At 36.5% G+C, this 63448-nt stretch overlaps 1 protein-coding gene and 1 non-coding gene across 2 annotated transcripts; both read right to left on the bottom strand.

The window, feature by feature from the left end:
• Positions 1–3497: 3497 nt before the first annotated feature.
• Positions 3498–3605, bottom strand: LOC124972804 (U6 spliceosomal RNA). The gene has a single exon (XR_007106578.1). It is a non-coding gene; the product is annotated as a U6 spliceosomal RNA (small nuclear RNA).
• A 12346-nt stretch (positions 3606–15951) lies between these two features.
• Tnmd (tenomodulin) lies at positions 15952–30342 on the bottom strand. Its single transcript, XM_047537015.1, has 7 exons — positions 30253–30342; positions 29956–30087; positions 21352–21492; positions 21048–21149; positions 17952–18105; positions 16450–16616; positions 15952–16161 (listed from the first exon to the last, which is right to left on the bottom strand). Exons 1-7 carry the CDS (start codon positions 30298–30300, stop codon positions 15952–15954), a joined length of 954 nt encoding a protein of 317 aa, XP_047392971.1. The 5' UTR covers positions 30301–30342.
• Positions 30343–63448: the final 33106 nt, after the last annotated feature.

The following is a 63448-nucleotide window of genomic DNA, read 5'->3' as shown; positions in this document are numbered from 1 at the left end:
TCTTTTGTTCATAATTTATTAATTTGAGATTTCTCTCCTTCCCTTTTGGTCAGCCTAGCTAAAGGTTTATCAATTTTGTTGACCTTTTCAAAGAATCAACTTTGTTTTTATTGATTTTCTTTGTTTTTCTATTCTCTGAAGCAATTAGTTCCACACTAATCATCTTAATATCCTTTGTGTTTAGTTTTCCCTTTATTTTCTACTTTTTTAAGATAGAAGTTTATGTTATGATTTGAGATTTTTTTAAATCATAGGCAGTTAGAGGTATAAATTTCCCATTAAGTACTATTTTGGCTACATCCAATACATTTTTGGGGGTGTACTGTGGATTGAACTCAGGGCCACTCAACCACTGAGCCACATCCTTGGGCCTATGTTGTATTTTATTTAGAGACAGGGTCTCACTAAGCTGCTTAGCATCTTGCTTTTGCTGAGGCTGGCTTTGAACTTGTGATCTTCTTGCCTCAGCCTCCTGAGCTGCTGGAATTATAGGTGTGCGCCACCTCACCTGTCTAACATCCAATACATTTTGATTTGAGTGATTTTGTTTCAATTCAGATAAATGGACTTCCTAGTTTCCCTTGGAGTTTCTTCCTTGACCTGTAAGGTTTTTAGAAATGTATTATTACATTTCCTCCTCCTCCTTGTCTTTTTTAGTTTCTAATATAATACCATTTTGGTCACATGATAGACTTCATATAATTTTACTTCTTTTAAATTCACTAATACTTGTTTTATGGTCTACATAAGTTTATCCTGCCCAATGTTTCATGTGTATTTGAGAAAATTTATATTCTACTGCTGTTAGGCAGAGTGTTCTATAGATGTCTGTTAGATTGATTTGTTAGATAGTGTCATTCTTATGTTCTAGTACTTGTTGATCTTCTGCCTACTTTCTATGCCTGTTGTTGAATGTGGGATACTAAAATATCTATTATTGTTGCATTATCTATTTCTCCCTTCAATTATCTTAATTTTAATTTCATGTATTCTGAGGCCTTTTTATTACACACACAAACACACACACACACACACCCCTACATCTGTATTAAAATTATATCTTCCTATGGAGTTGACCCTTTTATCATTATAAAATGTAACTATTTATTTCTAAAAACATTCTTTGTCTAAAGTCTATTTTGTTCACTATTACTATAGCTACTCTAGGCTTTTTTTTTCATACCGGGATTGAACCCAGGGACGCCAAACCACTGAGTCACATTCCCAGCCTGTTTTTATTTTTTGTTTTATTTTGCTAAGTTGCTTAGGGTCTCACTAAATTACTGAGGCTGGCTTTTGAACTCATGATCCTCCTGCATTAGCCTCCTGAACCTCAGGGATCACAGGCATGCACTGCCATACCTGGTTATTCCAACCTTCTTTTGGTTACTATGTGTATATCTTTTAGCATATACTGTTTGTGTATATTTTTCATTCTTTTACTTTCAACCTATTTGGATATTTGAATATAAAATGTGTCTCTAGTAGATGGCATATAGTTGAATCATATTTGCTTTTATCTATTCTGTTAATCTGTCTCTCATTTGGAGATTTTACTCCATTTATATTTCATGTAATTGCCAATAATGAAGGACTGGCTCCTGCCATTTTTGTACTTGTTTTCTGTGTGTCTTGTATCTTTTTTGATCTCTTTTCTGCCATTACTGCCTTCTTTTGTGATAAATAGGTATTTTCTAGTGTGATATTTTAATTACTTTCTTCTTATTTTAGTTACATTTTACTGATCTTTTATTATGTATCTTTTGAGTTAATTTTTTAGTGGTTGCCCTGGGGATTATAATTAACATCTTAAAACAATATGGTTCAATCCTGACATTACCCTATCTAAATTTATGATTACACAAATGGTGTGCCTTTACTCCATGTACAGAGAAACAACATGTATCCCATTTGTTTACAATAAAAAAATGAAAAAAAAAGAAACAATATGGTTCAAATTAATATTGACAACATAATTTCAATAGAATATATATTCTTTGCTTCAGTATGGCTCCATCCCTTCTTCATTCCTTTGTGCTAATATTATCATAGAAATTGTATCATTATATATTATTAGTTCATCAACATAATTTTATAACTATTTCTTCATATAATTGTACTTTAAATAAGGAAAGAGAAAACAAAGTCACGAAAATGCATTTGTGCTTTTATATTTACCCATGTGTTTACCTTTTCTGGTGTTTATTTCTTCGTGTAGATCTGAGTTACTGCTTAACCCTTTCATTTCAGACTAAAGAACTATTTATTTATATATTTGTTCTTTTTAGTCATACATGACCTTAGAATCCATTTTGATATAATTGTACAAGCATGGAGTATGTCTTATTCTAGTTAGGACCCCAATTCTTGTGGATGTACACACTGTTGACATTCACTGTACTCTATTCATATATGTAAATAGGAAAATTATATCAGATTCATATTTCTTATGTGTCAGGTTTGCTAGTTAAAAAATGGTTTCAGTTTTTGTTTATCTGGGAATGTGTTAATGTCTTTCAGTTTTGAAAGGTAGTTTTGTCAAAAATAGGAATTTTTTTTCACATTGCAAATATGTGTTAAATTTTTAAAAATTTTAAAATTTTGTTTTAATTAGTTGTACATAACAGTAGAATGCATTTATACATTTTGATAGATCATACATAAATAGAGTGTAATCTCTCATTTTTCTGATTATACATATTGCAGAATCACATCAGTCATGTACATGTACATGAGGTAATAATGTCTGTTTCACTCTACTATCATTCCTTCCCCTCCCTTCACTCCCTTCTACCTAATATAAATAACTATTCTCCCCTATCCCCCCTTATTGTGAATTAACTTCTTCATATCAGAGAAAACATTCGGCTTTTGGTTTTTGGGTTTGGCTTATTTCACTTAGTATGATATTCTCTAACTCCATCCGTTTACCAGCAAATGCCAGAATTTCATTCTTTATGACTGAGTAATATCCCATCATATATATGTATATGATGGAATTCACATTTTCTTTATCCATTCATCTGTTGAAGGGCACCTAGTTTGGTTCCATAGCTTAGCTATTGTGAATTGAGCTGCTATAAACATGGATGTGGCTGTGTCACTGTAGTGTGTTGACTTTAAGTCCTTGGGTATAAACCGAAGAGTGGGATAACTGGTTTAAATGATGGTTCCTTTCCAAGTTTCCTGAGGAATCTCCAGACTGCTTTCCATAATGTTTGCACCATTTTGCATTCCCACCAGCGATGTATGATTGTACCTTTTTCCCCACACCCTTGCCAACATTTATTGTTGCTTGTATTCTTGATAATTGTCATTCTGATTAGAGATGAAATCTTAGTTTTGATTTGCATTTCTCTGCTAGAGATTTTGAACATTTTTTCATATATTTATTGATCAATTGTATTTCTTCTTCCGTGAAGTGTCTGTTCAGTTCCTTAGCCCATTTATTGATTGAGTTATTTGGTGTTTTGGTTTTAAGTTTTTTGGGTTCTTTAAAAAATATGGAATGCTTCATGAATTTGCATGTCAGCTTTGCCGCAGGGGCCATGCTAATCTTCTCTGTATAGTTCAAATTGTAATATATGTGCTGTTGAAGTGAGCACTAGGAATTCTTGATTGATGATTTTTTTCCTTTCAGCACTTTGAGTATGTCATCTCAATCAACTCTGGCCTCCATGGTTTCTGATGACAGTTCTACTGTTAATCTTACTGAGGATATCTTCTATCTGATAAATTACTTCCCTCTTTCTTTAAAGAGTCTTTGTTTTTGTCTTTCAACAGTTTGACTATGATCTGTCAGGGCAAAGATATTCTTTTATTCATCCTATTTGGTGTTTGTCAAGCTTTTGGAATATGTAGATCAAAGTTCTTCATGAAATTTGTGAAGTTTTTGGTTATTATTTGATCAAATATTCTTTCTTGTTCATTACCCTTTCTCTTGCATTTCTGGAACTCCCATTATATGTACATTGGTATTCTTGATGGTATCCTACAGGTCTCTGGGGTTCTGTTCATTTTTCTTCATTCTTTTTTTCTTTTTATACTGGGGATCGAACCCAGGGGTACTTTGTTACTGAGCTACATCCCCAGTCCTTTTTGTTTTTTAGTTCAAGAGAGGATTTTGCTAAGTTGCTCTGTTGCCAAGGCTGAACTTGTGGTTCTCTTGTCTCAGACTCCCAAATTTCTGAGATTATAGGCATGCATGCCCAGCCATTCTTTTTACTTTCTGTTACTCAAACTGGATTATCTAACATGACCTGTCTTTGGGTCCTCTGCTTCTTTTGTCAGCTCAGATCTACTGTTGAACTCTGCTATTGAAGTCTTCATTTCAATATTGTACTTTTCAATGCTATAATTTCAATTTGAATCTTTTAAAATTTCTATATTTTATTGATATTCTGTTATTTGGTGAGATTTCACCATCAAATTTTTCTTTAATTCTTCAGACATGATTTCCTTTAGTTTATTGAACATATTTATAAAGCTGCTTTGAGTCATTGCTTAATAAATCTGTGCCTGAGCTACTTTAGAGAGTTTCTATTGACCGATCTCCCTAACTTGTATATGGGTCATACTTCCTAGTGTCTTTGTTTGTCTTATAATTTTTTGATAAAAACTGGAAATTATAATCAGCATACTACAGAGATACAGCCACATCAATGTTCATTGCTGCTCAATTCACCATAGCCAGATTGTGGAACCAACCTAGATGCCCTTCAGTTGATGAATGGATAAAGAAACTGTGGCATATTTATACAATGGAATATTACTCCGCAATGAAGAATGATAAAATTATGGCATTTGTAGGCAAATGGTCGAAATTGGAGAATATCATGCTAAGTGAGATAAGCCAATCTCAAAAAACTAAAGGATGAATGATCTCGCTGATAAGCGGATGAGGACATATAATGGGGGGTGGGAGGGGCTAGCATTAGGTTTAGGGTTAGGTTTAGAGTTAGGCTAAGGAGAGCGGCAAGAATGAAGGAAAGAAGGACTGTGTAGAGGGAAAAGAGGGGTGGGAGGGGTGGGGGGAGGGGAAAAATAAAATAAACATCATTACCCTATGTAAATGTAAAAAAAAAAAATGAAAAAAAAAATAAAAAAAAAAATAAAATAAACTGGAAATTATAGATAGTGTAAGTTGACACCTAAGGCACCCCCCAGATTTTCTGCTGTTGTTGATTTGTTTGTTAATTTTTTGTTCTTTCGTTTAGTGACTTTTCAGGATTAATTCTATAAGGTTTATATTGCCTATGGTATGAGGCAATGTAAGTCTCTGATCATTTAGTTTAATGATAAGCTTATTATTTGTCACATATTTCCTTAAATGTCTCAAAACAATTTTTTTACCCTTTGCCAGTGATGAGGGGGCTCTATGCCATTTGGGGCACAACTTTGACATTCAGACAGGAAGTTTACAACCCCTTCTCAACCTTCACTTTGGCTTGAAGATTAGCCAGAGATGGGAGATTAATGGTTTCAGATCTTTCATGGGCATGTACACAGCTCTGCACATGCATGTAACTTTCTAAATCCCTAGAAACATATTAGAGCTCTTTAGAGCCCACTATGGACATCTAGATCTTTCTTTTAATTTTTTGATTAATTCAGGTAGCTGTCATATTAAACAATTGCAGCCGATTGTTTTTGACAAATGCACTACATTTGCATGAGATGGAGTTTTCTCATGCAGAAAGCTCTGAGTCAGGTCAAATAATTAAAAAGCTCTATAAATGTGGTTTTCCCGGGGAATTATGAGACAGGTCAAATAGTGACAATACTCTGGGGATGGGACTTTTCGAGGAGTTTCAAACCCAGTCAGCCAGCTCTGGTGGCTGTAAGGCTGCTGTTTTTCATAGCTACTATGATTGTGGGTCTGCTTGCTATTAAGATGACTGTGGAACTGAGGAGAACAAGGAAATAGGCCAAAAATGCCCTAAAGTGATCTTATAGAAGATCAGTAGTTTTTCTTTAATACGTGTTTTACCGATTGCTTTAGGTCTTTTGTTAATTTCCAGATTTCCAAGAATGTTAGCTTTAATAATTTTATATGTATTTTTCTTGCTTCTATGGAGAAGTGATTTATAGAGGTCCTCACTTTGCCTTTCCAGAAATCCCACCTGTTTAGTTATTATTATATTTTATAAGCTATTTTGCAGCTTCTAACCCCCCTGTAAAGATTTTTTTTATACTAGGTCATGCCAATCTTATGTAGTATTTCAGAGTGGGGTGCAATCTAATTTATTTAGCTATGACTAAAATGCAGTGCCCTCTTATAAATTGCTCTGGATCTCTGATAAAATGGAATTTACCATTATCCATGAACATTTTAGCTAGCAACTAGTGACCTTTTTCTTTCACAGTTGCAACTAGAATGTATTGCACATACCTTGGGCTCATTAATTTTTTTTGTAGAAAACATGAGAAAAAAACTATTGTGTCCAGATTGCTATAAAAGAGAAAATAATGATGTTGAAAAGCAGGTTAAAAAAGTCAGAAAAGTAACTGAAGTTCTGCCATTTAAGATCTGACATACCTAAATGCCAGGTAAAGTTCAAAGGGAGTTTATTATGACATCTGTAAAGAAAACACCTTCCTTGTTTAAGCTGATGTCTTCAATTATGTTTGTTGTCTTTTGGGCACTAGCATCATTTCCAAAAACCATGCCAAGTTTGCTAAACACATAGCTTATTCTTTCATATCCTTCATACATGGCCATTCCCAGGCTATATGGATATTATGTTACTCAAATCAAGCTAGTATGCAAACGCATTGAATGGGTAGCACACAGGGACTTGGAGGTGGGGAGTGGCGGACAGGCAGCATGGAAGATAAATAGTGGTCTTACTATGCTGTCACCATAGACTCCTTGGTGACCTTGGAAAAGTTGCATTAATGTCTCAGTTTCCAATTCTCAAGTGAGACAATCAATTAGTAGGAAACACAAAGCATGATAAAAGCACTGTAGTGGTTTTTACCATGATCATGAATTCTTCAGGGAAACTGAATTTGGTTAGGAAAGCCACTAATGAAGGATTATATTTTTAGATTTTTAAAAAATTCTTACAATAATTTTGTACCTTATTTAGTGAAAATCATATAATCACCAAGAACAAAAAATCACTATTATTTTCCCTTTGAAATGTAGACAGTTACTATAGTATAGCAGTTGTACCTGTGGACTCTGGAATCAGACAACCTGTTCTGGTGTCCTGGCTCTGCCACTTATCAGAGCATATGACCTTGAACAATATCTCTGTTTTTTCATTTATAAAATAGGATTAATTATAGTTCTCCTCTTATCTATGGGATTGCTATAAGGATTAAATTAGTTAATACAAGAAAAACACTCGATATTAGGTCAATAGGAAGCACTCAATAAAATTTAACCATTATTATTACTCATTTAAAATGCCCTCCTTTGCTCACATAATGAACAGGAACCAGTAAGAGCAGGTGGAGGTAGAGGGCTGGCAAGGATGAAAGCAAGGAAACCATAGGCTTTCACGTAGTCCCACCAAGGAGATCATAGTTCTGACAATGGTGTTGCTTACATAATATTAATTGTTCTGTCTATACTATCAGCATGTTTTATAAAACATACCAATGTTATTCCGAATGTATCCTTGGGCTACTTGCATCAGAATCGCCAGGGGAGGGAAAAATTAATAAAATGCAAATTCCAGAGCTTCCTTCCAAAGCTGCTGAATCAGAATTCCTAGACTATGGAAACAAGACTGTAGAGTTTTTTTTGGTACTGGGGATTGAACCCAGGGGTGATTTATCACTGAACTACATCCACAGTCCTTCTTACTTTTTATTTTCAGACAGGGTCTCTCTAAGCTGCCAAGTTCGGCTTCAAACTTGCAATCCTCCTTCCTCAGCCTTTGAGTTACTGGGATTATAGGCATGTGCCACCTTTCCTAGTAAGACTGTATATTTTTAACAGGTGCCCCAGGAACTTCTGATATATACTACCAAGTGAGAACCAGCAGACCAGGAAATATTTAGGTATGGTTTGGCCACAGCACAAGTAGCTAGTAATACAGACAATAATGTCAAATGGCACTATTTTTTGAAACCAAAATCAGCTTGATCCTGGAGCTCCTCTAACTTTATTTGCTTTTGCTCTCAAGCTAAGGGATACATTTTTTGTGTAATTTTTGAAGTTGGATTACAAGATATTCTACTTCTGGACATGGTAAAGAAAAGTTTAATTCTTAGTTCTATAAGGTATTTGCCAAGTACATTTTTGATACTGGCTGTAGCTCTTGATTTTACCAGTAGGGAGCACAGTCAGTCTATTGATCTTAAACTTTGTATTACAAAAAATTCTGAGATGATATTTTCTCTCTTTTACTATGGAAATCGTATCCTCCTAGTTGGATAGCTTTAAAAGACAAAGACCAATTCTGTTGTAGGGTAGAAATGTGACTCTCAGGTGGGATTGATCATTTTTCAATGATGACATATAATGAAACACATCTAAACTTCTTACATATAAAAATATTATCTCTTAGACATGCCAAGCCATGAAATGAAATAGAGCCCTTTTTTAATGAATAACGTGGGCTCCAATTGAGCACTTTGGAATGGGTGTGTGAAAAGTAGATAAATGTGTAAGAAAAGTTTTGAGAACGTTGAATTGCTCTATTTTTGAAAATAATGTGCTTTGGCATGTGTAATTAGATACCTAGAGGGAAATACTTGAATGTCTGATGAAAGATAAATTTAAATTTTCTGTGGTTGGAGGATTTTTTTCCCTCTGCTCCTGCAGACCATTTAAATATCATCTAAAAAAAAACCTGGATGGGCACAGGTTTGGGGCCTTGGAAAGAAGCTAAAACATGGATCAGCTTTCCCTCCCCTTGCTCCAGCTCCCTGAAGTCAAAATGTTTGTGACCACTAACATTGCCCTCAAGTAAAAAAAAACAAAACTGTATCAGTGTTTTCTGTACAACTGTCCATGAATTCAAAGAGAAGGATTGGTTCACTAATAGAATGCAGACATTGGTAAAAACAAGTTTTAGAATGAAAAAAAAGTGGACTGTATATCAAGACATGTAGAATTTCTGTGAAGCAATCTCTCAGTACTTGAAGTAGGCTCATTCCTAAGATGCCTAAATGTAATTCTGGGTCAAAACATTGGGAAATGTTAGTTAATATTTATTAAATGTCCACAATGAATGTGCTGTAGGGAGTTTGTGTTAGTTGGCCTGAAGATTGAACAAGTTTCAAACTAATAAAATTTTTTTCTTCAGTTTTTCTCTGGTGGCCTAAATAGTCATCATAGTTTCTGTGAATATAAAGGTTTTTGCTCTTGAGATTTGTCTATAAATTGGTTACAGCCTTTTATATCTCCAAAGTCATATTCATTGGGATGACTGATGGGATCCACTGATGGTACAAAATATGAGGATTTAGAAAAATAAGTGTGGATTATTGGCTACTTGAAAGAAAAGGGAAATTTCCCTAGGTGACAGTAAAATAAAACTTGTTTTTTCTGGACTCAGACTCTCACATCTGCTCTGTGTATGATGAGTCATGAAATTTACACTGCTAGACACATTTTGATTCCCCACAATGTAGAACATGAACTTTCTCTAGTCAATTTAACACTGTCAAAAAACCTGTTTAATGAATAATATTTTATAAAGGCCTTACTATAAAATCTAACAAGAAATTTTAAAAAGAAAAACCAGTCCCCTTAATTTTTTTCAAAACTAGGTTCTATTTTGATACAAGAGCAAGAACTATGGTTATTTGGAAGGGGGTTTTTCTCCTTTTCCAACAAATTCTAAATATCTTAGTGCCACTTTCCCTTCTTTGCTGGTAAAAATGAAAAACAGATAAAAATCTTGTAAAAGACAGTAGTAAATTGGATTATTTGCCTTGTCGTATACTGCCTTTGGGTATGATATCTCAGCTATAACAATTCCATACCATTGTTTCATCTATACACATGGAATCAGTTTACAGCAAAATCATGAAGTCAGCAATATTGTTTATAAATCTCTTTCTACCCTCAGCATATTTTCTGTACCAGGGATTGAAGCCAGGGGTGCTTAATCATTGAACAACATCTCCAGCCCATTTTTTTAAAATATAAATTTATTTATAAATAAGTTGCTGAGACTGGCTTTGAGCTTGCAATCCTCCTGCCTCAGCATCCCAAGATGCTGGGATTATAGATGTGTGCTACCATACCTTGATGTGTAGTACCTCGACTTCATAGAGTCCTTTAGATGCTTTCCCTTAACATATCCTGTATTTGTTTTTCTATGAGTGTTTTTGGTTCTGTTATGGTTTCATTTTTCAGAGAAAAAGTTAATCTCACGAATTTGTATGCGATAATATGTGAATTGGTCCTAATGTGTTAATGCTTTACCACATTTCAGATAATATAATTGCATTTAACAGAGATTTTGAGAGAAAGCAACTTTATATAAAAGGGATGGATGACTTTTTAACAGGCCTTCTAGATCTTGTGAGAAGTTACTAGATATTCCCAAGATTGCAAAATACTTTCTCTAGTGTGTCTTCTTATCTTCTTATTTGCTAACAGAATCTTGGTTACATTTGAAGTGATAATGCATCCAGAACAAAGACTAATACCAGTATCTTTCAAAGCTAAATTTGGTCATATCATATTTATGATATGTAAGTGAAAGTCTCCCTAAAAGATAGGAATTACCTTTTGTCCTATCCAGCTTCTTTCTGGTGCCAAAATGGAAGTTCATCTAATGGCTAGAACTAGAATTATCATAGGTCATGAGGTGACCTTGAGCATGAAAACCATGTATTGAAAATGGTGGCACAGAAAGATAGGTTCATGGGTCACTTGAGTAGACAACTGTGACTACCTACTTTTTCTTGGTTTAAGATACATATTTTGTGATTTTTCTCTTATATGCAGCTGAATTGATCCTAAGGTTACAATGAAATAACTATTTTTGGGAAATCGAGCTTTGCAGATCTCTCAGCATAGTTGGTAGGCTGATTCTGAGAAAATCATCCTGATTGACTTTTGTAAGGGTTTTTGATCTCTGGGAAGCATATGTGAAGAATTCTTGCTCTCATGAATCCTCTGAAAAATTTCCCATACTTTCTTAGTTGTTTACAAACTCTAGGTCTTATCATGCCTGTCTTTTTTTGTAAATGACTGGACGACAAAGAGGAAAAATGATTTTCTACCTGCTGTCATTATATTTAGAAGAGTGCTAGGTTCTTCATTTCTCATTGATATTAGTTTAACGGTTGCTCTCGGTTGGCACATCCTTGTAGGAAAAAACTCCCAGAAATAATTTAGAGGAACAAGAAATGTAAAAGGTCAATCATGAACCATTCTGATTTTAGGATATGATTTAGTGTAACCAAAACATCAAAGACTGTTACTGGGGACATGGAAAATTTAAATAACAGTGGTTCACTAGATACACATGTCTAGAACAACACTGCTGTATAAGAGGTAACCCCCTACCTCAAAGAATGGATTTCAGTGGACAGAGTGAATTTGTGAGTTGGCAAACCACCTGGGTCTCTTTGAAAAATAAATAAACTAGATGGTATTCTAGATAGACACAGTGCTGCTTTTAATTCTCTGCTTTAGGAACTCAACCATGTCTAGGGCCCGCACGCCAATCCCTTGCCCTTGGCAGACATCTTGCTCTGGGCTCAATGATGACTGACATGGGTGTCAGCCTGAATTGTGTTTTAGTAGTAAGACAGAACAGCAGAAATGCTGCTGTAAGTGGAAAATTTAGAATGGCAAATGATAGCATCAATCAGAGAAAGATAAATATAAACAATATATTCATATCATTGTCAGAGATCTCCACATTTTGGAGTTGCTGGAGAGTTTTTGTTGTTGTTGTACTGTTTTTTACCTGTTTGTTTTGGATAAGGGATTTGCTGTGCCTTGATCTATTTTCCTTAGCTCAATCTGCCTCTCTTTTTAAATCCTTTTATCAAGGACAATAAGTGTAAGTATGAAGTAAGAGAATGGAAGAAAAGAAGTAAATAGAAACCAAATATCAAAGCAGCAAGGAGACAAGTGTCTGTTTACTCACTGGGTGACAAATGCCAGAATTGAGTATTGACCTAAATTAATAATTATTGCAATCATTGGGTAAGTAGATTTCAAGAAAATTGACTGAAAATACCCTAAGAGACTTTGGAGCTGCACTTTGGAATGCCAGGGGCAATATTTTTTTGTGTACAATCATACCTAGATTTTAATATGTAGCCACTTTTCTTTCTTGTTAGGGAACAGCATGCTGTCAGCAAAATTAAGCCCCAGAATGAAACTTCTTCAAAAAAGGAAAGCCAAAATGAAATCATTTTTAAGGGTATAAATAAAATAGATCCACGCATTTCCTGACAGCCTGAATGAGAAGGTCCATATTTATCTCAGTAAGCTTTCAGCGTTAGACTTTAGGAGCCAAAGTGACAGTTTTGGACTCAGCCAGACAGTGAGCCTTATATATAAAGACTCAAAATAGATTTCCTTTGCCCCTAGTCCTGCCAAAGAGCCATTTTAGGTGTGCAGGAAGGCGCTGAGCACACTAATGCATAGTGTCCTTATGCTGAGTGGGAGCAATGGATGGATTCGCCTCACCTGACTTTTCTTAATTGGAATTTAGATCCCCAAAAATATGAAAGGTAACATGATATTTCTTGTGATTCAACAGCAGATATGCTTTTTGTTTCTTTTTTAATACATAAAAATCATTGAAAATTGAGAAAAATGCAAAAACCTGTGTTCGTATAATGGAAACATATCATTGGCTGTGGGCAATCATCGATGCTTTTGATCATCCTGGGATTAGAAAAATTCCTTACTCTTGTAGAAATTGTCAAAGGATGAGGAATAAAAAATGAATTTAAGTAAGATAAGACATTTCATCCCCAATTTGAACAGAACTCAGGCTGACTTTTTATAATAATAGTCTGAAGGACTCTGTAGCTGTGTGCTGTTACAACCTCCTATTTTTCTTCTACCTTCTCCCCCATCTTTTTTTCTCACTGTCTATAATTTGAAGAGCACCCATATGCTTTAGTCTTTACTAGTTTCTAGATACCTTTTTTTTAGAACTTGTACATTAAACATATATGTAAAGGGTATGTGCATTGAACAATATTAACTTATATAGGTGTGGAATGAGATAGAAAAGATTTAGATTTCATATTTAGGCAAGAGGAAAATGGAATATAACAATGTCTTCAAATTACTAAGAGACAATTCTAAAGGAAATGGGATGGCTGGATAGAGAATAAAGTTAAGGTGTCTGGAAAAGCCAGAGGAGTAGACAGAGCAGTGGGAGAAGAAAAAGGATATGAGGTGGTAGTTGAGAGTGTTTTGATTAAGGAGGTTTTGAATGTGAGGCCTGATTCTTAATGTAGTAAGTAGTCATTATAGACTCTCAGGAAAGGAAATGGCATTAATAAAATCTATAAGTGAAAAATAAACTTTGTGTAAAAGCATTTATGCTAGCTTCAGTCTATAACCTGGGACTTCACCAGGGAGGAGGTTATAATGGCTCAGCTAAGAAGTAGTTTGTGGCCTGAACTATAAGTATAATTGAAAGATGGCTTAGGAGGAAAAATTGGGAGCATTTGGCAAGAGAATGGAGTGAGGACAGATAAATATTTAAATTCCTGCCAGGCTAGGGTGCTCAGAATTACTTCAGTGTTGTGCCTTGTGCTGGGCCTGTGGAAGAGTGATAGAAGGAAGAGAGACTTTAGTTTTAATGGGGTTGATCAGAGGGAAGTGTACGATGTAACAAGTCTCTACACAGGACCTAAATGAGTGGCAAAAATCTATGGTAAGAGAGATATCATGCCTTCTCCAACCTTTTCCAGCCTGGCCTAGGCCTAAGGTGAAGTGACAGATTAGTGTGTCTGGGCTTGCTTGTTTCCTGTGTTGTTTTTCCCCTAAGAATGAGATGATTCAAATGCTTCTTAAACATGCTTTTTGGACTTTCTTTTGAACTCATGATCTGCCACATTAAAGGAATCATATTTTCCCCACAGTGTAATTATTTGAAGTATCTTATTTGAACAAGAAATGCTTTCTGAATTAACAGAATGTGAATAGGAACTCTGAGTCCAAAGATGTAATACAGAACCATTTATACTTGTGTGTGTATGTGTATGTGTGTATGCACACATATACATGTACATAGTATACACAACTGCAGTTAGTTGGGTATAAGTTCCTATATTTGTGATCGTTCTTATGTATTTTGAGTGTCTTATCTTTTTTTAGACATACCTTCTACTTCATTTCTATCCCCCACAGAACATGGTGTATTTAGTATACTAATAGGCTGTATAAATTTGAATGTCTTAGGAATTTAAAATTATTGGATGATCTTAAAAATGTTAAAATGAATAATTTATTAAGAAACAATAATAGAGAATATCACAAAGTTCATAAAACCTCAAATTATCCTATTTCAACTATAAATTATTGCCTGTTATGAGTATTTCAAAATGATGTCTTCTAAATCATCAATAAAAAAGAAAATATGTTCAATGATATGCATTATTAGATATATTTTATTGTGCTCTCATTCTGTGAAAATTAGTAATCTAAGTATGTTGTATATGCTATCAATTAATGACTGGCTAATTTTAAGTAAGTCTTGGGCAAAGCTGTGTTTTCGTAACTGTTAAATGGGGGAAAAAAATCAGTCTTGACCCATGGGTATTTTGGTGATGAATTTATCTGAAAATACTTTCCATTTCTGATGGAAAGTTTCAGACAGATATTTCCATGACAAAATAACTTTGAAGTTGAGCAATAAAGGATACTACCTTCAATTGAAACTAGAAGGGGTAACAGATTGGTAGATTATGAATCATGAAACTTGACCTGCCTGGACAACATTACCCTCTAACCAATTCTTTTCATTTCTTTCTTGTCCTTTTCCCTTTTCCCAAGCAAAGTATTGAGTGATTAGGAACTAGGCCTTATCCTTCCTTTAAAAAAGTGGCACACTGCCAGTTCCCTATGGTTTGGGAGGGAAAATCCCATTTGATTCTTCACCTCAGTAACTTCCTATCTTGCCTGTTTCTGTGAATGATATTTATGGGTCCCTGTTTTTCAGATAATTGCCTTGGAAAGTTATGTAACCAGACACTGATCTAAAGAGAAGTCAGACGTGAAGGTTATAAAATGTTGAATTTGTCCAAAGTTGAGTTCCTATTCACAGGAGGAGGACCTGGGACCCTTTTTGCTACGTTAGCTTTCTCCTTTGCTGAGTCTGAACGCTTGAAATATTTTAGCGTTGGCCTGCTGTGACTCACTGCCTGTCCAGCAGCTTAATAGATACTAAGCAAGTCCACAGTATGACTTTCAGATAATTAAACATTGGGGCTATGAACAAAAGGATATGTTTTTATGCATCACTTATGGGGACATTTTATCATTATCCCCCATCATTTCTACTTTCTCAATACAGTAGAATAAGTTATGGGTTTTTTAATTAAATTTTTAGTTGTAGATATCTTTATTTTATTTGTTTTACATGGTGCTGAGGATCAAACCCAGTGCCTGACACATGCTAGGCAAGTGCTCTACCACTAAGCTACAGCTACAGCCCCAAGTTATGGGGTTTCAGAATTCTTAAGCTTTACCCTTTCCTACGCCCAAACTTGAGGATGAAATTCAAACTTGCACAGTTGCCATCCATGTTATGCCAGTGTGCTCCATTTCAGTGGCCAGGAGTATTCTCAGCAAACACTTACCAGTGTGTTCAGCAGCAATCAAGCCATTGGTGATGATGTACAAGTTTATTAGAACATGAAGAGAGGAATTACCTACAAGTAATTCTAGAGTCCTGGCTACCAGAAGCCAAATGCCTCAGAGGCAGACATTTATTGAATAGCATGCATTTATTATATGTTAGCTGACAGAAGGTTAAGCATTTGAACTCAAACTTCCTATTAGACCCTCCCTAGCATGCGGGCCACCCACCAGTTGCAAGGCATGATGACCCGACAGATGACTCGTCCTCCTTGGTAGCAGTATGGATATGGGTAGTAACCCAGTAAAGGTTCACAGACACGTCGGCAGTAGCGGTTGCCTCGACGACAGTAAATACAACAATAACCTCTCTCATCCAGCATGGGGTCAAATTCTATTCCATTTTCAGTCTGAAAGAAGAAGACAGTGTTGGAGGGTGAAGTTCACCAGGGATAGGTCCCAACAAGTAGGAGAGGACTCTATGAGTAGGGGGGCTGGTGAGAAATGTTCCTTAATCTGATCATGGAAATAATATCAACAGAGATCAAAATTGGTTTTGAATGAGCCTTCTGGAGATTCTAAGTTGCTTAAACATTTGTTAAAACCATATCATTTTTGCAATGATTGTGATCTTGCGAGTAAAGTTTTGTGAGGGTTTTTTTTTTTCTTCTTTAAAAAGAGTAAAGAATGTAACTCACATAGTCGTTTATTGGAAGGTCTTCCTCACTTGCTTGTCTGGTGTGACGAGTCTTCTCCACCTTTACTTGAGGGACCACCCATTGCTCATTTTGTTCAATTCCTTTTTTTTCATTGGTAGGAAAGTGAAGATCTTCACCATCTTCTTCAAAGTCTTGTAACTCAGAAACTAAGATAATAAACAGAAGACTATGATGTGATTGCTTTGCAAGTGTTTCTGAAAGAAGTGTTTAGGGGATTAGTAGTCGGGGATAGACATTTTCACTTTGTCTTCTGATTAATATTATTTAGGCATGCATGGACTACTTTCCAAGCTCCTTCTGTTAATATTTTAAGGAGTATGTTCCAAAACAAACCTCACCATTTCCATGCACACAGACTTCTTTACTTGTTTGGCATGAAACATACAGTACTTTGCCTTATTAGTATGCTAAATTAAAAACTGAGGACAAGGGACTTCTGTCTCCCACAATTGTCTCCCACAATTATTTTACCCATAATTGCTCAAAAACTATTTCTTGGCTGTCTGATTTTATTTGGCATTCTCTGTCTTCCTACCTCTTCCCTTCTCTTTCCTGTCTTAAATTTCTTTAAACTTTCTATTCAGAAATAATCTTGGATTTATAAAAGAGTTGCAAAGATAGAGCAGAGTTCCTATATATCCTTCACCCAGTTTCTCCTAATGTTATCTTGTATAACCATGATCAAAACGAAGAAGTTAGCACTGCTGCAATGCTATTAACTAAGCTACAGACTTTGCTCACATTTCATCAGTATTTCCACTGATGTCTGTTTTTTGTTCCAGGACACCACATTTCATTTACTCACATTTTTTAAATCTCCACAGACTATTAATAGATGTATGCATCCATGGATGCACCTTCTCCTGAATAATATGGTAATCTATGCTTATTCTGTGTTAGCTGGACAGAATAAGCTAAGGACTTTTGCCTTCTCAGGGCTGACTAGAATTTGAAGGCTAGATTTTTTTTTTTTTTACTCCTCATTTACTTTTATAGTGATTCCTAAAATAGCTGCAAAGACATTTGTATTATAGTGATTGTCCTATCTTCTTGGGAGAATACCACCATTTGATATAGAGATTCCTTCTTGAGACAACACAGCATTGTTTTGGTTCTTCTCTCTGATACTGGGATGGACCCACAGTGGTTTGAGCAATAGTGTGGTGTCTCTGCTGCAATGAATATAGATGTGCAAAGAAAGACAGATTAGCTTTTTGCTATCACTAGTCACATTAGGGTGGTATTACCTTCGCTGAGATACTTAAAAGCCTGTCAGTATTAATTTATCTGATTTATAACTTGGCTGTAAAAAATTCCCTCCTCACTGGCAGTCAGCATATACAATCTCATCCAAGGAGATACAAGCCAATCATTTGTTTTCCTAGAAGTGTAACCTCTCAGTGCTGGAAACATTAACCTGTTATCTTTGGGAAGAGAAGGAGGAAGAGGAGGTGGAGGAGAAGGAAGATACGATTCCATACCTGCTATTAGAGTGGGATTGATCCAATACATAGTTACATTATCACAAATCTCCAGAATTTTGGAATTTTTTAGAAAGTCTCGGTTTTCAATGGGCTTTTCTGCTGGAACCCAAATCACTGACTGTTCAAAGAAAGTTGTGGTAATTTCTTCATTCTGAAAGTAGTCGTTCAGGGTAGGAATTGGAGGAGAAATTAATAAAATGAGTGAGACATTACAGGATGTTGGAAAACAATATGTTTTGAGTCTGAATAACAATTCCAATCCTAGGGCTGCTGGTAAACTAGCTATGTGTCATTGCATAGGTGCCCTTGGGGGGAGTTAACAACTGATCCTTTCTTCCTGGTTCTAACAGAAAAGCTGCTCACTGAAATAAGAGCCTTCTTTGCTATCATTTCACTTGAAGTTAGAAGGGCTTTCCATCATTTTCTGGGGGTCCCCTGGGCCATGTATGTTATAATTTGAGCTTCTGGAACTCTGAGTGATTTACATTTGTTTTCTCTCCTTTAAATGATTGTTGTGAGTGCTGCCTTGTTTCAAGCTTGCAACTAGGGTTGTGAGTTGGATTTGATCTGAACCTAAAAATACTGCTATGATCCAAACTAGTGAGATCAGTTAAACAGCAACTGAACCTAATATTTTGGTTTTAAGAGATTTGTCTGTTAATGGTAACTCATTATAGTACAAATGATGTCTTCTTATGTTTTAAAGTCTGGTCTCCAGTTTTTGACTTCATTGACCTTCCCACTATTTTATACATTTCTTTCTACATGCTTCAGGCTTATCTCGCTTGAGTGTTTTTGTTGTATGGGGTCTTTCTAATATCATTAATAATGATACCTTCTCTTCAATTGCTAGTATTAGAAATAGTTGTCTTGTATATATAGTTTTTTCTTGTCATTAAGGCTTTAACACACCCTGCCTCCACTCAGCACTCTTAATAAAGCTTTTTTCTTTTCTCTTTTGTTTATTTCTAGTTTTATGATTTGTATTTTTCTTTATTCTCTGAAATATCCCTTTGTGTAATTTTCCCCAAGTTGTTCACAACTTTCAAGTCCTGCTGTTTTGCCCTTGACTCTGTAAAGACCTTGGGATGCATTGAAAGGGATTGTATAAAGTGAGGGTTGATATGCTGACTAGCTTTGTTAGCAAAATCAGGGCTATTTATATACCTGCTCTGTATGTTTAACATGCACACACCATGGATATAAGTGGTGAGGGAAGTACAGAATAAGAGGTTATTTTGTCATTCAGGACCACGAATTTGTCTCTAAAAATGTATTTCAATATAAAAAAATAGAATTTTTGAAGGTGCAGTGATTTTGCTATCATGAGATGAATACATGGGTTATTTGTTTTAAAATTCAGCAAACTTAAGAATAATCGAGGGCCAAAATGAGACATTCTGGGCCTTTGCCTTCATCTTTTCTGGAAAAATTAATTTATTCTATCACTTCAGGCTCTCCTTCCTAGGTACCATGCTCAAATGCTTATTTTTGGTAAAAATCATCATATGATATTACATATTGCTTTTTAATCCTATTGATTCTCCTTTCATCTATCATTACCTCCTATAGTCATTCCTTATATTCTAGAATTTGTTCTGTTCCTCAGAAACATCTAACTTAAACTTATTTTTAAAAAATATACACAGTCTGTCACTGCCATAGACTTTGGGAATAAAGCATCATTATCTTCAGGGACATTTTTCTTCTTTTTATTGGAAATTGTAGCAACGAGATTCTATAATTTCTTTAAGAGGAGACCAGTAGTAGGCTCCAAGACTTGGGTCAGGAAAAGGAAAAAGTGTCCCTCTCATTTCCCAAAAAGAAAAAGAAAAGAAAAAGATAAATGGGTAGGTGAGAATTAAGATAAAGAGAGTTGGGTGCGAGAAAAGTGACAATAAACAGGGGAGAAAGACAAGATTTTTATGATATATAAAGAGGTCACTGTGTCATTGCCATAATCCCATTTTTGATTTGCCAGTTACACTCTAAACCAAAGTGAATTAAATCAGATGAATCAAATGCTTGGATTGTTTTTCTTGCTGTAGTAGGGGTGTTCTCTCACAATATGACTTTAGCTGAGGCTCCCCCATATCCCCCCATTGATAACCACATACTGCAATTATTCAGAATACCAGGGATATATAAAAAGTCTCAAAGGTGATAATGATTATTGTATTTTAGGCAGTAATGATCCATCTCCCACTAGGATTTCAGGGTCATTCATTGATTGGAGAATCCTAGTTTCCCTCACCCTAATGTAGTATTGTTTCAGAGAATTCTTATTACACTGATGTTCTTATCTTCTTTGCTTTTGCTTTTCCTAGTGAGGAATAATAATAAATGATGTGGATTATTCTATTAGCAGCCCAGCATAAAGCAGTGAGTTGAATACACTGAAATATTTAAAATAAGCAAATGTTGGAGTATAAAAGTTGTTGCAAGGACCCCTGGTGGTTTTGGTTGTTGTTGTTGTTCTTCTTCTTCTTCTTTCTTCTTCTTCATTATTTTTGGTACTGGGGATTGAACTCAGGGGCACTCTGAGCCACATCCCCAGCCCTATTTTGTATTTTATTTACAGATAGGATCTCACTTTGTTGCTTAATACCTGGCTATTGCTGAGGCTGGTTTTGAACTCGGATCCTCCTGCCTCCACCTCCCCCCCACAGCCCCTGGGATTACAGGCGTGTGCCACCACATCCGGCTGGTATTTTTTTTTAAAGTCTTTATCTTAGGCAAGATTAATTTTATTCCTCTGGATCATTCTTTTACTAAAATGATTTGTTTGAGAGTAAATATATATGATGTTGGTGGGTAGTCAGGTATCAAAATATAGTGTTGCATCTAAAAGCATGAACTTTAGTTTTTTGGGAGACCTGAGTTCAAGTTACTCACTGGCTATGTGACCTTGGGCAAATCACTTTTTGTTTCTGAATTCCAGTTTCTATATCAGAAAATGAGGATAACAATAATTGTGCCTATTTTTAGGGTTATTTGAGAATCAAATTAGAGTACAGCATTTAATACATTTGGCACATAATTAGCCCCCAGTAAATGATATCTTTTACTACCACTGTTAATATTCTTACATACCTCATCTATTTCTTCTTCTGGTTCAGAAAATTCAGGAATCACTTTAATCTGAGTTTTGATAAAGCATTTTTGAAGACCTACAAAGTAGATACCAGTGTATCCCTATAAGACAACAAAACAATATAAAAATTTCCTGAAATAGTCACAATTAATGAGTTCCATCATCTGTCAGGGCTGCAGACTAGTACAATTTGAATTGAAAGGAAAATTTTGTCTTGTAAATCAAATGGAGATTAAAGTTTATTGACTCAATTGCTCTAATATTTTAAGTGAGAGACCTTAGTGGGGGAAATATCCAACTTACATTTTTAAAGTCATGCACTTCCAATGTTTCATCAGTGCCATTTCCACTTCTGAATATTTCGGTTCTGGTCATAGGATCAATTTCCATATAAATCTTCCTCTTCTCTCCATTGCTGTAGAAAGTGTGTTCCATGTCATAGGTCTAGGAGAACAAAGTAAAATAAGCTCTAAGGTACTGGGTGCATCCTTTCATAAGATACTTTAATTGGGTAATATCTGGGGGCACCTTCTCTTTCCAGAGCCTGTGTATGTAGTAAGGTGCCATCTCAGCAGCTTGCCATTGGAAATTCTCTGAAACTTGAGATTAAAGGGAGGTGCTTTTTGGCTCTGGGGCTGGTATGGGGATCCCTTCAGAGCCAGTATTTTGTATTCAAGCCAAGTTGCTGAGCTAATTACTAAGAATTCCAACAGTTTTCTTGGCAGCCTGACTAAATAGCAAATGATATTCTGCAAACCAGCCTGTGAAGTATTTTCCCCTTGTGTTAAGATGAGGGATCACCTAAAACCTATGCTGGCTCTTTAAGCTACCATTTCCTTTTCCAAGTGCTCTGTGATCCCCTCTCCCCACCATGAAATTCACTCCAGCCAAGAAAGAAATTTGAACGCATTTAGTGTGGTTAGGCATTATTCTTTATCTCCATATCTACTCAGGGCTTTAATATTGCCTTGACCTTTGGATCTGTCCTTTTTAGAATCTATAGATGTTTTTCTTGGCCAATATTAGGTAACAGTCTTATCCTGTCCTTGTTTCTTTCCTTTTGCCTTTTAAATTCCAGGAAATGTTTATTGTCTTCCCGCAGCCTTCTATTTAATAGGCTAACTAAGCCCATTTAGTTTAGTTCTTGGTCCTATTTTCCGAACCTATTCCACTGTTTTCAAGTTCTTTACAATATTCTGTATATATAGAATTCAGCAGCTGTGTCAACTACAATGTATTAAGTAACAGGGACTCTCATGAGAAGAGTTCCTTGGAAAGGCTGCTTATCCGTTCTTTCTTGAGTGGCTGAAACAAAACCCTAGACTTCCTTCCTGCCATCTGAAAGAGACAATTCTCTTTCTAAAGACCAAGAGGTTCATTCCCATAAAGTATTCTAGTTTAGGAGAAAATACAGAACTAATAACTTAGAACCTATTTATAGCTAGAAACAAACAAGTCTAAAGGAGTTTGCTACATGTTGCAAACCAGGGCTGATCTAATGGTATCATTTGGAAGTCTGTCTTCTTCCTGTTGTTAGGAGGCCTTTGTCTATTGTTTCTTCATATTCATTTGTCCTTATGAAAAAGATTGGAAAACCAAAAGCCTGAAAATCCAAATTGTCTGCAGAGCCAGTGCTGCTTTCTAATGATACAGTTCCCAGCAGCAGCTCCATAGAGCTTACACTGGGTCGGGTTGCTTTTAGTGTCTGCTGATGTCTGTGACAGCATGTTAGTTTAACCTGGTCAAATTTTCCCCAACTCAAGTAGAAAAACAAGTTTGGAAAGGTTTGTAGAAACAAGAGTTACTTCAAGCATGAAAAGTCTAATGTAGCTGCTGAATAGAAAAACAGAGGCAATGTCATTTACCTTTTTGTAGCCCAATGGTGACTTGGATGTGGTTGGCAGTTAAGTATTTGTTGAATAAGTATTTCACACTAATGGAATATTCTTATCTTTTTAAAAAAGATTTTGAACATTGGAAAGGTCTTTTAAGAGATCATTTTTTAAAAGGGAAGGAGAACAATATATTAGAACCTGCTAGCAACTGCAGAGTTAAGTCAGGAAGTCTGGCCTGGTTTGTGACAGGTAGCAAATTCCTTTAGGCTTGTTATTTGCTTCTTATAAATTTGTCCTCAGTTTCGGCTTTGCAGCTAGCTGGAGAAGAGAAACTTTTACCTATGGCAACAAATTGAGCTCTCAGTTGGCCTGACCTAAGCAGAGGAGAGAGGCATCCACTTCAGATCCAGCCTTGTCAGGTCTCCCAACAGGGGGTCGTTTCCTAGAAATACTATCCATTGTCAAGACAAATGTTGACACCACTAGCCATTGGGGGCTGGGGTAGGGTGTTTGTTTCATCAGTAGCACCACTGATGGATTATTGCATGGAAAAATTAGGTTAGAGACTAGGGGATATTGGATTGCTGCCTACCTGGGCAAAAGAGAAAATATGTACTGTATTTTCAATCATTAGCAGAAGACTATGGAACCATACTGGTGACATTTAAAATTTCAGTGTACTTCAGTGGAATGAGTTTTCCTGCACTGTTGGCAATGCACTTTACTTGGACACCTTGCTAGATGAAAACTATTGGAAACTGTGAAGCTCAGCAAATCTTGATTATTTTCAACATTTCTGCAAAGAGATTTTTTTCATTGTTACTTTGTTTTTGTTTTGGTGAGAGAAAGGGTCCAACCTGATTGTATCCATCAATGATTTTGTTGATTTTATGTTAGTAATGGTAGGTTGCTAGGTAGAGTGGGATGTAATGACTTCATTTGTGTGTGAATCCTTGGTGGGGGTAGGAGTGGGAGCCATGTATTCACCCAGATGGAATTCTACTATCAAGGGTGTCCTTTTGGAACAGACTGCCCTTTGTCTAGGAAGATGATGTTGGTGACTCACTTTGGACTGTGTAGGGATGGGTTTGAGCAAATCCAGACATACTGTCTCGCTCAGGTCCCTGTGGAGCATACTGCTTGGTAATGGCTATGCAAGCTTCACTGGCCCATATGAAGACTGAGCTCATGCCTTTGGCATCAGAAGTACTTTGCTCTCTACTAAGCTCCCTGGCTCAGGGGTTGAGGATCCTTGTGAGATGAAGGAATAGATGGCTTTGTCCTCTCCAGGAGTAAACTAAAACAAAGACAGGATGGCTGGCCTGAGCGAGGTCTGAGTGGGCACAAGCAGCACATTTCAGACTCGGCTCCCAATTCAATTTTATTCCAGGAAGGACAGAGCAAGGACAGCATATGATGAGTGAAGCCCTGCCAAATTGGCAAATAGGGAAAGTTAATCTTTGGTGCTTCTCTTTCCTGGTGTCTTTTCATATCCTGTTTACTTTGTGTCCTCATAGTCTTTTACCACGCTCTTCATATCTCCATCTGTCCCTTTATCTCCTGTCTAGACATCCAGGAATCTCATGGTGTTTCAGGTACCTTGTGTAAGAGATAAAAATCAATCTGACATATGATTTCTCATTTAGACATTAGCAAAGGATATTTATTTAAAATTGAGTTCAATAATTTCCCAAAGGAATGAAGTATTAATAGAGGATTTTAGGTATGATGGCACCAGGAATAGGAGATATTTGGGGGCAAAGGCATCTTTCCAGCACAACTCAAATGGGCTCATACTCCATCCACACATAAGGCTAGTCTAACTGTAAGGTCCAGGATGTTGAAATGGGACAAGGAAGACAATAGAGTAGAATATGAAGCGGAAGTGAAACAAGGTAGATGTGAGACCACACTGACAAAATATGGAGAAGACACAAACCCATTTCTCTTCCTTTCCCAGGAATTCTGTCCTTAGTCTAGTTAAATCCTCCACTCAGGCAGCAAATGAGCCCTAACATCCCTCTTTAACAGTCTGCCCTGTTTTCTTGCCTTTGTTTGTGACAGTGTCTGAGATCAGAAAAGAAAGCTTTATATAAGGAGTAAAGCTGCCTCAAACCTCAATGTGATGGATCTGTTTTGGGGGCAAGTAGCTTTAGCCTGTCCTGAAAGGGATTTGAGGGCATTTGGCTTAGGTTTGTTTTTTGAAGCCTGCGATTAATCTAGCTGCTTTTCTCTCCACCTTCATCCTTTACTGTCTGTTTATGAGGTACACTCTCCAAAGGTGAAATACATGCTCAGAATATCTGGCTAGCAGGTGTTAGGCTGGAAGAAAGGGAAGGAAAGGCATTGTACCATATTATTACTGACCAAGCCTGTAGGAATTAAAAGGCCTCTGGGTATTTCTATACCAACACAGAGCAGACAGATTGTTTCTCATGCAAAGTTGGACTTCTGCATCTTCGATCATCAGCCATGAAAAAATTTGGCATAAGCAACCAGACATTCCTCTTTTTCAACAAGAAATAGCCATTTCTTTCATCTAAAAACTTGAGTTAGCTGGGAAGTTTTCCCTTGCCCACAATCCCACCCCTAATTCTTCAATGCAGCTGAAAAATAGTGAAAAGAATCCCCAGACCAGTTTCTAGTCCTAATTGAGCTCTGCCATCTACCAGCTGTGTGACTTTGGAAAAGTTACTGTATGCCTCTGAGGGCTCAATTGCTATCCCTATCCCTCATCCCTTTCTAGCTGCAATGTTGGATTGTTGGCAGAATGAGTTCTGCTTATATTTGGGCTGACAGCTGGTAGGTTGATCATTTGGACTTGTCACTACTTGTTGATCACCTGAACTATTTCCCCCTACAGCTCCATTTCCACTCTCAGCCACTCAAGGACAGTTCCTTTGAAGACTCAGACTCTTATTCTGGTGCTATGTAAGGTGCTCAGCAAATGCTATCTTAGGAGTATGAAGGAGTAACAATGCGGCCATCACAGCTGTAGTCTGCCTTCATGTAATTGGTGAGAACTGCCCCTGAGTAGTCCAGGGTAAGAGCTAGCCCAGTGGGAGTTGTATAAGGGTGGACTCAGATCTTGTAATGTTTTAAGAGGAAAGAAAATAAAGCAAAGTCGTCTTTTAAAACTAAAATGCTGATGTGGCACCATCTGTTGAAGCTCAGTTCCTGTGCTAGAGATTCCAGATACATCTCCAACTTTTTCCTTGAGGGAATAAATGTTTTTCTAGCTCCACATTTCACCCACCGAACTGTTGTGTATGAAAGCCTGGGAAATCTAGGAAGGAAAGTTGTCTTCCTTGTGTGTCTAGAGATGAGTGAAGAAAGTTGGTCTTGGGCTAATGCTGATACTAGAAAAACAGACACAAAGAAAGCTTGACCCCGACTTGGCAGGAGAGTACTTCTTCTGAGCAAAAGATTTTCAGCCCAATGAAACTGGCCTTGAAACCCTGGGTGAGACTGTTTTAATGGTTATCTTCAGTTGAGGTGGGGAGGAGGAGGGCAGAAGAATGCCTGCCTATCAACATGACTTCTCATCTCATACTGGTAGTATGTAGAAGTTGAGGGAACATCCCAGAAATCTATTGATTGCCATGTGGGCCTGATGCAATCAATTAGCCCTGAAGTCACCAGGAAGTTCCAGTGCATGGCAGAAAGGTTCCCATTTCATTTATTTTATTATTCTTCTGCCTCATTCCACAAATAATTGGAGGAATGGACTACAAAATTTGTGCTATGTTTATAAACTGCTGGTATAAGGCCTGGGATTTTTCTGATATGATTTCTCCATGTTGCATTCATTATCTGGGGAGTTGGCTTTTAACTGTTTTAAGTTAAATGTGGAACACCAGGAGCTTTTAAAAGCAAGAATGTTTCTCTTGTGAATATGCTTGAAGGATCCCAGGGCAGTCACTGTCTGGGAGTGAAGCCTTAATGTGATGCTCTCTCAAAATCTCTGGGACTGAGTAGGTCTTTTCTGCTGGAATAAGAAAGCTGAGTACAGAGCCTGATGGATCTGGCTGACATTTAGCCAAAGTAGCTCTTATATGTGGCTGTGGTTCAAGGGGGCCTAGAGCCTAGAAGGAAGTACAGCAACTCACCCAGAGTTAGTGCTCCTTGTTTCATTTGATTTTGATTTCTTTCTCTTTTGTGTATGTGTGTATGTGCATGTGCATGGACACACAAAATTCATGCTCAAGGTATGTGTGGTGGCAAACATGGCTTACTTCCCTTTTGGGATAAGGAATCTGGATCTTTTGTACACACCAATGTAGGAGGGAGGGAAGGACTTACCAGAATGGAAATGTCAACAGCAGATGTAGGATGTTAAATAAACACCATTTATTATAAACAGATGTTGAAAAGCTAAATAAAAAGGGAGATGTGGTGGGGCTGGAGGAGCAAACACTAAGAGCTTGGAGGAAGCCCAGGACAATAAAGAAATTGTTGCCATCAATAAGCACAGTAGCATCAATAGTTCTCTCTACCAAGGATTCCACAGCCCCCCACAAATCCCACAGGCTTGTAAAAGAAAGTCCAGAAGAGCTTGGGTTTTAATCTTCTAACTATTGTTTCTTGCTAGACTATACTTTTAAGGGGAGTCTTAAATTTGTGCAAGGTACCTGGATCTTTTTTCTCTGCAATTCTTCCAGACTAATCTGACTACTCATTGCTTCCCAGGATTCCTAAATCCACTTGGAGGCAAGCTTATTCAGAGTCTTAGTCATTGGGAACATGGATGGTCTCTTGGGATTCTTGTCTGAGACTTTGAAGGTAGGTAGTGGATTGAGTAAAGCATCTACAGCTGCGCCTGGTCTCCTAGTTTACAAAAAACCCAAGCTGATCTGTAGTGAAAGCCAGGACTTAGATATCAAAGACAATAAATCGAAATTCCCCATTGGAATGGAAACCAAACAACCTTTGTTTATAGTGGAAAAACTTGCCCTAGGAGACACCTATTTTCTTTTATCTGGATTGCTTCATAATAACTTTGTTCATTTCTGAGAATTCCTTTGCTGACAATTACATCCAAAAATGGATTACTTCATGAAAGACCTGATTTTTGATAAACTTTGTTCAGTTGCATATCCTAACTTTTCTATGTATACATTGACTAAGTTATACTTTTGGTTTAAGGAATTTCGGAATCTGTCTTTAGAATTCATTACCAAAAACCAAACAAACAATAAACAAACTGGAATGAGAAGTAAAGATGATGTAATAGGGAAGTAGAGGAGACCAGGAACACTACTAGAGAGTTTGGAAACTTACAAGATAAAGGCAAGGTCCCCACCTAGTCATTTATAGCTGCACTGAGGCAAATAGTACTATAAGTTTAGAAAAACACATAGATACTTTCAAAATAGCATTTTGTAGTACCAATGGCTACAATAAAACAAAAAAGGCCATCTAGTCCACTATTTAGGCAGGTGTCTATGGATGGTGGAAGGGATTAGTCACCTATCACATCCAGTTAAGTACATTATAGCTATGGAGAACAAAAAAGTTTTTTATCCTCTGACTCATGTATACTTTTTGAAAGGACCGAAGATTCAATTTATGGGGCAGCATGTCACCTTGAGAATTAGCTAAGTGGTGCAAGAATTATATCAGAATGCATTTTGGCACTCTCATTCATTTGCTATTTCCTTCCTGATCTTGATTGCTTTGTGCGTCCTGCTAGTCTAAACACAGGTGGCTTCTCTAGAAAGGCATCTGAGCAGTAAGTAGTTCAGAAGCAGTGGGTGGGGGGAGAAGGGGATAACTATAGGCATGGGGTGATGCCTGAAATCCTTTCTGGAACAAGATGTAAATAAAAAGGCAAACAAATAAAGTAGGCTGATTTGCTCTCCCTTCTACTTAAATTTGGTATGTTATCTTTTGAGACTAAATGAGAAGCAGAGATGGAGAATCCAAAGGTAATGGTGCTTTATTTTTCTCAGTGTTTTGGGGGACTTAGCCAATTTATTTTCTATCTTTTCCTCTCTGCCTCTCCTTCCCCATCAACTCATGTTCTTTTCTCTCTGCTCCTATCACTCCTTTGGCTCCTAATGGTCCATGCCAGCCCATTTTCCTCTAGTCTCATCCTCCCTCCTGGATCTGTGCCTTTTCTTCCTTAACATCTCTTACCAAATATCATCTCACGACAACAAATTAACAACAGCAATAGCAGCAGTAGCAACAACAACAACAACCACACACAGAGAGAAAACATGGCAAAACCAGAGAAACATCTTTGTATCTTGTAGTTTGTATATTTATTAATTCTCTTTCAAATGGAAATTGTTAGCACGAAAGGACTATGGTTTTATTGGGATCACATCTAAATTGGTCCATTGCTTGTGAGCTCGAAAATAACAATAACACAAAGTGCTCTAACAAAGTACAATGGCCAATGAATCCTCTCTGAGTGACCCCAATATCAGAAGCTTTCGGAGATAACTGTGATTAATGACTTGGTGTTGCTTACTTCTACTTTCTGGCATTACTATCTCAGTGGGACAGTGATGATTGTGGCTTGTGAGGAGTTGAAAAATTCTAGTTTTATAATCATAAATAAATGTGAATTCAGGTATACAAATTGTTTCTTCCTAAAAGGAGCTCATTGCCTGTCCTCACAGCAGATGCATTAAGTCAGGAATATAATCCCTGAAAATCCTTTGCTGCCATTTCTGGTGGTTTCTCTTTATGTGGTGGTATAATTACTTTTCCATCAGTTTCTGCCCAGATAATTGAAAGAAAGATGGAAAGTATTTTTTCTTACAGTAAAAAATTTGCTTCTCAGAGGATACTTAACTCCTTAAAGCCAAAGTATTATAAAAGAATGGGCAAATCTGCATCCTATCATTAGTAACTAAAATGCAGAAGACAAATTTCCCCTTAACAAAATTGTTAGAAAAATAAAAGAGCAAAATCTTGATTCACTTTTTTACACCAGAAAATAAACAAAAAAGGGACTTAATGATTTTTTCATTTTCAGAGTAATTTACATGTCAACCACTGGTTAATTTCAATCACCTCAGAACAGAAGCACTGGATAGTGATGTACATTTACTTTACTTACTTTCTTGGGTGCCTCTGGCCAGAAGTGCTTGCTCCCCCAAAATAGGACAATTAGAGTTAGGGCCAGGATACCAATCACCAGTCCACAAATCTTAAGTGATTTACATATCTTCTTGGATTTAAAAGCTTCTGCCTAAGCAAAGACCAGAGAGAATGAAACAATACACAATAACCCTCAAAATAGCAAGTCATAATTCAAAGTCTCCTTTGATTTCACTTTCTAATGTTCACATTGCAATACGATAAATCTACAAAACCATGCTTCTGCTCAAAAGGGAAAAAATATGAATCAACTTACATTTAGGATGTGACAGTCCTCACAGTTCTCTGGAGGATTCTTTGCCATGGTCTCTCAGCACACAGTACTCTTTCCCTGCTTTGAGAGGACTGAGAGACCACTGCTGAGGTGGAGTTGCAAGTGAGTCGGCTAACAGATGCCAGAGGAGAAGCTGAATTTATATGGCTCAAATATGTCATACCAGAGCCTGAGGGAGCCCAGGGGGCTCCTGTGCTGCGATTTGTTACATAGATATACCCATATATGTATATAACTTCTGTGCACAGAATTCCATCCAGAATGGCAAAGACAGAAGGTTATAATGAAAACTATTGTCCTGGGGGTTGGGTTGGAAGGGGATCAAACCTAGGACACATTGAAATGATTTTTCGCTATGAACTTAAAATATCGGTGGCAATACATGCTGCACACTCCAGAAATAAGCAAGCAAACAAAAATGGAATGAAATTCTAATTTCAATTCCATTTGATTCAACAAATATTTATTGCAGGGATATTAAATGTCAGGCACTGTGCTTGGTGTTGTAGATTCATAAATGAATAAGATAGTGCCTCTGTCTCTATGTAAAAGGTCTTGAAGAATTGAGACCAATATGTACTCAACTAATTATAACTAAAAACAGGATAAAATAAAGATGAATTTTAATATCTCTCTCTCTCTCTCTCTCTCTCTCTCTCTCTCTCTCTTTCTCTCTCACCCTCTCTCTCTCCATCCTGTGTCTCTGATTATTTCCCTTTCCTGGGTCTTTGTTGTTCTTCCTTGGTTCCTTAGTGCTGATATTCATTATGCCTATTTCTTTCACTCTTGTTCATATTCATACCTAATCACTCATTAAGTTCAGTAAATTCTGCCTATAAATTATCACCATGATCCTTTTCCTTCATGAACTGTATTCATTATGGTTCTGTCCTTCTTCTCACTTTACCTATACTTCTTAGATGATTTCATCCACTCCTACAGTTTAAAAATCTCACTTATATATCAATGATATCCAAATCTGTACCCAAACCCAGTTCTGTCTTTCCATTTCAAAACCATTTGAACATCTCTACCTGGGTGGACCTCAAGAATCTCAAATTCAACATGTTTTATATCAAACCCTTCTTCCAACACCTCCTTGCCCCACCCAACTTTCTTTCCTGTAATTCCAATCTTGGTTGGTGGCCTTCTTAGTTTTCTGTGGCTGCCATAACAGAGAATCATCGACTCAATGGCTTATGTAAGAGAAACATACTTTGATGGTTCTGGAAGATAGAAGTCCAAGATCAATATGTCAGCCAGGTGAGTTTCTTTTGAGGCCTCTCTCCTTGGCTTGTGGATGACTGTCTTCATGTTCACAAGGCTTTCTCCCTCTATATGAGTTTATATCCTGATTTCTTCTTATAAGGACACTAGTCATATTGGGCAAGTGATCATGTACATAACCTCATTTTACTTTAATTACCTCTTTGAAGACCCTATTTCCAAATACAGTCAAATTCTGAGGAACTTGGGGGTAAGATTTCAGTATATGAATTTTGAAGGAAGATGATTCAGCTCATAACAATGGAACAATCACACAATCTTCAAATCAGAAATCAGAGGATTGTCACAGATTTTCCTCTCTTTATCACAAATTTTATCCAATCAGTCGCCTGGTCCTATCCATTCAAAATTCTTACATCATTCAAAGCTGTTATATGCTCTGTATGCTCACTTCTAGAACCTTAGTTTAGGTTGGCATTCTCTCTGACAAGCCTCAAATCCATCTCTTTCACCCAGGTTTCTCTCTTGAGACTCCAGATGCATTGTGTCTACTTAATGTGCTAGATACATCAGTTGAACATATGAAATATGAATCAAATATTACTTGTCCCAAATTGAATTAATTATATCCCCTTCCAAACATACTCTTTCTTTTATATTACCTCTTCACTAAAAGACACAATGGTCAACCTTTAGAACCGAAATTTTTGAAGGATCTTTGATTTCTTCCACTCTTATTCATCCTTGTGCTTAATCACCCATTAAGTTTACTCAATTCTGCCTCTAAATTACCACCACAATCCTTTTCTCTCCATCTTCAATCTCTACTGCCTTATTCAAGGATCGATAGTTATTTTCACTATTGTAATAGAATTTTGTTTACCTTACCTCTTGTCCTTTGCCTTCACAGTGTTCTTTCTAAGGTGCAAATCTGAGGACAGTCCCTCCTCTGCTTAAATCCTTCAATGTATATTTATTGTCTATACAGTCCAAGCCACTTATGGTAATATAGTGGGCACTTCATGGTCTTGACCTTGTCTCTCTCTATCCTTGATTTTGGACAATTTATTCCAGAGATGAAGCCAACTGAAAGTCTCAGCTGGGCAGGGCAATGGGGCTTGCTCATGTGACTATTCATATCCTAATGTCTCAAAGGAAAAGATGTTGGAGATGTGATTATGCATGAAACTGATTATATAAATTACTAAATATGAGCCATAATGCTGTTTGTTCTACAATTTTTTTTATTTTTTAATTTGTTCTAATTAGTTTTACATGTCTGTACAATGAATTTTGACACATTGCACACAAGTGGAGTACAACTTCCCATTCCTCTGGCTGTACATGGTGCAGAGTCACACCAGTAGTGTAGTCATATATGCATATAGGGTAATAATGCCCATCTCATTCCACTGTCCTTCCCACCCTCACATCCCCCCCTCCCCTCACACCCCTCTGCCCAATCCAAAGTTCCTTCATTCTTCCCAACCCCCCATTATGAACAGCATTCATTAATCAGAGAAAACATTTGATTTTAGTTTTTTGAGTTTGGCTTATTTTCCTTAGCATGATATCTCCGAATCCATCCATTTACCTGCAAATGCCATAATTTCATTCTTCTTTATGGCTGAGTAATATTCCATTGTGTATGTATATCACTTTTTCTTTATCTTTTCATCTGTTGAAGTGCACCTAGGTTGGTTCCATAGCTTAGCTATTGTGAATTGAGCTGCTATAAACATTGATGTGGCTGTATCACTGTAGTATGCTGATTTTAAGTCCTTTGGGTATAAACTGAGGAATGGGGAGAGCTGGGTGAACTAGTGGTTCCAGTCCAAGTTTTCTAAGGAATTTCCAAAATGCTTTCCAGAGTGGTTGCAGCAATTTGTAGTCCCACCAGCAATGTGTGAGTGTACCTTTTCCCCCACATCCTTGACAACACTTATTGTTGCTTGTATTCTTGCTAATTGCCATTCTGACTAGAATGAGATGAAATCTAAGAGTAGTTTTGATTTGCATTTCTCTAATTGCTAGAGATGTTGAACATTTTTTCATATATTTATTGATCAATTGTATATCTTCTTCTGTAAAGTGTTTATTGATTGAGTTATTTGTTTTTATTGTGTGTTAAGTTTTTTTGAGTTATATATCCTGCAGATTAGTGCTCTATCTGGTATGCATGTGATAAAGATTTTCTCCTCTTCTGTAGGCTCTCTCTTCACGTTATTGATTGTTTCCTTTGCTGAGAAGAAACTTTTTAGTTTGAATCCATCCCATTTATTGATTCTTGATTTTATTTCTTGCACTTTAGGTGTCTTGTTAAGGAGGGGATCCTTCCAAACTCATTCTATGAGGGTAGTACTACCCTGATACCAAAACCAGACAAAAACACATCAAGGAAAGAAAACTTCAGACTAATATCCCTGATGATCATAGATGCAAATATTCTCAATAAAAATTTGGAAAATCACATACAAAAACATATTAAAAAGACAGTGCACCATAATCAAGTGGGGTTCATCCCAGGGATGCAAGGTTGGTTCAACATACAGAAATCAATAAGTGTAATTCATCACATCAATACACTTAAGAATCATATGACCATCTCAATAGATGCAGAAAAAGTATTTGACAAAATACAGCACTCCTTCATGTTCAAAACACTAGAAAAACTAGGATAGTAGGAATATGCCTCAACATTGTTAAAATTATCTACGCTAAGTCCAAGGCCAACATTTTAAATGGAGAAAAACTGAAAGTATTCCCTCTAAAACCTGGAACAAGACATGGGTGCCCTCTTTCACCACTTCTATTCAACATATTCCTTGAAACTCCAGCCAGAGCAATCAGAAAGACAAAAGAAATTAAAATGATACAAATAGGAAAAGAAGAACTCAAATTATCTCTGCCAATGACATGATTCTATATTTAGAGGACCCAAAAATTACCCCAGAAAACTTCTAGAGCTAATAAATGAATTCAGCAAAGTAGCAGGATATAAAATCAATACCCATAAATCAAATGCATTTCTATACATCAGTGATGAATCCACTGCAAGAGAAATTAGGAAAACTACCCCATTTGCAACAGCCTCAAAAATCAAAAAACTTGGGAATCATTCTAACAAAGGAGGTGAAAGACCTCTACAGTGAAACCTACAGAACACTAAAGAAAGAAATTGAAGAAGACCTTAGAAGATGGAAAAATCTCCCATGTTCTCAGTAGGCGGAATTAATATTATTAAAATGACTGTACTACCAAAAGCATTATACAGATTTAATGCAATTCCAATTAAAATACCAATGACATTCTTCATAGAACTAGAAGAAACAATCATGCAATTCGTTTGGAAAAATAAGAGACCCAGAATAACCAAAGCAATCCTTAGCAAGAAGAGAGAAACAGGAGGCATCACAATACCAAACCTTAAACGATACTACAGAGCTATAGTAACAAGAACAGCATGGTATTGGCACTAAAATAGACATGAAGACCAATGGTATAGAATGGAAGACACAGAGACAAACCCATATAAATACAGTTATCTCATCCTAGACATAGGTGCCCAAAACATACAATGCAGAAAAGATAGCCTCTTCAACAAATGGTGCTGGGAAAACTGGAAATCCATATGTAGCAGAATGAAATTGAACCCCTATCTCACTGTGAAAAAAAATCAACTCAAAGTTGACCAAAGACTTAGGTACTAGAACAGAGACCCTGTGCCTAATAGAAGAAAAAGTAGGCCCAAATCTTCATCATGTTGACTTAGGACCTGACTTCCTGTTTGTTCTGCAATTCTTGGTTAAGCTTCACATAAGTCATGAGAAGAGTCTCAAACAGAATCCTACGTTTACTAGGTCAGATGTTTCCCTTAAAAATGTTACTAATACAATATGTCTGTTGCCTCCTTCACTCTTTACTCTCTACTGATGAGCATGCTCTGCTTTTTCATACTATAGCACATTTGCACATTTTATGTATTATCTAGGTTTTTCTTCCTCTCATTTGTTTACCTGGAAAATTCCAATTTAGCCCTCAAAATGCCACGTAGATGTTAACACTTCCTGATGTTTTCCTTGGTCATGTCTTTACTACTTCATTGAATTTATTCCCCTTTACTCTGTTTTTGTATCTTGCTCAAATTTCAACTGTTGCACTTAGTACACTGTATTATAAGTACTTTTTACATGTTTCTTGAGTAGACTTTGGGATCTTTTATAACATGCTTTCCTTGTTAAAAGGATTGAATTAAAATAGGGGTCAAACTGGTTATCTTGGTGCATGCCTATAATCCCAGTGGCTTGGGAGGCTGAGGCAGGAGGATTGCAAGTTCAAAGTCAGTCTCAGCAACTTAGCAAGGCCTATAGCAAGACCCTATCTCAAAATTAAAAAAAGATAAAAATGTGTTAGGTATGTGGCTCAGTGACTAAGTGCCCCTGAGTTCAATCCCTTGTACAAAAAAAAAATTAAAAATGGGGAGGAAAAAATTTTAAAAAGATGTCAAAGCAATATGCCTTGGAAACATAGAAGAAGGAATGATTAAATCTGATGCAGGAGAGTAGGAAAAATGGCAAAAAGAACATGGTATTTCAATAGATTGTTCATATTTATTCAGTGTTCCCTATATGGCAGGCACTGTTATGGGGACTGGATATATATATTTATTAGTGGACAAGCAAACAGTCTCTGATAGTTTAGAGTCTAGTTGGGGAGACAGATACTGAACTAGAAGGGAAAATTCTGTAAATAAATATACATATAAATTATGAAATATGCTAAGAAGGAATGGTGCAGCCCAATTTGGACTGGTCTGCTCAAGGAAGTTCATGCTGAGGAGGTGTCACTTAAACTCAGACATGAGTAAGGAGTAGAAGTTAGCTAGCAAAGAGTGCAGCAAATATTATTCTAGGTAAAAGGAATAGCACCTGTAAGCATTCTGAAACAGGAAAGGGGTTGTAGTAGTCAAAGAATGAAGAAAAAGACATTGTGAGTGTAATATACCTAAAGAGGAAGGAAGTTTTTTTGAGATAAGGCAAAGTTGTATCCAAAGTTGTATCTATTAGAACTGGTTTTTTGGCTGTGCATAATAGAAACCAAGTTTTGGTGATTTTCTTCACATAATAGAAGTCTTAATGTAAGTAGTCCAGGGCTAGTTCATGTGCAAGGGATCAAGCTTCTTTCTCTTTCTTTCTTTCTTTTTGATATATTATTTTTATTTATTAAAAATAAATTTAGGAGGCGGGCCAAGATGGCGGACTAGGGGGCGGCTGCATTTCACGTTGCTCCAGGACGCAGGATTCAAAAGAGGAGATAGTGAGAGACTTGGGACCAACTCAAAGCTGCCAGGTGAGTCTCTCCCGTTGGGGAGGCGTCCCGGATGGGGCAGTAGCCCTGGAACGCAGGGAATTTGTGAAGTGGAGTTGCTCGGTGAGACGCCCCTCCCCCCGCTGGAGCGGTAAACACAGACAACTGGGATCATCATGGAGGAGGCGGCTCAGCACAGCGCTTGGACTCGAGCAGCCACTGGGGCTCTGGGCGGCTGCCTGGGGAGGAACTGCGTGGCGAGCTGTTTAGACCCGGAACGACCGCTTCTGAACACCGGGGGGTTGCCCGGAGGAAGAGGAGAAGCTCGGCGGGTCACTTGGTCTAGGAGTGACTGCATCAGAGCCACAGGCGGTTGCCAGAGGAGGAGCTGCATGGTGAGCTGTTTGAACTCAGAGCCAGCGCTCCTGAACACAGGGAGGTTGCCCGGAGAAGAGGAGGAGCGCAGCGAGTTGCTTGACCTAGGAGTGACTGCATCAGAGTCACAGAGGAGGAGCTGCGTGGCGAGCTGTTTGATCTCAGAACAACTGCTCCAGAACACTGGTGGCCTGCCTGGAGGAGGAGAGCGGTGGGACGCTTGGTCTAGGAGTGACTGCATCACAGCCACAGGTGGTTGCCAGAGGAGGAGGCGAGTGGTGAGTTGATTGGACTAAAAGCGACCGCTCCTGAACACCGGTGGCCTGCCTGGAGGAGGAGCGTGGTGAGTCACTTGGTCTCGAAGCCACCGCTCCTGAACACCCGGGGGGCTACCCCGAGGAGGAGGAGGAGGAACAGGGCGGGTCACTTGGACTTGGAGTGACTGCCTAGGGCTACGGGAGGTTGGCGGGAGGAGGAGACATGAAGTGATTTGCTTAGACTCCTAGTGACTGCGTCGGAAACCGGGCTGCTGTCCAGTGGAGGAGGTGTGTGGCGGGTCTCTGGGTATTGGAGCTATTGTGCGGGGCTCCAGGTGGTGGCTCGGGGGAGGGGCTGCATAGCCAGGAGATTGGTGCAGAGCAGGGTCCCAGGAGCTAGGTGGCTTCTTGCTGGAAGAGCCGCACAGAGACACGCCTAGGGGCGGAGCGAAGTTTCCAGGGCGGCGGGCAGATTCTTTGGGAGAGGAAGCCTAAGGAGACTCGCCTGCGAAGGGTGAGGCTCCCAGGCCCAGGACGTAGGTCCGGGCCCCTGGGATCGTTGCAGAGGAAGACAGCCCAGCCCAGGTGGAAGTTGTAGATTGAGGGTAACCTCTAGGAGGGCAACTGACCAGCGAGACGGTCCACCGAGTGAGTCTTCCCGGCTGGGGAAGGTTTTCCCACAGGGACGGTAAAACCAGAGACACAGGCACAAATAGGCCTTGCCTCAGCCCGCAGTCTAGTTCCCCATTGGATGACCATTGGTCAACAAGTGGAGGCACCTCTGCCCACTAGCGAGGAATATACGCCACCTGAGGGTCACCACTCCTAGAGAGGCAGCTTCTTCGTGGAGCTCTGCATTATCGACCTCCTCCAAGACTTCAGGCTACTGAAGGATAAGAGGGGATATACTAGCAATCTTCAGGGACATTATAAGTTGATAGAGGAAATCTGCAATATCTTAATGACCCACTGACTCCTGAACAATATGAGAAAACAAGGGAAGAAAATGCCCCAAACAAATCTAGAGGTTACATCAATAAAATCCAACGACAGCATGGCAGAAGAAATGACAGAAAGGGAGTTCAGAGTGTACATAATTAAAATGATTAGGGAAGCAAACGATGAGATGAAAGAGCAAATGCAGGCATTGAATGATCGCACCAATTGACAGTTAACAGAGCAAATTCAGGAAGCAAAAGATCATTTCAATAAAGAGTTAGAGATATTGAAAAAAAACCAAACAGAAATCCTTGAAATGAAGGAAACAATAAACCAAATTAAGAACTCCATAGAAAGCACAACCAGAACTCCATAGAAAGCATAATCTGAAGACAGAACTTCAGATATTGAAGACGAAATATTTAACCTCGAAAACAAAGTTGAACAAACAGAGAAGATGGTGAGAAATCATGAACAGAATCTCCAAGAACTATGGGATATCATGAAAAGGCCAAATATGAGAATTATTGGGATTGAGGAAGGCTTAGAGAAACAAATCAAAGGAATGAACAATCTATTTGAAGAAATAATATCAGAAAATTTCCCAAATCTGAAGAATGAAACGGAAAATCAAGTCCAAGAGGCTTATAGGACTCCAAATACACAAAATTACAACAGACCCACACCAAGGCACATTATAATGAAAATACCTAACATACAAAATAAAGACAGAATTTTAAAGGCTGTGAGAGAAAAGAACCAAATTACATTCAGGGGGAAGCCAATACGGATATCAGCAGATTTTTCAATCCAGACCCTAAAAGCTAGAAGGGCCTGGAACAACATTTTTCAAGCTCTGAAAGAAAATGGATGCCAACCAAGAATCTTATACCCAGCAAAACTTACCTTCAAATTTGACGATGAAATAAAATCATTCCATGATAAACAAAAACTAAAAGAATTTACAAAAAGAAAGCCAGCATTACAGAACATTCTCAGCAAAATATTTCATGAAGAAGAGATAAAAAACAAAGAAGCAAATCAGCAAAGGGAGGAATTATCCTAAAGGAACTGTCAAATAAAGGAGGAACCAAGATGTGTCAAAAATTTTAAATATGAACCAAATGACTGGGAATACAAATCATATCTCAATAATAACCCTGAATGTTAATGGCCTGAATTCATCAATCAAAAGACACAGACTGGCAGATTGGATTAAAAAGAAAGATCCAACAATATGTTGCCTGAAAGAGACTCACCTCATAGAAAGAGACACCCATAGACTAAAGGTGAAAGGATGGGGAAAAACATACCATGCACATGGGCTCAGCAAAAAAGCTGGAGTATCCATCCTCATTTCAGATAATGTGGACTTCAAGCCAATGTTAGTCAGAAGGGATAAAGAAGGACATTTCATACTGCTAAGGGAAGCATAAATCAGCAAGATATAACAATCATAAACATCTATGCCCCAAACAGTGGCTCATCCATGTATGTTAAACAAATCCTTCTCAATTTTAGAAACCAAATAGACCATAACACAATAATACTACGTGATTTTAACACGCCTCTTTCACCACTGGACAGATCTTCCAAACAAAAATTGAACAAAGAAACCATAGATCTCAATAACACAATCAATAATTTAGACTTAACAGACATTTATAGAATATACCATCCAACCAAGAGCGAATACACTTTCTTCTCAGCAGCACATGGATCCTTCTCTAAAATAGACCATATATTATGCCACAAAGCTAATGTCAGCAAATACAAGAAGATAGAGACACTACCTTGTATTCTATCAGATCTTAATGGATTGAAGTTACAAATTAATGAAAGAGTAAAAAACAGAAACTACTCCAACACCTGGAGATTAAACAATATGCTACTATATGATGAATGGATAACAGAAGATATTAGGAAGGAAATTAAAAAATTCTTAGAGGTAAACGAGAACAAAGAAACATCATATCAAAATCTCTGGGACACTATGAAAGCAGTACTTAGAGGAAGATTTATTTCATGGAGCGCATTTAATAAAAGAAGTAAAACTCAAAAAATAAATGACCTAACACTACAGCTCAAAGCCCTAGAAAAAGGACAGTCCAACACCAAAAGTAGTAGAAGACAGAAAATAGTTAAACTCAGAGCTGAAATCAACGAAATTGAAACGAAAGAAACAATACAAAAAATTGACAAAATAAATAGTTGGTTCTTCGAAAAAATAAACAAAATTGATAAACCTTTAGCCACACTAACAAAGAGAAGACGAGAGAAAACCCAAATCACTAAAATTCGGAATGAACAAGGAAATATCACAACAGACACGACCGAAATACAAAGCATAATTAGAAGCTATTTTGAAAATCTATACTCCAACAAAATAGAAAATTTCGAAGACATCAACAGGTTTCTAGAGATATATGAACTGCCTAAACTGAACGAGGAGGACATACACAATTTAAATAGACCAATTTCAAGTAATGAAATAGAAGAAGTCATCAAAAGCCTTCCAACAAAGAAAAGTCCAGGACCAGATGGGTTCTCAGCCGAGTTCTACAAAACTTTTAAAGAAGAGCTCATTCCAATACTTCTCAAAGTATTCCAGAAAATAGAAGAGGAGGGAACTCTCCCAAACTCATTCTAAGAAGCCAATATTACCCTGATTCCTAAACCAGACAGAGACACATCAAGGAAAGAAAATTTCAGACCAATATCCTTAATGAACATCGATGCAAAAATTCTCAACAAAATTTTAGCAAATTGCATACAAAAACATATTAAAAAGATAGTGCACCATGATCAAGTGGGTTTCATCCCAGGGATGCAAGGTTGGTTCAACATCAGGAAATCAATAAATGTAATTCACCATATCAATAGACTTAAAGTCAAGAATCACATGATTATTTCGATAGATGCAGAAAAAGCATTTGATAAAATACAGCACCCCTTCATGCTCAAAACACTAGAAAAAATAGGGATAGTGGGAACATTCCTTAACATTGTAAAGGCCATCTATGCTAAGCCCATGGCTAATATCATTCTAAATGGTGAAAAAATGAAAGCATTCCCCCTAAAAACTGGAACAAGGCAGGGATGCCCTCTTTCACCACTTCTATTCAATATCATCCTTGAAACTCTCGCCAGAGCAATTAGACAGACCAAAGAAATTAAAGGGATACGAATAGGAAAAGAAGAACTCAAACTATCCCTATTTGCTGATGATGTGATTGTATACTTAGAGGAACCAGGAAATTCCACCAGAAAACTTTTAGATCTCATAAGTGAATTCAGTAAAGTAGCGGGATATAAGATCAATGCACATAAATCGAAGGCATTTTTATACATAAGCCATGAATCTTCAGAAAGAGAAATCAGGAAAACTACCCCATTCACAATAGCTTCGAAAAAAATAAAATACTTGGGAATCAATCTCACAAAAGAGGTGAAAGACCTCTACAATGAGAACTACAGAACACTAAAGAAAGAAATTAAAGAAAACCTTAGAAGATGGAAAGATCTCCCATGTTCTTGGATAGGCAGAATTAATATTGTCAAAATGGCCATACTACCTAAAGTGCTATACAGATTCAATGCAATTCCAATTAAAATCCCAATGATGTACCTTACAGAAATAGAGCAAGCAATTATGAAATTCATCTGGAAGAATAAAAAACCCAGAATAGCTAAAGCAATCCTTGGCAGAAAGAGTGAAGCAGGGGGTATCGCAATACCAGATCTTCAACTCTACTACAAAGCAATAGTAACAAAAACGGCATGGTATTGGTACCAAAATAGAAAGGTGGATCAATGGTACAGAATAGAGGACATGGACACAAACCCAAATAAATACAATTTTCTCATACTAGACAAAGGGGCCAAAAATATGCAATGGAGAAAAGATAGCCTCTTCAACAAATGGTGCTGGGAGAATTGGAAATCCATATGCAACAGAATGAAACTAAACCCATATCTCTCACCATGCACGAAACTCAACTCAAAATGGATCAAGGACCTCGGAATCAGACCAGAGACCTTGCATCTTATAGAAGAAAAAGTAGGTCCAGAGCTTCAACATGTCGGCTTAGGACCAGACTTCCTCAACAGGACTCCCATAGCACAAGAAATAAAAGCAAGAATCAATAACTGGGATAAATTCAAACTAAAAAGCTTTCTCTCAGCAAAGGAAACTATCAGCAATGCGAAGAAAGAGCCTACAGAGTGGGAGAAAATCTTTGCCAATCATACTTCAGATAGAGCACTAATCTCCAGAATCTATAAAGAACTCAAAAAACTCTACACCAAGAATGTAAATAATCCAATTGACAAATGGGCTAAAGAAAAGAATAGACACTTCACAGAAGAAGATATACAAGCAATCAACAAACATATGGAAAAATGTTCAACATCTCTAGTAATAAGAGAAATGCAAATCAAAACCACCCTAAGATTCCATCTCACCCCAATTAGAATTGCGATTATCAAGAACACAAGCAACAACAGGTGTTGGCGAGGATGTGGGGAGAAAGGTACACTCTTACATTGCTGGTGGGGCTGCAAATTAGTGCAGCCACTCTGGAAAGCAGTGTGGAGATTCCTTAGAAAACTTGGAATGGAACCACCATTTGACCCAGCTATCCCACTCCTTGGCCTATACCCAAAGGACTTAAAATCAGCATATTACAGAGATACAGCCACATCAATGTTCATAGCTGCTCAATTCACAATAGCCAGATTGTGGAACCAACCTAGATGTCCTTCAATTGATGAATGGATAAAGAAAATGTGGTATATATATATATACAATGGAATATTATTCAGCCATAAAGAATGATAAAATTATGGCATTTGCAGGCAAATGGATGAAACTGGAGAATATCATGCTAAGTGAGATAAGCCAATCTCAAAAAACCAAAGGAAGAATGATATCGCTAATAAGTGGATGATGACACATAATGGGGGGTGGGAAGGGTTAGTGTTGGGGTTGGAGTTAGGTTTAGGGAGGCGGGCAGGAATGGAAGAAGGAAGGACTGTATAGATGGAGGGGAGGGGTGGGAGGGGTGGGGGGGAAAATAAATAAATAAATAAATTTAACTTATATAACTTAAAAATTACAAAAACAAAAGCAATAATATTACCTGTCCAGGGGAAATCCATTTTCAAAGATTTGTGTGATATTTCCCATTTGTTTTTCCATTTTGGCTATTTTATATTTTTTATTTATTTTTTCTTTTCTTTTCTTTTTTTTATTGTAAACAAATGGGATACATTTTGATTCTCTGTACATGGAATAAAGGCATACCATTCGTGTAATCATAAATTTACACAGGGCAATGTTGTTTGATTCATTCTGCCATTTTCCCCCTTCCCCCCCACCACTCCCACTCCCCTTTTCCCTCTATACAGTCCTTCCTTCCTCCATTCTTGCCCCCCTCCCTAAACCTAACCCTAACCCTAATGCTAACCCCTCCCACCCCTCTTTCTATCTTTCTATTCTGTCATCCTATGAGCATGACTTCCATCATCATCTCCCAAGATGGCTACTCTACATTCAGGTAAAAAAAAAAAATAGGAGATTGCATCGGGCAAAAGAATATTCACCAGCTGATCTTATCTCTTTCAATTAGGGAAGTAATAGTTTTACTGGAAATGCTTATACAGTAGATTCCGGATTATTATATTGGCCAGAATTGGGTTGGATGGCCTACCTTAGCTCTAGCCGCCTGCAGAGGTTTTATTTTTAACTCAGCTTATTACTACCCCTAATAATATCCTGGTTTTGCTATAGAAGGAAACATATATGGAAGGAAACATACAGTTTCTTCCTTAAGGGCCATGGCAAGGGTTTGAAGTTTATTTTAAGAACAATGGGAATTCATTGAAAGACTCAAGGAGAGTTCCTTTAATGTTTATTAGCATATTTTTGGCTACTGTGAGAAGAATGAATTGTAAAGGATCAAGAATCTTAAAAGGTCAACCAGTTAGGAGGTAATTGATAGAGGTAATTGTGACTCAGACTAGGAAACTGGTAGCAGAGATGGAGAGAAGTGGACAGATTTGGAATATATTTTAGAGGTAGTATATACTTGGTGAATGGATTGGATATAGAGGGCAAGAAAAAGGGAAGAATAAGAAATAACTTACAGATTTTTGGTTTGTGCATTCAGGTGGAGAGGGGCACCATTCATCATGATTAGGAAGGAGGACTAGTGTGGAATAAGTGATGAGTGTGAATTTGGACATGTTGAATTTGAATTGCCTATGGAGCATCCAAGAGAATATGAGTAGTTTTCAGTGGGAATATATGTCTGGAGCTCAGAAAACAAGTTCTAGAGCTGAAACAGATTTGGAAGTCATTTGCCTTTGGGGAAGCTATGGGAATTGATAACATGGTTTAGGAAGAGAGTTCAGAACAGCAAGAGAATAGGACTCAAAACTGAGCCCTAGGAAATCTTCAGTTATTTATTTAAAAACATGTTTTTAGAATGGTTTTTATATTTTTTATCTAAAAGACATATACTCATTGTAACATAATAAAAAATGTGAGAAAGTACAAAAAAAGGGAAAAATCTCTAAATCTGCATGAACCATGAATAACCATTATTGTGCCTCAGTTTCATTATCTGAATAAAAGGATTAAAATAGTACCTATTTATAAGATTGTTGTGATAACTTAATGAACTACTTCATTTAAAGTGCATTTTCCCATGCCTGGCAGATGGTGAATATTTAATAAATTATAGCTATTTTAAGATTAATGAACATTATTGTGGGCATCACTTTTATTATATAGGATTAATAGAGGGACAGAAAAATTTTGGTAGAAATAATTTGCATGCTATTTTAAAAAATATATTATAAGTGTATATATATATATATATATATATATATATGAATATATATGCACACTGTTGGGGATTGGACCCGTGACCTGCTCAGGCCAGAGGTCCAATCCCCAACATTGAGCCATATCCCCAGACCTTAAAAGTATATATTATTTAAGCAATGGGGTCTTGCTATGTTGTCCAGGCTGGCCCCTTACCCATGCCTCCTGCCTTAGCCTCTGGAGTAACTGGAACTATAGGTCCATACCACTGCACCCAGAGGAAAGTATAAAAATTTAAAAATGCTTCAGTTGAACTAAAGAAAAATAAATCAAAGTGAAAGTAAAGGAATCAATAAACTTCAGATAAATGTTTCCTCTCCTTCAAGGAATTACAGTCTCTTGAAAGACTATTTTAAAGTTAAGATCAAAGAAGTGAAAAATATGTAGAGGTGTCAGTCTTTATATTTTTATCTTCATGTTTCAATTTTGATGGTGTTGACTGATTTCCTGGGTAGTTGGTTAAGAGCATAGGTTCTGAAGATAGCCTGCTTTGGTTCAAATCAGTTCTGCTAATTCCTAGATATGTAAATGTGGGCAAATTTTTTAATCTGTGTTTCTCAGTTTGTTTATCTCTGGAATGGGGATTATAAAGTTCCTACTTTATTGGGTTGTTGTGAAGAATAAATGAGCTAATATATGAAGTGATATTTCCATAGTATGTATTTCTTGAACTTTTGCATACTTTAGACTACCAGTTTGTTGAATTTCAAAACAATAGTATATAAAATTCTTGGGTTTCTCTTCCTTCCTTCCCTCCCTTCTTCCTTCCCTCCCTTCCTTCCTTTCTTTTTTGTGGTGCTGGAGATCGAACCCAAGGTCTTGTGCTTGGTAGGCAAGTGTTCTACTACTGAACCACATCTCAGCCTTTGGGTCTCACTTTCGCTTCCTCAGGACTAGGTCAATATTGCTTCATTGTCTTTTCGTATCATAGTGAAGGTCACAATAATCCTTTAACTTGGTCTCTTCATTCATCCTTTGGCTGGTCATATTGGATTGTGAAAATTCCAGCAGTAAAAGTCAGGTGATGGAGGAGAAACTGAGAAATAAGATCAAAATGGAGTGGTCATGGAAATGGGAGGAAAACACTGAGGTGTTGCAAAAATCAAGTAAGCAAACAGTGCATGTGACAAAGAAGGCAGTAATGAATTGTATCAAAAGCTTCTGAAAGCCTGAAAGGCAGCTAGGAGTGGTGGTGCATACCTGAAATCCTATCAACCTGGAAGCTGAGGCAAGAGGATAGCAAGTACAAGACCAGCCTCAGCAACTTAGTGAAACCCTGTCTCAAAATTAAAAATTAAAAAGGCTTGAGGTTTTTCTCAGTGGTAGAGTCCCACTGAGTTTAATCTCCAGTACTGGGGATCAATGTGAGGGAGGCTGAAAAAATAAAATGAGTGAAGTCATATAGGTATATAAATATGTATTTGGGGTGGGGTGTAAATAGTCCAGTTTCAGTAGAATATTAATTGCATGAGAGAGATGAAGTTATGGCAGATCAAGTATTCAGTTGTCTTTTTTGCCCCTCAGGCTATCCTGTTTTCCCCTCTGCCTCTCCACCTAGCTCATCTGGATTTCTTAAAAACATTTCTGATTAACCTTTCTTTTATCCTTACCTTATTCTCCATCTTCATCCATTTTCTCTGGAATAAAAAGAGTCATATTTTCAGTAATTATCTGTCCATAAATCAATTATTAAATTCAATAAAATCTGAATATTGACTGGGAATACCACAGTTCATTATGCAGTGTACTGAGAGTGATATGTAAACCAATGATCAGAGCTCAGTGTGTAGGAAGTGCTATCCTAGGACAGTACAAGGTGGTTGGGGACACAGAGGAAGGCACCTAATTTAGCTTTGCAAGATAATATGGAGAGGAAGGGTAATCATGACAGACTTCTGGAAAAAAATGATAAAGAAACAAGAGTTATGAGATGAGTAGTCAGGTGAAAGTGTCAGAGAGACACTGTTCCAGACAAAAGGAAAACCGGGGGCAAATGCTTGAAATGTGAAAGAGAATGGAATACTTAAGCAACTGAAAGCATTTTAGTATGGTAGGCATGTTTGCATTTTTCCATACAAAAGAAGTACACCTTCACATATAAATAATCTATCAAAAATAGGAAGTAAAAATACCAAATTGTTACCCACACCTACAAGTTCCTAATATTAACTACTGTTGACACTTCCATATTGCTTTGTATCTTTCTATTCTCAAGAAAATACACACACACACACAAAAAGAAAATGCATGATTTTTTTGTGTGTGAGTATAATTTTCTTTAATAGTTTGTAAGTGTACACTTTTATAAAAATGGTTCAGTTATGTTCTGAATATTTTTGTCATAAGTTGAAATCCTAACTCTCTCAAAGAGATGGTTATAAGAGGTGGGACCTTTGGGGGGTGATTAGGTCACATGGGTGAATAACTTGTAAATGAGATTAGTGCCCTTATAAGAAATGATCCTAGAGATACCCTCACCCCTCTACATGTGAGAACGCAGATAGAAGGCACTTGTATGAATCAGGAAATAGGTCCTCATCAAACACCAAATCTACCAGTGCCTTAGTCTTGGACTTCTTAGCTTCTGAAATTGAGAGAGACAAATTTCTATTATTTGTAAATAATCCATTAAAAGGTACTTTGTAATAGCCTGAATGAACTAATATACATTTATGTATTTGTTTGCTACTTTCTTTTTTCTTTTAGAAATATAGCATACATGCCCTTCCTTATCAGTATAAGAATTCATTCTTAATAGCTGAGTAACATTCCACATACAATGGGATGTACTTTAATTTATTTAACCAGTTAAATAATGATGGATGCTTTGGTTACCTTTCTTTTTTGAGATCATAGAGTGCTGCAAGAAGCTCACTAAGACATTCTTAATATTATTGCCTACTTCTACAAACATTTCTATAAGGGAGAGTCTAGGAAGGGTATATTCATTTCTCAGGGTTGCCATAAATTACCAAAACTTGGTGGCTTAAAACAACAGAAAACTTCTGGGTGCTGTGGCACATGCCTGTAATCCCAGTGACTCTGAAGTCTGAGACAGGAGGATTGCAAGTTTGAGGCCAGCCTTAACAACTTAGCGAGGCTCTAAGCAACCTAGCAAGACCCTGACTCAAAATAAAACATAAAAGGTGCTGGTCTAGAGATGTGGCTCAGTGGTAAAACACCTCTGATTTCAATGCCTAGAACCAACAACAACAAAAACAAATCCAGAAAACTATTGTTTCCCAGTTCTGGAGGTTAGAAGCCCTAAATCCAGGTGTTGACAAGGCCATGCCATCTCTGATGGCTCTAGGAAAGGATCCTTTCTTGCCTTTCCTGACTTCTATTACGCCTAATGACCTTGACATTCCTTGGCTTATAGTGGCATCACTCCAATCTCTGTCCTCTATCTTCACATGGCTTTCCTCCTTCAGTGTGGATCTGTGCATCTCCAAATCTTCTATATGTTAAGAACACAAGTCATTGAATTTAGGGTTCACCTTAATCTAGTGTGATTTCATTTTAACTTGCTAACATATGCAAAGACACTATTTCTAAATAAGGTCCCATTCACAGGTACTGGGGTTTAGGTCTTTAACATATTATTTTGGAGGAGACATTTCACTTTGCTACACAGGGGAATTCTGAGTCATTAAATGTGTATATTTAAACCTTATAAATACAACCATATTATGTACAAGAGGTTGTACTAATGCACACTTATTCTAACTATGTGTGAAAGTTCAGTCATGTCATATAACAATGTTTCAATCAAATATGGACAGCATGTCTGACAGTGGTCCCATAAGATTATAATGGAGCTGAAAAGTTCCTTTCATATAGGGACTTCATAACCTTTGTAACATCATGGTACAATGCATTACATGTTTGCTGATGTAAATAAACATCTTACAATTCCAGCCATAAATGTTTTGCACATAGAATTGTGAACAGTACATAATACTTTATAATCATTTTGAACCACTATGTTACTGGTTCATGTATTTACTATACCATACTTTCTATTGTTATTTTAGAGTATACTCATTCTGCTTATAAAAAAGTTCACTGTAAAATAATATGCCATGTTAAATAAGTGGAGCCTCATACATCTGGTGCTTAAGGCATCTCTTGACTGAATCAAGAGGCCACATTGAGTGATTGACCTGTATTGACTGGTTTGTGTAAGTACACTGTATGATGTTCACACATCATAAAGACAATATTGCCTAATGATGCATTTCTCAGGATGTATTCATGTCATTAAGTGATGTGTGGTTATACTTATTTTGCTGTACCTTTTTCAGCTAATACTATTAATCTTTAATACTTTTTATAATCTGAGAAGCTGAAAAAAATGGTCTCATTTTAATTGCAGTACTGTTCATATTTCTTATGAGAATTTCTTGTTAATATCCCTTACACAATTCTATTGTTTTTAAATTTAATTTGTTATTGATTTATAATTCGCAGACCATAAATTTCACCATTTAAAAATGTATGATTCAATAGCTCTTAGAATATTCATAAAGCTGTGCAGCTATCATTGCTATCTAATTCCAGAACATCTTCATCACCTCCCAAAGAAACACTATATCCATTACCAATCACTGTCTGCTTTCCTCTTTCTCCAGCTGCTGACAACCACTAATCTACTTTTTGTCTCTATGGATTTGCATAGTCTGGACATTTTATATGAATGTGATCATATGGTATGTGATCTTTTGTGTTTGCTTTCTTTCACTTAGCATAATGTTGTCAAGGTTCATCCATGTTTTATCATATATAATTATTTAATTCTGTGTTATTATCAAACAATATTCCATTGTATGAATAGACTATACTTTGTTTGATCATTCAACTGAAGTTGGACATTGGCTTCCTTACTTTTCTTGGTTATTATGACTAATGCTGCTATGAACATTCAAGTACAAGTCTTTGCATGAACATATGTTTTTAAATTCTCCTGAGTATTTACCTAGGAGTGGAATTTCTGGGACATATGGTAACTATGTTTAACTTTTTGAGGAACAACCAAAGTATTTTCCACAGTGACTGAATCATTTTATATTCCCATCAGCAATGCACAAAGGTTCCAATTTCTCTACATTCTTGCCAACACTACTTATTGTTCATTTATGTTCAAATTATATGGCCATCCTAGTGGGTGTGAAGTGGTATCCCGTGATGATTTAATTCACATTTCCTTAATCACTAATGTTATTGGAAGTTTTCATGAGCTTATTAGCTATTTGTATTTGTTTTTAATATCTACTCAAATCTTTTATCTATTTTAAAATTTTTTCTTATTATTGAATTCTAAGACTTTTTCTTATATAGTTTGAGTAATATCCCTTATTAGATATGAACTGCAAATGTTTTCTCCCATTTTACAGGTTACATTTTCACTTTCTGGATAATGTCCTTTATATACAAAATTTTGATATTGATTAATTTCAATTTAAGCATTTATTTTTTCTTTACCTGTGCTTTAGATATCATAGTTAAGACTTTATTTTCAAGTTTAAGCTTACGAATAGTGATCTCAATGTTTTTTCTGAGTTTTATAGTTTTAGCCTTTGCATTTAGGTCTTTGATCCATTTCGAGTTAGTTTTTGTATATGGTATGAGGTAGAGAATGAATTTGGATTCCCTACCTCTTTTTCATATGTATATCTAGCTTTCATAGCACCATTTGTTGAAAAGACTGATCTTTCTCCTTTGAATAATATTGGTACCCTTGTCAAAATAATTTGACCATTTATGCACAAGATTATTTTTTGGCTCTTTATTCAATTGTTTTTATATATCTGCCTTTATTTCACTGTCAAACTATCTTGATCATTATAGCTTTTTGAAATCATAAATTATGAGTTAAGTTATTCTTTTTTCAAGGTTATTTTGGCTATTATAAGTCCTGTGCATTTCTATATGAATTTTAGGATCAGTCCAATAATTTCTAAAGAAGAAGCAGTTAGAATTTTGATGGAGATTGCTTTCAATTTGTATATCAATTTGGGGTATATTACCTTCTTAACATGGGATGCCTTTTTAATTTTTTTCAATTATGTTTTCCAGTTTCTAGTGTATTATTCCAATTACATTTAAAATACTCCTAAGTGTTTTATTTTTTTGGTACAGTTATAAATAGAATTATTTTCTTTTTTTAAAATAGGGATTAATTTTACCAGTTTACATTTTTTTACACAATACCTTTGTTTTACTTTTTTGTTTACTTATTTATTTTTACATGGTGCTGAGAATTGAACCCAGTGCCTTATGTGTGCTAGGCAAGCGCTCTACCACTGAGCCACAACCCCTACGCCTAGAATTATTTTGTTAATTAAATTTCGGATCATTCATTGTTGGTGTATAGAAATACAAGTGGACTTTGAGTGCATGTGGTCCTTGACTTATGGTGGTTTGATTTATAATTTTTTTAACGTTATGATGGTTTGAAAACAATACATATTCAGTAGAAACCACACTTCAAATTTTAAATTTTGATATTTTTTCCCAGGCTAGTGATATGCAGTAAGATACTCTCTTGTGATGCTGGGCAGCAGCAATAAGCTTCAGCTCCTTGCCAACTGTGTGATCTGAACAATCAATACTTCAGAGTATACTGTGTTGCCAGTGGTTTTTTTTTTGATACAAGTATTCAATAAATTACATGAGATATTTAATACTTCATTATCAAATAAACTTTGTGTTTGATGATATTGTTCAACTGTATGCTAATATAAGTGTTCTGAGTACATTTAAGGTCAGCTTGGCTAAACTATATTATCTAGGTTACATGTATTAAATTCATTCTTTTTAAAAATTTTTTTGTAGTTGTATATGAATAGCAGGCCTTTATTTTGTATATTTATTTTTATGCGGTGCTAAGGATCGAACCCAGTGCCTCCTCACACATTCTAAGCAAGTACTCTGCCACTGAGCTACAGCCCCAGCCCTTAAATACATTCTTAACTTATAATACTTCCAATTTATGATGAGCTTATTGGGACATGACCATATGATAAATTGAGGATCATCTATATTGGTTTTGTATCCTGGAACCTTGTTGAATTTGTTTATTCGTTTCACAAATTTTTAGTGGTGGATTCTTTGGGGGTTTCACTTTTGGATCCTGTCATATGCAAACAGAGATGTATTTAGTACTTCCTTTTCAATCCTGATGCTCTTCCTTCCTCTGCCTACTTGTCCTGATTTGATCCTCCAGTAGATCTACTGGGTTTTTCAAATTCCGTTTTGGACATGCTGATTTAGAGGTCCTTGAGCATCATTCAAGTGGAGAAGTCAAGTAGATGATTGGCTATTCAGATCCTAAGAGAAATCCGGGATGGGGAGTCATATTTAGTAGATGTTAACATAGAGATGGTAATTTAAACTCTTTAAAAAATGACCTTGCCAAAGAAGATTAATTAGAATGAGAAGAGTACCTGGAACAGATTCCTAGAGGTCAATATCCAATAAGGAGTGGAAACAAAGAAAAGTTCACAAAGGAAACTGAAAAGTCACTGACAAAATGATAGATGTCATATCTCAAGAGCATGGTGTAATGGAAGCTAAGGGAAGAAGGAGTTTCAGAAAAGTGGGGAAGGCCAGTAGTGTGAAGGGGATGAACATAATGGCTACTGAGAAGTTCAGTGAAATGATTTCTGGGGTAAATTAGAGCATGTTAAAATGCTCAAGGAACAAAACCAGTAAAGGGGATGGTAAGGTGCTAAACACAGAGTGATAATCAGTAGCCCACATAGTTTTTTCAGTTACCAAATTATTGGCCTCAGATCTGCTATTTTGCTGCCGCCATTATTCTGTCCCACCCACCACACCACTTTACAACCCAGACTGTTAGCCTGAGAACCTCCTAGTCAGTCATTGGTCCCTTTTATTAGAGAGTGAAATGCCACTACTTAAGAATAGCTCCCCCGCCATTTTCTCTCTCTCTGTCCCTCGCTCTTGCTCTTGCTCTCTCTCTCTCTCTCTTATTTTCTCTCTCTCTCTCTCTCTCTCACCCTGCAGGCAGACACTCTGCCTGTCTGCTTAATAAAATCTCTTGCGTGAGTTCTGCGTCCGGAGTGGTTTCTGGGTGCTTTCACAAATACATACTATTTTTGGAATTGTATTATATCTAAATTTCCCTTGTATTGTTTATGACTTTTGTTGCAGTTAAAAATTCATTGTATAGAACTCTTTTGCTTGAAATAATTTGTTTTAATGAGCCATATATGAGCCGGTTCTAGGTAGAAGAGTCCTGATCTAGTCTCTCTACATCAGTGTTTTTCAAAGTATATTCTGACTTGCATTAGAATCACCAGAGATATTTAAAAATATAGATTGATTGTCATAATTACAGACCTACTGAATTCCAGGACTGATACCTTGGAATCTGCATTTGATAATGTTCCATAGTTAATTCCTGTGCACACCTAATTTGAGAAGTATGATTCTGGAAGAATCACCTTCTAAAAGTTAAACTTATTCATATATGTTGATGGAACAGAGAATAAAACATTCAAAGGAGATGAAAAACATTAGTTTATTTGGCTACATTTGTGTACAAGTGGATAGCCACATAGAATATTCATCATTTCAATTAAATTCTCTTATGTTACCAATGATGTCATTGGTGCCTGGCTAAAATAATGATATTTCTTCTCTGTGGGTAACTGAATGGGGCTAGTGTCTTTCATTTGTCAGATTCCATTTTCCTATGTAATATATCTTAAGGTCAAGAAACCTTGATATCAGCCTATTGCCATAAACTGAACATTTGTGTATCCCCAAAATTCAGTTTGAAATCTTAACTCCCTCTGTGATGGCATTTCCGATGTGAGACCTATGGGAGGTGATTAAGTCTTGAAGGTAAAGCCCTGATGAATAGGATTAGTGCTATAAAAAATGAAACCCTAAAGAAATGAAACCCCTTCTGCCATGTGAAGATATAGTGAGAAGATAGCCATCTATGAACTAGGAAGAGGGCCCTCATAAAACACCAGATCTGTGAGCACGTTGATCTAGGATTTCTCAGAGTTTAGAACTGTGAGAAATGTGTTGGCTAAGCCCCCCAGTCTATGGTATTTTTTATTGTAGCCTGAACTACACCATGCTATATTCCTTTTGATTGGTAACTGCATCAACTTGTAAAAGAAAGGACAGGTTAGAAGTGGAAAATGACATTCTAATCCAAGTATTCAGGTTCTCTGTAAAATGACTGACCTATATTAAATGGTATCTAATTCCATTCTTAAATTGCTAATACCATCAAATACTTTACCCTTCATGTCTTTTTGGAATTTTCTTTGTGCTTTGCCTTCTGCCCTGACCAACCGGTTAGCCTTGTTACTTCCTATTTTCTTCATATCCTCATTCACAGTGTGTGTTTTCTTTTATTGATCATAGCATCGAGAAAAGTTGTGACTAAAATGACCTTAGAGACTTTCTCCTCCAACCTTATTTTTACAGAAAGTAACACAGCTAGTTATTGGCCCAGCTAGGAGCCTGGGTCTCCTGATTCTTTTTGCAGGGCTCTTCCCACTATGGTAGGGATTGTTATCCCTGGAGAAGATGAACTAATAATTTTTCATATGTTCTTCAAGTAGGACCAAATCTAGGGTGCAAAAGGAAAGAATTGGAGGAAAATAGAGGGTTTTTTAAAAGTTTAGTCTGTTAGAGAGATTTAACATTCAATCACTATATTAGTTTTCATTTTTTCCTCTCTTCTCTGCCAGAAACAATAAAATCACTACTGTGGCACTGAGACCAAGGCAAGGTATTATACTTAAATTTGAGTTTAAATGATTTACAATTGAGTGGGAAGACTGTCTGGTGTACTGAGTTTACCAGGCTATTTCTGAATGTCACAGACCAGCCATATGACCCTCATCAAATCATGGTGAAGTTCTTTCCCTCATTTTTTTTCTTTTTCTTTTTCTTTTTTCATTTTTCAGAGATGACTCTACTCAGAGTGCTTAAGCAGAAACCAATGAGAAGGTAGTGGTTTTAAAAAAAGGAGTTACTTATATTCAAGGGTTATCTACTTTGGGCAACTTATTGACTGCTTTTCACAAAAGAAAAGAATGAAGCATGGAGATGTGAATGGATTCCACTGCCTCACACTGTGGCTTGATTAATATTCACTTTTGAAAACTTTTAAGATATTCTCCAAGATGAATAGAATATCATATTTTAAAATGGGAGAAAAATCTGGAGTAAGAGAAGTTATTTTCCTTCCTGCTGATCTTTTTTCTCCCTAAATATGCCCCCTGGATATTGCCTAAAGACTCATTAGAAAGTGAGCATGAAAGAGACAGGAAAAGAAAGAGATCGTTCAACGAGACTTTGACAAAAGAGCAGTGACTGTAGGGAGAAAAAAATACAGTGAAACGTGGTAAAATCAAGAAGTTTGGGTGAACAGAACATGTGGTGCTGGGCAGTAGGAGGTGCCAAGGAGGATTGGTGGAAAAAAAAGCATGTGCCTACCCAGAGAACTTTTTATAAAGCTTTTTTTTCTTTTAACTGAGAACAGTAGGAGATAAACGGACAGTCTCCAAGGTGCTCTGGAAAATCAATCACAAACATCATCTAGAAGCAGCTGACTTAATTCATTCTATTCCTATTACAATAAATCTGACTGGCATATAAAATTCATGTGCCTGGAAATACTGGCCTGAAAAATTACTTTTGGGCTCCTGCTTGAATTTTTATGTGAATAAAGAGGACTAGGAAACCACCAAAAATCACAGAGAGACCAATCATTTCCTTTTCCAGAGAATGTTTCAAGGCCCAGATCCAGCCTAGGGTGTGGGTAGTAACTTATTATATAAGATAATTTGTAAACATTTTGGTTATCTGAAATAGGCTATCTTTTATAGGTGAAGATGAAGAATTTCTGCTAGGATGGGTACTTGAAAAGTTTTGTCTTATATTGGAGTTGGTTTTGTATCAACTCATCTGTACTTTCTCACCCAGCCTCCCTCCTATTTAATGCTAAGAGGCTGGCCAGGGAACAGAATAGATTGAATGACCCACACAGGAGTTGGGCCCATGACTAGGGTCTCATTAGTACCCTGGCTCAGCCAACTAATTCTAATGAAAGCTCCAGTGAAGTAGCTGAGATGGATTCCTAAGCCTTAAATCAAAGCTGCTGAAAAAGACCAACATATTTCACACAGTTCACAATATAAGGCTTACTGAAAATCATATCAGAGTGATCAGTCTCATTTTTGTGTATTTTGCTGGTATCTGGTAGGCTCTTTTAATTTGTAGACTAAATATTCTTGAACTGTTTATTTGATAATTTCATCTCCTACATTTTCTTTCTTTCTGAACTAGGTAAAGATTAAACCCTTGGAGTGACCCTCAAATTTTATTATCTGTTCTCCCCTATTTTTAATTTCTTAACCTTTTTGTTCATTATTTTCTTAAAATAGAATTTATTGTTTACAGGATTTTTAGGTTCATAGCAAAATTGAGTAGAAGGAAGAGAGATTACTTGTATACACTCTCCCCATATATGTGCAAAATCCCACTATCAAAATCCCATACCACAGTGGTACATTTATTATAGTTCACGAACCTACATTGTACATCATTATTGCCCAAAGTCCATAGCTTGCATTTGGGTTCACTCTTGGTGTTGTACATTCCATGTTTTTTTTTTTTTAATATTTTTACAGATTGTGTTTTGATTCATTGTACACAAATGGGGTACAACTTTTCATTTCTATGGTTGTACATGGTGTAGATTCATACTATTCGTGTAATCATACATATACATAGGGTAATGATGTCTGTCTCATTCTACCATCTTTCATACCTCTGCCCCTTCCTCCCTCTCATTTCCCTCTATGTAATAATGAATGGATAAAGAAACTGTGGTATATATACACAATGGAATATTATTCAGCCATAAAGAAGAATAATATTATGGCATTTGCAGATAAATGGATGGAATTGGAGAATATTATGCTAAGTGAAATAAGCCATTCTATGGGTTTTGAAAAATGTATAATAATGTGTATTTACCATTATAGTGTCATATGGAGTAGTTTCATTACCCTAAAATTTCCCTATTCTACCTATCATTCCCTCCTCCCTAACACCTGGCAATTACTGATTCTTTTATTATCTTCATAGTTTTGTTCCTTCCAAGATGTTATATAGTTGAAATCATATAGTATGTAGCCTTTTCAGATTGGCTTCTATCACTTAGTAAGTATATATTTAAAGTTTCTCCATAACTTTTTGTGGATTTATAGTTCAATTCTTTTTAGTGCTGAATGATACTCCATTGTCTGGATGTAATCACAGTTTGCTTATCCACTTTCTTCCAGAAGGATATCTTGGTTACTTCCAAATTCTTGTGATTATGAATAAAGCTTCTATAAACATCTGTGTGCAGATTTTGTGTAGGCATAAGTTTTCAACTCATTTGGATACCTACCAAAAAGCACAATTGTTGGGTCATATGGAAAGAGTATGTTTAGATTTATAATAAATAACTGTCTTCCAAAGTAGCTGTACTATTTTGTGCTCCCACTAACAATTAATGAGTATTCTTGTTATTCCACGTCCTCATCCAAACTTTGTAATAGCTGTATAGTGGTATCTCACTGTTCTTTGAATTTGCAATTTTCTAATGAAATAGAATATGAGGTATTGTTTAATATGCTTATTTTTCTAACCACACATTTTCTTTGGTGCAATGTCTATTTGGGTCTTTTGCCCATTTCTAAATTGGGTTGTTTTCTTATTGTTGAGTTTTAAGAGTTCTTTGCATATTCTAAAGAATATCCTCTATGAGATATGTGTCCTTTGCAAACATATTCTCCAAATCTTTGGATTCTTCTTTTGTTCCTTTGAGAGTGTCTTAGGGAGAGCATAATGTTCTAATTTTCGTGAATTCCAGCTTATCAATTCTTTCTTTCATGAATTACACCTTTGTGAATGAATGGAAAAGGTCATCCCTATACCCATGGTCATCTGGGTTTTCTCCAATATTATCCTACGTAGTTTTGTTGTTCGTATTTTACATTTAGATATGTGATACATTTTGAGCTAATTTTTCATGAAGGGGTTAAAAGTTCTCTTTTTCCTTCTTTTTCATATGGATGTCCATTTGTTCCATCATTTGTTGAAAAGACTTTCTTTGCCACAATGTATTTCCTATGCTCCTTTGTCAAGAATAAATTGACTATTTTCATATGGGTCTATTATGGGTTTTCTATTATGTGCCACTGACACATTGATCTAATCTTTCACCAATACCACACCGTCTTGATTACTTTAGTTTGTAGTAAATCTTGAAGTTGGATAATGTCGGTCCTCTGACTTTTTCTTCTTCAACATTGTGCTGGCTATTCTGGGTCTGTTGCCTGTCCATATAAACTTTAAAATCAGTTTTTCAATATTCACATGGATTTTTGGGGGGATTTGCATTGGATCTATAGAACAGGTTACAAAGAAATGACTTCTTGATAATATTGAGTCTTCTTATCTATGAACATGGAATATTTATCTTAGTTCTTTGATTTCTTTCATCAGGGTTTTGTAGTTTTCCATACTTAGATCTTGTTAAATTTACAACTATTTCATTTTTTGGATGTTAGTGTAGATGGTATTGTGAGCCTGTGTGTGTGTGTGTGTGTGTTACTATGGTTTGGACCTTGGGCTTTGCACGTGCTAGGCAAGTACTTTGACACTGAGGTACACCCAGATACCCCCTTTTTTGAGATAAGATCTCACTAAGTTGCCCAGGATAACAGGTGTGCATCAACATGCCCAGCTTGGTATTATTTTAATTTCAAATTGCACTCATTCCTTGTTGGTATATAAGAAATCTAATGACTTTTGAATATTAACGTTGGCTCCTACATTCTTGTTATGATTATTTACTACTTCCAGGGTGTTGTTGTTAATTCATATTTTCTACACGTCATGTTTTCTGTGAGCAATTACATTGTTTTTCCTTTCAAATCCATATATCTTTTATTTCCTTTTCTTATTGCATTAGGCCGAACTTTCAATATAATGCTGAAAACAAGTGGCGAGAGGGGACTTCCTTTACTTATTCAGCAAAGCAAGTAAAGAAAAACAGAAGCAGGAAAACTTCTATTTTCTCACCATTAAGTGTGATGATGACTGTAAAGTTTTTATAAATGTTCTTTATCTTGTCTACTCACTCTGTGCTGAACAAGGGGAAAGGCTGTGGGGCTATGATAACTGCCAGCCCAAACTGCCATCCCTGTTCTCAATGGCCTCAGGCACTTAGTTGAGTTTATTCTAAGTTTAAGGAGAGTTCTTTTTATTATTACAAATGAATTTTATCATGTTTTTTTTTCTGTATCTATTGATGTGATCATGTGATTTTTTTTTCTCCTTTGCCTGTTAATACAATAGATTAGATTACTTGATTTTCAAATGTTGAAACCAGCCTTTCCCACACTTGACATAAATATCTTTTGGTCATGGTGCATAATTATTTTTATATATTTTTGGATTCAAATTGATATATTTTGTTGAAGATTTTTGCATCTATGTTCATGAGAGATTTGTATATAACTTCTTTTTGTAATTATGCTTTTGTTTAGTTTTGTTATTAAGATAATGCTAGCCTCATAGAATGAGTTGGGAAATATTCCTTCTGCTTTAATGTTTTCAAAGAGATTGCCAAGAATCAATTGGGTAGAATTGACCAGCAAACCTATTTGGGCCTGGTACATTCTATTTTGGAGGATTATTAATCTTGTAGAAGTGTGACTGTTTTGCTTCTTAAAGAGGAGATTTCCTTCATTTTATCTTCCAGTATTTTGATTATATTTCTTATTTTGTCTATCATACACACACACACACACACACATACACACACACACACACACATCCCTAAAATGTGTTCTTGAGTGATGTCAGCAAGATGGCAGAATAGGAATCCTGGAACCCTCTTTCTCTACACAAATACAGGAATTCAACAGTAATTTATGGACAACTTCCATTTATGAGAAATTTAGAAATTAGTTGAGAGGCTCCTTCATCCTAGGTGGATACAACACTACTCATATCAAAACAAGAAGGGAAATCTGAGAAACTCTCTTGCCATAATACCTATTTCTGGAATAGTGCCATATAATTAGGATAAAACACTCTATTTCCCAGCTTCTCCCTGGCTAGGAAAAGATATGGATCACATATCCAACATTCAAGCTTCTCTGGGCACTGCCCAGAGGACTGGCTTCTATTTTTCTTGGAGTACTAAGAGAACCCAACATAACATAGCTCTCTGGGGCCAGTGAGAACAGAGATACAATTGGAATTGGCAGTCACCAGTGCTCCAAAACACTCCCTTTGGCTCAGCAGACAGTGAGTGATCAAAAACCCTGGACTTCCTGATTCTTCTGGGGAGGGAAAGAGGTGTCCAATGCTTCAACTTTTCTGGGGGCTACCCAAAGGACTGGCTTCTGTATAGCTTATAAAGCACTAATTAAACCTGACATAATCTAACTGCCTGGAGAGCCAGTGGAAACACAGATGCTGGTGTGATATAGCACACAACCAGGTGCCATAGATCCTCCTCCTCACTCAACACAGAACAGAAAGGTGAAAATCTCCAGATCTCAGTTTACCATGAAGAAGGAAAGCATTTTGGAACTAATGATCCAAAATTTTTGGTGCCTGCCTGAGAAATTGGCTTTAGTATTACTTGGTTTGAAGTGCTGATGAAACTCAACATACCCTAGATGCCTGAGGGCTGCTAAGAACAAAGAATACAGGTTTGACTAGTGTGAAGGCTGGGAAGGTCCTAGAATTTCTGGTTGGGCTGATCAGTTATATTCTTCCTTGTATGAGGCTAGCCCATGAAGAGTGGGAGAGATGGCCATTTTGTATAATGTATACGCCTCAGCACAGATTTCAGGAAAACGAAGAAATAAGAAAATATGTTCTAAGCACAGTTAATCTCCAGAAACCAACTTTAATGAAATGGAGTTATATGACTTATCTCACAGAAAATTCTTTATCCTTTATTAATTCTTTTTTTCTTTATTAATAGCCATCATAGGGATGTTCATCAGGGGAAAATACATGAACAAAGTGAAAATTTCAATGAATTCCTGACAAAATATAAAAAATATATACAAAAAATACAAAATATATATTTAAAATTACCAATCAGAAATCATGGAGCTGAAGATTATTTTATCTGGATGAAAAACACACTAGAGGGTTTCAACAACACACTAAATCAAACGGAAGAAAGGATCAATTAACTCAAAGACAGGACATTTCAAACTATTCAGGCAGAAGAGCAAAACCAGAAAAACAATGAAAGAATGAAAGAGTGGAAAAGCATAATGGACCTATGGGAAAACATCATGTGGACCAAAACACATTATAGGATCCTCAGGAGGAGGAGGAAGAAGAGGAAGAGGAGGAGGAGTAGAGGGAGAGGGAGAGAAAGAAAGAGAATATGAATTAGAAAGCATACTCAAAGAAATAATGGATGAACACTTCCTAACTTCCCAAGTCTGAGGAAGAAAACAGACATCCAGATAATCCAGGAAGCCAAAGGTCTCAAATAAATGAACTCAAAGAAATCCACTCCAAGGTACATTTTAATCTACTTGTTGAAGTCAAAGATAAAGAAAGAATATTGGATGCAACAAAAGAAAAAACAGTAATTACAAAGAAGGTTTTCCAGCAGAAATCTTGTAGGCCAGAGATGAATGGTATGATATATTCAAAATGTTAAGAGCCAAAAATTGCTGACCAAGAATACTATATTTGGCAAAACTGCTATTAAAAAATGAAGGAGAGATAAAAATCTTTCCCTGACAAACAAAAACTAAAGGAGATCATCAATACTAGATACATTTTACAACTAATGTGGAAGAGAATTCCTCAAGTTGAAAACACACTAAACAGCAATGCAATAGCTTTAGAAATATAGCACTTATTGGTATAGATACATATACAGACAATATAGAACAGTATAGTATATACTATATAGTATAGTATATACTATATTCTAGAATATAGTATTATTATACTGGTTATGGGTAAATCAGTTTTAATTCTAATATAAAAGACAAAAGTATTAAAAATAGTGACTAAAATGTTTAAATACACAATATAAATGAATATACATTGTGTTATCAATAATATAAACTGTGTGTGTGTAGGATTGTAAAAGTGTAGTTTTTTTATTTGATTTAAGTTGTTATCAGCTTAAAATAGACATTTATACCTAAGAAATCTTATGTAAGCTCCATGGTAATAACAAAGAAAATACTCATAGAAATTAAACAACAGTAAAAGAGAAAGAATTAACACATCAAGAGAGTAAAAAGGGATAACAGAATTATCAGACAAACAGAAAACACTTGGGGCTGGATGTGTAACTCAGTGGTAAAATGTGTGCTTAACACATTCAGGGCTCTGGGTTTAATCCCCAGTGCCAACACAAAAACAAAACAAAACAAAACAAAACAAAAACCAGAAAACCCATAAAACAATTAATAAAATGGCAATAGTAAATCTTTCCTATCAATAATTACTTTATTTTTTAAGAAGAGTTTTAGGTTCACAGAAAAATAAAGCTGAACATATGTAATTTCCCATATACTCTTGCCCCTATGTATGCATAATGTCCCCCATTATCAACATCCCCTACCAAAATGGTATGTTTATTGCAATTGATGAATTTACATTGATAAATCATAATCACTTTAAGCCTGTAATCTACATTAGGGTCCTCTCTTGGTATTAAACATTATACAGGATTGGACAAATTCATAATGACCTGTATCCATCACTATAACATCATACCGAGTATTTTTACTGCTTTAAAATCCTTTGTGAGGGCTGGGGAGATAGCTCAGTCGGTAGAGTACTTGCCTTGCAAGCACAAGGCCCTGGGTTCGATCCCCAGCACCGCAAAAAAAAAAAAAAAAAAAAAAATCCTTTGTGCTCTGCCATCTAGAATTACTTTAAATGCAAATGGATTAAACTCTCCAATTAAGAAAACATACAGTGGTTGGATGGATAAATATAAGAATCCAACTACATGCTTCTATGAGTAACTCACAGTAGATTTTAAGACTACATGTAGTCTGAAAGCAAAGGGATAGACAAGGATATTACATGCAAACAGCACCAAACGAGAGTTGGAAGTGACTATACTTAC

Source organism: Sciurus carolinensis, chromosome X (assembly GCF_902686445.1).
Source record: "Sciurus carolinensis chromosome X, mSciCar1.2, whole genome shotgun sequence".
NCBI lineage: Eukaryota > Metazoa > Chordata > Mammalia > Rodentia > Sciuridae > Sciurus > Sciurus carolinensis.
The sequence above is the reverse complement of the archived record's forward strand: the minus strand, read 5'-3'. Positions and strand labels throughout refer to the sequence as shown.

Coding starts and splice junctions, on each gene's coding strand:
- Tnmd (XM_047537015.1), bottom strand. CDS start 30,300: ATGGCAAAGAATCCTCCAGAGAACTGTGAGGACTGTCACATCCTAAAT. Junction 30,088..30,252: donor AGGACTGTCACATCCTAAAT/GTAAGTTGATTC, acceptor GTCTTTGCTTAG/GCAGAAGCTTTTAAATCCAA. Junction 21,493..29,955: donor GGCCAGAGGCACCCAAGAAA/GTAAGTAAAGTA, acceptor TTGTTCTCCTAG/ACCTATGACATGGAACACAC.